Source organism: Lithobates pipiens, unplaced genomic scaffold (genome assembly GCF_037356315.1).
Source record: "Lithobates pipiens isolate NorthernLeopardFrog02 unplaced genomic scaffold, aLitPip1_a1.2 Scaffold_22, whole genome shotgun sequence".
NCBI classification, from domain to species: Eukaryota; Metazoa; Chordata; class Amphibia; order Anura; family Ranidae; genus Lithobates; species Lithobates pipiens.
This window is the reverse complement of record NW_027507784.1, coordinates 109,133,382-109,205,470: the sequence shown is the minus strand read 5'-3', so window position 1 is coordinate 109,205,470 and position 72,089 is coordinate 109,133,382. Positions and strand designations below refer to the sequence as shown.

At 45.1% G+C, this 72,089-nt stretch overlaps 1 protein-coding gene across 4 annotated transcripts; it reads right to left on the bottom strand.

Moving 5' to 3' along the window:
• Positions 1-25,837: 25,837 nt before the first annotated feature.
• Positions 25,838-55,844, bottom strand: HNRNPA3 (heterogeneous nuclear ribonucleoprotein A3). 4 transcript variants are annotated; one of them, XR_013261812.1, is made up of 14 exons: positions 55,710-55,824; positions 50,570-50,596; positions 49,073-49,096; positions 42,745-42,867; positions 42,184-42,330; positions 41,890-42,100; positions 41,254-41,343; positions 41,040-41,156; positions 40,207-40,272; positions 39,849-39,998; positions 38,870-38,989; positions 37,879-37,960; positions 29,778-29,859; positions 25,838-27,146 (listed from the first exon to the last, which is right to left on the bottom strand). XR_013261812.1 is itself a non-coding variant. In XM_077448085.1 (13 exons), exons 1-12 carry the CDS (start codon positions 55,728-55,730, stop codon positions 37,896-37,898), a joined length of 1,161 nt encoding a protein of 386 aa, XP_077304211.1. In that variant the 5' UTR covers positions 55,731-55,824; the 3' UTR covers positions 36,676-37,788; positions 37,879-37,895. The 4 variants fall into 4 exon arrangements, 3 of the variants coding, with proteins under 3 accessions (XP_077304211.1, XP_077304212.1, XP_077304213.1); XM_077448085.1 differs by lacking the exons at positions 25,838-27,146; positions 29,778-29,859 and adding an exon at positions 36,676-37,788; XM_077448086.1 differs by lacking the exons at positions 25,838-27,146; positions 29,778-29,859; positions 49,073-49,096 and adding an exon at positions 36,676-37,788 and having other exon boundaries at positions 55,710-55,844.
• Between the last annotated feature and the right edge of the window lie 16,245 nt (positions 55,845-72,089).

Sequence of the window (72,089 nt, the reverse complement as noted above, 5' to 3'; positions counted from 1 at the left end):
CTGAGGAACCGCACATTGTACAAACTCACGGAAGGGGGCTGAGTCTACCAACTGAAAAGGCAGCAGTTGAAGTGCTAGCAATTTAGCCAAGCTAGCATTCAACCGCTGGGCATGTGGATGGCTGGAAGTGAACTTCTCTCGACGGTCCAGCAGCTGGGGCAGGGAAATTTGCCTGCTATAATCAGACATGGGTGTACTGCTAGCAGAGTGCCCGGAAGCACTTGGCTGTGACACACCTAATTCTACACCTTCATTCCTCTCAGAGCAGGTTTCAGAGAGGACTGAAGGTCTAGTGGGGTTGGAGATCCCAGCTGATGAGGAGCAAGGAGAGGTCCGCTTTGTTCTTTGGTGTGGGTCTTTGAGGTACGCTTGCCAACAAGCTGCATGGCAGGTCAACATATGTCTGGTCAAGCATGTGGTGCCCAAGCGGCTGATGTTTTGGCCACGCGAGATACGCTTGAGACATATGTTGCAAATAGCAGCGGTGCGATCTGATGCACTCGTCTCAAAAAAGCCCACACCAAAGAACTTTTAGAATAACGCGCAGAGGCAGTGCCCTGCACTGGTGGAGCTCTGCGGTGTGATTCAGTCTGTGTGCTGTCCCTAAGCTGGCCCCCAGGGGGCATCCTGCGTCGTTGGACATGTGCCTCCTCCTCCTACCAGGCACCCACGTGGAGTCAGTGCCCTCATCATCCCCTCCCTCTTCATCGCTGGAGCAAACCTGGCAGTATGCTGCAGCTTGTGGAACATGACTGCCAGATTGCTGTCCTTCTTGAGCATCCCCCCTCTCTGCGCTCACGGTACTGCCTTCCTCTAGCTGAGTATCATCATCAGAGCCTACAAAACACTGGGCATCCTCCTGGAGCATGTACCCAACACTGTGCTCAAAGAGTTCAGGGGACTCCTCAGAAGGACGTGGTGGGTCTAGGGAAGGAGTCACTGATGATGACATTGAGACGAGGGAAGACGATGCGTTGGCAGCTGCTTTGCTAATACCCTGAGCCTGGGTGAGAGAGGATGAGGAGGATGAAGAGGGCTTGGTCATCCACTCTACCAAGTCTTCGGCATGTTTCGGCTCAACGCGTCCAGCTGCCGAAAAGAAGGACAAGCGTGTCCCATGGCCACATGCTGATGATGACGATGTACCGCGTCCACGACCAGCACTGTTGTCTCTAGACACAGAGCCTGCTTGCCCTCTTTTATCGGCTCGCGCCTGTCTGCCTCTCCTTGTTGGCCTTCCAGACATGGTAATGGCCTGAAGGGAGATGGAAAAACCAGCAATTGGGTAATGTATATTGTGCTGGAGGCACACAACACCCACTAACTTACAGAAGAGCAATATAGCTAGCTATATAGGTGGATATAACGGTGTATAGTGCGGTCAGGGCACGCAGACAACACACACAATCTCCTACAACTGACTGCAAGCTCTATTGCAGAAGAGCAATATAGCTAGTTATATAGGTGGATATAACGGTGTATAGTGCGGTCAGGGCATGCAGACAACACGCACAATCTCCTACAACTGACTGCAAGCTCTATTACAGAAGAGCAATATAGCTAGCTATATAGGTGGATATAATGGTGTATACTGCGGTCAGGGCATGCAGACAACACCCACAAACTCCTGCAGATTGCTAACAGCTCAATTACAGAAGAGCAAGAACGCAAAATTGGCCGATAATGAACGGTGTATACTGTGTTGAAGGTACACAGAGAACACCCACTAACTCCTACAGACACCAACACACTACACAAGGCCGCCACGCTGGTGGCCTTATATAGTGTGGGGCGTGTACTACACAGCCTGAGCTATGATTGGCCACAGGCATCCTGCCTGTGGCCAATCATGGCTCTCCTCGATGCCGGCGCTGTGATTGGCCAAGCATGCGGGGTCACAGTGCATGCTTGGCCAGTCATGAGCCAGCAATGCACTGTGATGGCGCAGTGCATTGTGGGCCGTGAGCGCCACATGAATTTGGCACGAAAGGTCCATAACGTTTGGTATTCGCCGAACGTCCGAACAGCCAATGTTCGAGTCGAACGTATGTTTGACTTGAACACGAAGCTCATCCCTAGTTCTGGGAGAGGGGGACCGATTTTGTCCTCTGGATCTTGACCTTTTTGATCTATGGTGCGAAGAATAGGACCTATGGCGTGAAGAATGGGACCGCTGGCCTGGGCTGGCATCATCATGGTGTCTTGAGGATTTTCTGGACCTCTTGGAGCTAGCTATATAGGTGGATATAATGCGTGGTGTATAGTGCGCTCAGGGCACGCAGACAACAGGCACAATCTCCTACAACTGACTGCAAGCTCTATTACAGAAGAGCAATATAGCTAGCTATATAGGTGGATATAATGGTGTATAGTGATGGACGAACTTCCGACGGGACGTTTCGCGAACGCGGCCGATATTTCGCGAACCATAACGTTCGCGGCGGGCCCCATTTACTTCAATGGGAGGCGAACTTTGCAAACCTACAGGTCAAATTTGCAGCCACAAAATAATTACTAGCTGTGCAAACATAGTCCCACCACATGGCCAATGACATAACACATGTATGAGGTGAATCTGGGATCGACAACTACAAGCATTTTTTTTTTATATGTGAAATTGTTGTGACAATTCAGGACTGTGGAGCGCATGAAGGCAATGGAGGAGAGGGAAGGTCAGGGTAGGCAAAGAAGAGGGTGCAAGAGATGATCACCAGCAGCGTGACATACAGCAATGACACCTGCACCGTGATAGAGTCATCTGACGCCAGCACCGTGATAGAGAGCACTGACATCAGCAGCGTGACATAAAGCACTGACACCAGCACCATGATATACAGCACTGACACCAGCACCGTGATATACAGCACTGACACCTGCACCATAAGCAGCCCCAGGAGGAAGTCAGCATAGCACAGGGATGGTGGGAGCCCCTCATAATGAGCATAGCACAGGGATGGTGGGAGCCCCTCATAATATGCACAGCAGAGGTACAGCCCCAGGAGGAAGTCAGCACAGCACAGGGATGGTGGGAGCCCCTCATAATAAGCAGCCCCAGGAGGAAGTCAGCACAGCACAGGGATGGTGGGAGCCCCTCATAATAAGCAGCCCCAGGAGGAAGTCAGCACAGCACAGGGATGGTGGGAGCCCCTCATAATGAGCATAGCACAGGGATGGTGGGAGCCCCTCATAATATGCACAGCAGAGGTACAGCCCCAGGAGGAAGTCAGCACAGCACAGGGATGGTGGGAGCCCCTCATAATAAGCAGCCCCAGGAGGATGTCAGCACAGCACAGGGATGGTGGGAGCCCCTCATAATAAGCAGCCCCAGTAGAAATATGACACCGCTCAACCTCTTCAAACAGGAGGGTAGGGCATATAGTACGGTGTGCTTTTTTTGGACAAGGAAGTGAGCCAAATAAAGAAAGAAGGTCTGTGTGCTCGATTAAAAAAATTGTTTATAGACATATACATGGTCTACTGGTCACATGTGTTGAATTCCTCCGAGATCCATGCCTCATTCATTTTTAGAAATGTGAGGTAGTTAACACTGTCGTGAGCTAGGCGAGTACGCTTATCGGTCACGATCCCCCCTACTGCGCTGAACGTCCTTTCGGACAGGACACTGGACGAGGGGCAAGCCAACAGTTCGATTGCAAATTGAGCAAGCTCTGGCCAGAGGTCAAGCCTGCCCACCCAGTAGTCCAGGGGTTCATCACTCCTCAGAGCGTCCACATCGGCCGTTAACCCGATGTAGTCGGACACCTGGCGGTCTAGGCGTTCCCTGATGCTGGATCCGGATGACACCTATCGATGGGTCGGCTGAAAGAATGACCTCATATCCGAAGTCACCAACACATCTTCAAACCGCCCTCTTCTTGCAGGCGCTGTTGGATTGTTACCCGCAACTCCTTCTCTGGGAGTGGGAATTGCTCCTCTGCCAGCGCACGCAAAAGCAGAATGCAGCATTTCTCGAAGCAAGGCCTGGAAGTGCTCCATTCTGACAGCCCTCTGTGACGGCGGTAACATTTCCTCCATTTTGTGTTTGTACCGGGGGTCTAAGTACGTTGCCACCCAGTACTGGTCCTTGAACCTTATGCTTTTTATACGGAGGTCCCTATTAAAACACTGGAGCATGAAGGCCCCCATTTGCACTAAACTGGAAGCAGTGTGGTAGCCTGGCTCCTGCTCATCATCCAGGATAATGTCGTCCTCTTCATTCTCCTCTCCCCATCCACACACAACAGGGATCCCAGAAAGGTTTAAAGCATGCTCTTCTTGCTCCTCCTCATCCGCCCCGGCACCATCCTCCTCTGACTCCTCTTCAGACTCCTGTTGTTCACTTGTCTCAGATAGAGTACCCCCCCCCCAGGAATTCATCCAGCATTGCGACTTCCTCATCTTCCCGCTCCTGCTCCTCCACAGCTTGATCAATGACACGACGCAATGCACGCTCCATAAAGAAGGCATAAGGTACCATGTCACTAATGGCGCCATGGCTGCGACTTACCAGTTTGGTGATCTCCTCAAATGGGCGCAGAAGTCTGCATGCGTCGCGCATGAGCAGCCACTGGCGCGGTGAAAAAAAACCCTGCTCCCCAGAACCTGTTCTGCCGCAGAGTTCATACAGGTAGACGTTAACTGCACGTTTTTGCTGGAGCAGCCTTTCAAGCATATAGAAGGTTGAGTTCCATCGCGTCGGGCAATCCCAAATAAGACGTCTGACCGGCAGATTGTGTCGCCGCTGAATGTCATCAAGGCGAGCCATGGCAGTGTAAGATCTTCTGAAATGGGCAGAGATTTTCCTTGCCTGCCGCAAGATGTCCTGGACCCCAGGGTATTTGACAACGAATCGCTGCACAACTAAGTTTAAGATGTGTGCCATGCATGGCACGTGCATGATTTTGCCCTGTTTCAATGCGCTAAGCAGATTGGCACCGTTGTCACACACCACTTTACCAACTGTCAAATTGAGCGGTGTTAGCCACTGATCTGCTTGTGAACGCAAAGCTGAAAGGAGTGCCGGGCCAGTGTGGCTCTTGGCTTCCAGTCACAACAGACGCAGCACGGCATGGCAACGTCTCACCTGGCATGTGGAATAGGTTCTGGGGAGCTTGGGTGGCGCAGCGGAAGAGACGCTAGCAGCGGAAAAGGAGGAGTCAGCCGAGGAGGATGGAGGATGGAGTAGGAGGAGGAGGAGGAGAAGAAGAGCCAGGCCTGCATGCAATCCGTGGCGGTAAAACCAAATCTACACGGGTGCCACGGGTTACATGCTTGACGGCCGTCAGAAGGTTCACCCAGTGGGCAGTAAAAGTAATATACCTTTCCCTGCCCGTGTTTGCTAGACCACGTGTCTGTGGTCAGATGTATCTTGGCACCGACACTGTGTGCCAGAGATACATTCACTTGCCGCTGAACATGGCCATATACAGTGCCTTGCGAAAGTATTCGGCCCCCTTGAACTTTTCAACCTTTTGCCACATTTCAGGCTTCAAACATAAGGATATAAAATTTTAATTTTTTGTGAAGAATCACCAACAAGTGGGACACAATTGTGAAGTGGAACTAAATCTATTGGATTTTTGAAACTTTTTTAACTAATAAAAAAATGAAAAGTGGGGCATGCAAAATTATTCGGCCCCCTTGCGTTAATACTTTGTAGAGCCACCTTTTGCTGTGATTACAGCTGAAAGTCGCTTGGGGTATGTCTCTATCAGTTTTGCACATCGAGAGACTGAAATTCTTGCCCATTCTTCCTTGCAAAACAGCTCGAGCTCAGTGAGGTTGGATGGAGAGTGTTTGTGAACAGCAGTTTTCAGCTCTTTCCACAGATTCTCGATTGGATTCAGGTCTGGACTTTGACTTGGCCATTCTAACACCTGGATACGTTTATTTGTGAACCATTCCTTTGTAGATTTTGCTGTATGTTTGGGATCATTGTCTTGTTGGAAGATAAATCTCCGTCCCAGTTTCAGGTCTTTTGCAGACTCCAAGAGGTTTTCATCCAGAATGGTCCTGTATTTGGCTGCATCCATCTTCCCCTCAATTTTAACCATCTTCCCTGTCCCTGCTGAAGAAAAGCAGGCCCAAACCATGATGCTGCCACCACCATGTTTGACAGTGGGGATGGTGTGTTGAGGGTGATGAGCTGTGTTGCTTTTACGCCAAACATATCGTTTTGCATTGTGGGAAAAAAGTTCGATTTTGGTTTCATATGACCAGAGCACCTTCTTCCACATGTTTGGTGTGTCTCCCAGGTGGCTTGTGGCAAACTTTAGACGAAACTTTTTATGGATATCTTTGAGAAATGGCTTTCTTCTTGCCACTCTTCCATAAAGGCCAGATCTGTGCAGTGTACGACTGATTGTTGTCCTATGGACAGACTCTCCCACCTCAGCTGTAGTTCTCTGCAGTTCATCCAGAGTGATCATGGGCCTCTTGGCTGCATCTCTGATCAGTCTTCTCCTTGTCTGAGCTGCAAGTTTAGAGGGACGGCCAGGTCTTGGTAGATTTGCAGTGGTCTGATACTCCTTCCATTTCAAAATGATCGCTTGCACAGTGCTCCTTGGGATGTTTAAAGCTTGGGAAATCTTTTTGTATCCAAATCCGGCTTTAAACTTCTCCACAACAGTATTACGGACCTGCCTGGTGTGTTCCTTGGTCTTCATGATGCTCTCTGCGCTTTCAACAGAACCCTGAGACTATCACAGAGCAGGTGCATTTATACAGAGACTTGATTACACACAGGTGGATTCTATTTATCACCATCAGTCATTTAGGACAACATTGGATCATTCAGAGATCCTTGCTGAACTTCTGGAGTGAGTTTGCTGCACTGAAAGTAAAGGGGCCGAATAATTTTGCACGCACCACTTTTCAGTTTTTTATTTGCTAAAAAAGTTTAAAATATCCAATAGATTTCGTTCCACTTCACAATTGTGTCCCACTTGTTGGTGATTCTTCACAAAAAATTAAAATTTTTATATATTTATGTTTGAAGCCTGAAATGTGGCAAAAGGTTGAAAAGTTCAAGGGGGCCGAATACTTTCGCAAGGCACTGTAGCTCTGGGATGCGCTTTTCTGAGAAATACTTCCTTCCTGGGACCTTCCATTGTGGTGTTCCAATGGCCACAAATTTTCGAAAGGCCCCCGAGTCCACCAGTTTATATGGCAGTAGTTGGCGGGCTATCAGTTCTGACAAGCCAGCCGTCAACCATTGGGCAAGAGGGTTATCCGGCGTCATCATTTTTTTACGCTCGAACATTAGGCCCACGGAAGCCTGCCTTTTTGCAGAAAAACGTGAGCTTGGTGTGATGGAAGGTGGAGTGGAGGACAATTGCGAGGAGAGAGGAGAAGTAGAAGACGAGGCTGGACGGTGAGAGCCTGGAGTGTGGCTTTGTGTGTTCCGTCGCTCCCACTGGGCTCGGTGATGGCTGCTGATGTGCCTTCTTAAGGCGGTCGTCCCTAGGTGAGTGTTGGGCTTACCGCGAATAATGCGTTGACTGCAAAGATTGCAGATGGCAACGCTATTGTCAGCAGCGGACACGTTAAAAAAAGCCCACACTGCGGAGCCATGTGCCGGTGTCCTGGGAGCGCCAGATGTGACCGTACATGGTCGATGACTCGCTCCTGATACTTTTGCAGTCTGCTTTGTCCCTCCTGTGCAATGTAAGTTATTCCTGCTTCTCCTCCCTATCTGCTGGTCCATATCTCCCTCTGAACTCCCCTCCCACGTGACATCACTAGACACGTCATCATCGACGTCACCTTCCCCACCGCTATAAGTAGAGATCTCGGAGTGGGCAGCAACAGCGGGGACCAACCTCCTCCTTAGGCTGATCTGGGTACTGTCGTCAGACTGCTGAGTGGCGGTTGTTGCTACCTCCTCTTCCTGATCCAATACCAAGAGTGGCTGCGCATCAGAAATGTCTTGATATGGATCGGAAAATAATTCCTGTGACTCAAGCGGAAGTTATGTGGTGGTGGTGGTGTTGTTGGTGGTGGTGTTTTTGGGGGTGCACATAGCAGAGAGTGAAGAAGAGGGTGCAGATCGAGAGGATGAGGAGGGTGCAGAAGAGTAAGGCTGAGTGAGCCACTCAACCAAGTCTGGTGCGTCCTTTAAAGTAATTGAACGCACCTTCTGCAACTTCCCACTTTGGCTCAAGCCTGTTGCTCCTGCCCTACCCCTGCGGAAGGGCCTGCCTCTTCCTCTGCCTGTCATTTTTTAAATGACCCTGTGCCAAAACTCTCAGTCCCTATACTGATAAAGGACTGCTGCAGTATAGGGCAGCAGTCAGCAGTACCGCACCTCAACCCTATGTATTGTGGACCTATACCAGTCCTTAAGGAATAGCAGATTGTACCTCACTCAACCCTATGTACTGTAGTACCCTATACCTTACCAGTCCTTATAAGGACCTTTGTGGAACAAGTAGGTTGTGAATGATTAGCAGACTGTACCTCAGTCCCTATACTGATAAAGGACTACTGCAGCAGAAGAGGCAGCAGTCAGCAGTAGTGCACCTCAACCCTATGTATTGTGGACCTATACCGGTCCTTAAGCAATAGCAGACTGTACCTCACTCAACCCTATGTACTGTAATACCCTATACCTTACCAGTCCTTATAAGGACCTTTGTGGAACAAGTAGGTTGTGAATGATTAGCAGACTGTACCTCAGTCCCTATACTGATAAAGGACTGCTGCAGCAGAAGGGCAGCAGTCAGCAGTAGTACACCTCAACCCTATGTATTGTGGACCTATACCAGTCCTTAAGGAATAGCAGACTGTACCTCACTCAACCCTATGTACTGTAGTGCCCTATACCTTACCAGTCCTTATAAGGACCTTTGTGGAACAAGTAGGTTGTGAATGATTAGCAGACTGTACCTCAGTCCCTATACTGATAAAGGACTGCTGCAGTATAGGGCAGCAGTCAGCAGTAGTGCACCTCAACCCTATGTATTGTGGACCTATACCAGTCCTTAAGGAATAGCAGACTGTACCTCACCCAACCCTATGTACTGTAGTACCCTATACCTTACCAGTCCTTATAAGGACCTTTGTATAACAAGTAGGTTGTGAATGATTAGCAGACTGTACCTCAGTCCCTATACTGATAAAGGACTACTGCAGCAGAAGGGCAGCAGTCAGCAGTAGTGCAACTCAACCCTATGTATTGTGGACCTATACCAGTCCTTAAGGAATAGCAGACTGTACCTCACTCAACCCTATGTACTGTAGTACCCTATACCTTACCAGTCCTTATAAGGACCTTTGTGGAACAAGTAGGTTGTGAATGATTAGCAGACTTTACCTCAGTCCCTATACTGATAGAGGACTGCTGCAGTATAGGGCAGCAGTCAGCAGTAGTGCACCTCAACCCTATGTATTGTGGACCTATACCAGTCCTTAAGGAATAGCATACTGTACCTCACTCAACCCTATGTACTGTAGTACCCTATACCTTACCAGTCCTTATAAGGACCTTTGTGGAACAAGTAGGTTGTGAATGATTAGCAGACTGTACCTCAGTCCCTATACTGATAAAGGACTGCTGCAGTATAGGGCAGCAGTCAGCAGTAGTGCACCTCAACCCTATGTATTGTGGACCTATACCAGTCCTTAAGGAATAGCAGACTGTACCTCACCCAACCCTATGTACTGTAGTACCCTATACCTTACCAGTCCTTATAAGGACCTTTGTGGAACAAGTAGGTTGTGAATGATTAGCAGACTGTACCTCAGTCCCTATACTGATAAAGGACTGCTGCAGCAGAAGGGCAGCAGTCAGCAGTAGTGCACCTCAACCCTATGTATTGTGGACCTATACCAGTCCTTAAGGAATAGCAGACTGTACCTCACCCAACCCTATGTACGGTAGTACCCTATACCTTACCAGTCCTTATAAGGACCTTTGTGGAACAAGTAGGTTGTGAATGATTAGCAGACTGTACCTCAGTCCCTATACTGATAAAGGACTGCTGCAGTATAGGGCAGCAGTCAGCAGTAGTGCACCTCAACCCTATGTATTGTGGACCTATACCAGTCCTTAAGGAATAGCAGACTGTACCTCACTCAACCCTATGTACTGCAGTACCCTATACCTTACCAGTCCTTATAAGGACCTTTGTGGAACAAGTAGGTTGTGAATGATTAGCAGAGTGTACCTCAGTCCCTATACTGATAAAGGACTGCTGCAGCAGAAGGGCAGCAGTCAGCAGTAGTGCACCTCAACCCTATGTATTGTGGACCTATACCAGTCCTTAAGGAATAGCAGACTGTACCTCACTCAACCCTATGTACTGCAGTACCCTATACCTTACCAGTCCTTATAAGGACCTTTGTGGAACAAGTAGGTTGTGAATGATTAGCAGACTGTACCTCAGTCCCTATACTGATAAAGGACTACTGCAGCAGAAGGGCAGCAGTCAAGTATAATATTCTTTCTATATTTGGAAGAAAGAATATTATGCGTGTAAAAGCCTATTACCATACCAGTCCTGAAAAGAACCTTTGTGGACCTAATAGTAACAGCTACTGATTAAACTGACTGTCCCTCACACACAGCTTCCTGCCTGTCCCTATTTAAACTGACAAAACAGAGGCTGCTGGAACAATAACTTGAATAGCACTTTTGTGGCCCTAATAGTAACAGCTAATGATTAAACTGACTGTCCCTGCAGCACACAGCGTCCTGTCCCTTTCTCTACACTGACAAAAGACACTCAGGCTGCTGCAACAATCACTAGCACAGCACTGCCTTAAACCTATATCCTGAACTACACCTAAACCATGATACCAGTCCTTAAAATAACTTTTGTGGACCTAATAGCTAGCGATTTGGGTCACTGAAGTCTCTCCCTGCTCCACACAGCAACCTCTCCCTATAGTGACAGTAGAAAGAATGTAAAATGGCCGCCGGATTGGGTCTATTTATAAGTTAGGGGGAATGTCCAAGTGTCCATGTGCTGTAATGTCTCAATTGGCTGTCCTGTACCCCATGATGAATGTGTCATCATAGGTCAAAGTTCTTTTACACAATAAACACGGAAGTCCGCCGGACGAACGGCGGCAATAGTCCGCCGATCGGGCGGACGGCGAACAGCCGAAATGTGCCGCGAAATGACCGCCGGGCAAACCGTTTGGCCATGCCTAATGGTGTATAGTGCGCGTTCAGGGCATGCAGACAACATGCACAATCTCCTACAACTGACTGCAAGCTCTATTACAGAAGAGCAATATAGCTAGCTATATAGGTGGATATAATGGTGTTATCAGGGAAGTAATTTGAATCAAACTCACCATCTACCTGCGCATAGACACACACAAATTTGCCATGGATCGGCGCTCCGGCGCACGCACATTCGCAGCCCTACTGAGAGGCGTGCGCGAGTGCGCTCAAGCACACGCATAACGTGAATTCCCTGACCAGCCTATAAAAGGATCCTTAGCACACAGACAAGTTGCTGGTTTGTCTCAGCTCACCTGTGTTTCCCTGCTTCCTGTTTGCCACTTCCTGTTTTGACCCGGATTGCCTGAAGACTATGCTGATTCTCTCCTGACCTGACCCCTGGCTTGTTTAAACGGACTTCCTACTCTTAGCCTTGCTGCGCACTGGACTGATACTTGTGTTTGACCCTCGGCCTGCCTCTGGATTATTCTCTGTCTGCTGCACTTAGCCTTGCTGGCTCCAGGACTGATTACTGGTGTTTGACCCTCGGCCTGTTTCTGCACTTTCTTTACTTGTTTTACAGACCTGCTGGCTGCTTGCCTTCTGGTCCGGTCCATCCTGCACAAGCCTTCCTCCAGACCTTCACTCAAGTCAGGTATCCCGCTGGAGGCTTGTGCCTCTTGGTGCAACCCATTCCCTGTATCACCTCCAGGGGTGGTGTGCGCTGAGTCGCAACAGCCACCGCTCTCTGCATCTTGGCCTCGGTTGCTTGCAGGACTTTTGTTTACTGTGCTGCAATTGAACCGCTCCAGTGTGAAAACACTTGGGCTTTCACACTGGAGTGAGAGGAGAGGCACTTTACAAGCGCTATAGCACCTGTAAAGCGCCTCAGTGTGAAAGCAATCTTAGGAGAGCAGCTTCATGCCAAAGGAGGTTAGACTGAGAATTTTGGACGTAACAGCAGATGTTGAAGTCACCGAGAATGATTGTGGGGGATTTCAGAAGAGAGAAAGTAGGGTAGCCAGGCACAGAAGCCATCAAGAAAGGCTAATACTGGTCCGGGGGGGTGGTAGATCATAGCTATCCTTAGAGAAACTAGAGCGAAAAGATGAATGCAACGTCCCTCAAATGAGAGCGACAGAGGGAGGTGGGTGAAGTACCTTAAAGGTGCTATGTGGGGCTAGAAGGATTCCCACTCCCCTCCCTTCTGTCTACTGGATGGGGGAGGAAGGCAGCAGAAGCAGCAGTGTCAGATTCATGAAACCAGGTTTCAGCAATGGCATGTAGATTAAAGGAGTTAGCGATAAAGAGGTCGTGACGAGAAGTACATTTGTTACAGAGCAGGCATTCCAAAGGGCGCAAGATAAGGGGGAGTCTGGTCTTTGGAAGAAGAGGCATGGAAACATAATTGTGTGGATTGCGGGTGCAGGGTGTTGGGTACAGTTCAAATAACGGAAACGCACCATTTTGGGATATATTACCAGAGGTTAGAAGATGAAAGGTGAGGGAGGTACTGTGGGAGTGCGATTTATATGACGGGACATGCCCCAGTGTCCTGGAGGTTTTATTTGCGCGTGGATTCAGAATAAGCAAGAGTTGGTGAGTGCATAAAATAGGGAGAGGACAGAAGTGAGGGAGTTATATATAAGGTGTGGAGTGGAGAAGAGGGGTGAAGTAAAGAGTGTTTAAAGAGGAGTTCCCCTAAAAAAAAAAAAAAATTAAAAGTCAGCAGCTACAAATACTGCAGCTGCTGACTTTTAATAATCGGACACTTACCTGTCCCAGGGTCCAGCGTTGCGGGGGGAACGAAGCCCCACTCGTTCCCCCCTCCACTCTGAAGTGCTGGCATTCTGTGGGCACCTGGCTGTGGCTTCACAGCCGGGCACCCACTGCACATGCGCGAGCGGCGCCACGCGCCTTGATTGTCCGCGCAGTCATCTGGGACCTGTCACATGTCTCAGATGACTGACAGGAAGGAGGGGGCAGAGCTGAGCCCTTTCTGCGCCGAGGGGAAGTGACGTCAAGAGCCCAGGCACTGAAGGAGGCAAACTACGAGGGACCCCCTTGCAACAGGCCAAATATTTTTTTTTTGGAATTTTGATGATTTTTTTTTTTATGCGCAACACCACTTTAAGGGGAGAGCGAACACAACTGTCAGAAAGAGTAGTAGATAGCGCATGTTGAGTGGTAGAAGAGTTGAAGGGGCTAAACAAGGTCACCTGCATTCTGTGTGGTGTTTTTCAAAAGTATTTCCTGTGTACATTCACTGAAGTGCAAATACTTCTAGAAAGACCCCCAGTTTTAGGCCTCTTTCACATGACTGATCCGTTCAGGTCCACCTGTTAGTTTTTTAGGCGGACCTGACCGGATTCTCCATAGAGGTCTATGGAGCGTCGGATGTCAGCGGTGACATGTCCGCTGACATCCGGCCCGCTCCAATCCGAAAAAGTGTAACGGAGGAAAAACCTACTTTTTCATCCATCTGCGGATCAGATGACAGACTCTGTGGTCCGTTGTCATCCGATCTCCCATAGGGGAGAGCAGCGCGCTGACAGGTCCGTCCCTGCAGTGTGCAGAGACAGACCTGTCATCTGCCTGCTCTGCAGGGATTGATGGAGCAATCCCCGCTGAGCAAGCGGATATCCACGGGGCGGATCATCACGGATCTGCCCCGTGTAAAAGAGCCCTTATACTGTTAAGGGTGGAAGTAGTGCTTACCAATTAACAAATCAGGAGTTAAGAATGGCTGCCATAGCAGGGCAAAATTTCCACTTCAGAATCAGACTTGGAAGGGGCATAATTGTAAAGAAAAAAACATAAATTTAGGTGAGACACTAGGGAGAAAAAAGAAAAAAAAAAAAAAACATCACAATAGGGAGAGGGCTGCAGGTGGTTAAGCAGAAAAAAACATACCAGACTAAACACACAAAGAAGCAATTCACTTAAATTCTGTATGGATGTGAATCAGCTGGGACATACCATAGCAACATAAAACAAGGAACGCAATCACTTTTCAGTGTTTCAGTTCTGGGTGTATGTGAATCAGCTAGGACATATCTGTGAAGGGACAGAGAAGAAACCTTCAAATAATGCAGAGTTGGAAGTGCTCCCACTTAAATACCCCCACTTCTAGAAAGAACCCCAGCAGCAAATGTGCCCCCTGATAAAGTGAACCAATCACTATGCAGGTGTATTTCACCCTGAATTTCTGTACTTTCAGGAACTTGAGACTCGAGGTCCAGAATAGGATGAAAAATTACCAGTTACACTTACCGGTAATGGGTTTTCTAAGAAATCTTCCAGGACGGCACACCTGAGATGAGGAGTCCCACCTTACAGGAAACACAATCAACAGAGTTTAACCACTAGGCGTCCGCACTATAGCCGAAAGACGGCTGCAGCGCAGACGCCAATTGCCAGGGGGCCGCCCTCCTGTTTACTTCCGCGTTGCGCGCATCGGGGAAGTTCTGTGCTGGCCATATCCCTTGCACACTGCCAGTCACAGATCGCTGTAAATTGCCAATCACAGCGTCCGTTTACAGCACGATCGGCGTGTCCAATGAGAGATGATCTCATATGTAAACATATGAGATCATCTCTCATCGCCGGCTCTCCCTCCTCACACAGAGACAGCGTGTGAGGAGGGAGAGATGAACCGCTGCAGCAGTCGTGAGTACAAAAAAAAAAAACACCGAAAATAAAGTGCCCACAATGTCACTTCCATCTGTCCCCACCTCCACTTGTCAGTGCCATTTGTCCCCAGTGCCACGTATAAGTGCTATCTGTCATCAGTGCCACGTGTCAGTGCCACATAGTGCCAAATCAGTGCCATCTGTCATCAGTGCCACGTATTAGTGCCATCTGTCATCAGTGCCACGTGTCATTGTCCTGGTGCTCCAGGGCCGACGGGACTAGAAAACAACGTCCTATACACTGCAATGCAACCTTCGGCGTGTAAATCCTTTGAGTATGCGCGGAACTTAGTTTGACGAACAAGCCTACACACGAGCGGACTGTCCGCTCAAACCAAGTTTCAGCGGACAGTTTTACGGAAATTCCGAAAAACTTTGTTCGTCAGACTGTCCGCTGAAGCCCACACACGAGCGGACTGTCCGCTGAAACACTGTTCAGCGGACAAAGTTGGGCGAACAGTCCGCCCGTGTGTACGCGGCCTAATAGGTAGTCAACAAGTTAGAAGTTAAAATTATGCTCCTATGATGGCGCTCCCTGCATGTTGGGCCTCTCTGAGTGGCTAGGCTGTGGAAAAGTCCCACACATGTGGTATTGTAATACTCAGGAGGAGTAACAGAATTTATTTTGGGGTGTCATTTGTGGGAAAAAATTACAACATCAAAAAGCTCACCATGCCTCTTACTAAATACCTTGGAATGTCTACTTTGAGACAGGCCACCAGTACGTCAGATGTGATCAATTTTGTATGATTTGCACCACAGCTTGTATTATCCACTCATTTGGGTTATTTTTACCAAAGATATGTAGCAGTATAAATTGTGGCCAAAATGTATGAAGAAAAATTAATCATTTGCAAAATTTTATCACAGAACCAAAGAAAAATGCATTTTTTTCCCAAATGTTCGGTCTTTTCATTTATAGCGCAAAAAAAACAACAACCCAGAGATGATCAAATACCGCCAAAAGAAAGCTCTATTTGTGTGAAAAAAAAGAACAAAAAATGAATTTGGTTACAGTGTTACATGACTGAGCAATTGTCTTTCAAAGAGCACTAAAAGCTGAAAATTGGTCTGGTCACGAGGGGGGGTTTAAGTGCCCAGTTGACAAGTAGTTAAAAAGCCCCTCCCTACGCTCTGTCCCTCAGTTATGTCCAAGAAACTACCTACACCGGTGCCAGAGGGTATAATCTGTGAAACACATCACACACCAACAGGGCCAGAGAAGTAGGCCTGCCGCCCTGGAAGATTTCCTAGAAAACCCGTTACCGGTAAGTGTAACTAGTAATTTTCTCCAGTCATCTTCCAGGACAGCACACCTGAGACAAAGAACAAGAAGTTCAGACCTACCTTAGGGTGGGGCCACCGCTTGTAGGACCTTCCTGCCAAACGCCAAGCCCTGTGCGGACAACAGCTCCACTCTGTAGTGCTTCAGGAAGGTATTCTGGCTCGTCCAGGTAGCTGCTCTGCAGATTTAATTAATTGAAGCACCAGCCTTCTCTGCCCAGGAGGTCGCCAAAGATCTAGTTGAATGAGCTTTTAAGAGAGCTGGGACCGGCTTGCCCGAATGCTCATAGGCTACCGTGATGGTCTGCTTGATCCACCTGGCTATCGTAGGTTCGGAAGCCTGGAGATCCCTTTTCGGATCCGAAAAACTAATTAGCAGTGGTTTGACCTTCTAAACTCACCGACTCTCTCTAAATAATTTAATAAACATCTTCTGACATCTAACAAATTACATTTTTGTTGCTTCTCATTTTTTGGATTTTGTCAAAAAGAGGGAAGGACAATATCTTGTGACCTATGAAAATCTGAGGTCACTTTAGGAAAATATAAAGGATCCTGTCTGAGGATCACCCTATCCTCTAAGCCTAACAAAAAGGGCTATTTAATTGTCAGAGCCTGCAAATCGCTGACTCTTCTGGCTGTAGTGATCGCCAGAAGGAAAGCCATCTTAAGGGAAAGAAAATTAACTGAAATTTTAGCCAACGGCTCAAAAGGTTCCTTAGTTAGGGTAGCTATTTGCCAAGGACAAATCCCACGGCGGAAACTTGTTGATTTTCACCAGGGTAACTCTCTCCCTGGCTGCCAAAAGCTCCTTATGAAAGGGGTTGAGGGCCAGTTTATGATCCAGAAAAACCGACAAGGCTGCCACCCGTACTCTGAGGGTATTAACAGCTAACCCCTTGTCCACTCCTTCCTGGAGAAAGTCCAGGACCACTGGAATTATTTGAAAGGAATCTTCTCTAGACTGCGCCCAGCGAGAGAAGACCCTCCAAACCTTAGTATAGATTTTTCTAATTACTGGCTTTTTGCTGGACAAAAGTGTATCACTTGTTCAGAACAGCCTTTACGCTTTAAGATTTCCCTTTCAAATACCAGGCCGTCAGGGAAAGAAAACCGGGATCTGGATGTAGCACTGGTCCCTGGCGGAGGAGATTGCGACTGACTGGGAGATGAAATGGGAGGAGCCACCATCTCCTCAGGGTGGGGAACCATGCCCGCTTCTGCCACCAGGGCACAATCCGGATGAGGCTCCCATCGGACCGGGATAGCTTTTGTAGTACCCGTGGAATAAGCACCAGGGGAGGGAACGCGTAGGCTAGTGCAGGGGTTGACAAATTTGCTTGGAATCTAGGAGCCAGCTAAAAAAGTTAGGAGCCAGGTCCGTGACGGCGATCTGGACCTGTCCCTGGCCTGACATGGAGACGATTGAGGGGAAGATAGCCCCCAGCCCCCCACATATGAGATCACCTCTCATTGGACACACCGCTCGAGTGCTAAATGGCCGCTGTGATTGGTCATTTAGCATGATCTGTGATTGGCTGTATCCAAGGGACACGGCCAACACAGAACTTCCCCGATGCTCGCCCATGGCGGCGTGCAGAGGGGAAGTAAACAGGAGGATGTCTAGGGACGCCCTCCCGGCAATTGGTGTCCGCGCTGTAGACATCTTTCGTCTATAGCGCGGGCACGAAGTGGTTAACAAAATAATGTGACTATTATTTCCGACATATTCCCGCTCATTTACTGCCATTTCCCTGCTAAGGGTTCGATCAGGTCCGCCTGAAAAACTGACAGGTGAACCTGATCAGACAGCCCTTGTGAAAGGGGTCAAGCAGGGAGGATTACAAATAATATTTTTTTTTTCCTTAATTAAAATAATTTTTTTTTTTACTTTTTACAAAAAAAAAATAAAAATTAAAAAAAAAAAAAAAAAAATATATATATATATATATATATAATTAAATTAATAAATAAATTAATACATTTAATAATATATATATATATATATATATATAATATAATGAGAAGCCATTTACCAGCCACCACACTCACCGTTGGGCAAAAAACAGGCAGGGGAGCTTCACTCCATTAGGAATTAGCATTATTGGAATAGGGTGTAATTTCTACATCCACCACAAGATGGTGCCAGACTACCGAAAGATTTTAGAAGGCCGCAAAGCCGCGGCCTCAATTACTGGCCGGCGCGGCCCGATGGAATTGTGCGGCGTAGTTCGGGGTACAAATGGAGACAGGATACCCCAGCAGCGTTGCCCCAGTCGCCAGGACACGAAATCTAGGCGCAAATGCGACCTGGCGACCGGGGTTTGTCGAGCCCTGGGCTAGTGAAAAATAGGATTTTTTGTACTCACAGTAAAATCCTTTTCTCTTATATTCACCGACCGACACAGCTCCTCTCTGTAACAAAATGGGTTGTCAGCCCTATCATTGGAGATTACTAGGCAAAGTTGTAATACAACACTTCAGAACTTTTAGTTCTGCCCAGGGGGCGGTCCCTAGGCTACAACCCCCACAGCCTGCCCTAGCAGACTCAGTACGTCAACAAGCAGTATAACGTAAAGAGAAAAAGGATGGGCGGGTGCGGTGTCGGTCAATTACAGAGAAAAGGATTTTACGGTGAGTACAAAAAATCCTATTTTCTCTTATATTCACCGACAAAGGTACCCACTAAGGAGTGCGAAGCCAGGGGTTGTTGAAAAAAAAGACAGCCAAGGCTGAGATTTGCCCCTTGATGGTGCTCAATGCCAATCTCTGGTCTACTCCTTGCTGGAGAAACAGCAGGATCCTTGCTATGGAAAAGGAGTGCGGATGCCATCCTTTCTCCTCACACATGGAGATGTAGGCCTTCCAGGTACAATGGTATATCTTCCGAGAAGATTTTCGTGCCCTCAACATAGTTGGAATCACCGAGTCCGACAGGCCCCGGTTCCTCAACATCTAGCTCTCAATAGCCATGCCGTTAAAGTTAGCGATGGTAAAGCAGGATGAAAAATTGGACCTTGAGATAAGAGGTCTTCTCGCAACGGCAGTCGCCAGGGAGCGTCTGCCACCAGATCAGTGTACCAGGGACGCGGAGGCCAATCTGGAGCAACCATAATTACTGGAATCCCCTCGGCTTCCACTCTGCGAAGCAGACGTGGCAACAGTTTCAGTGGAGGAAAGGAGTAGATCAGCTGGTACTGATCCCACGGAGCCACCAACGTGTCTGCCCATGGATTTCTTCTCCTGGACATGAATCTTGTCACCTTCTGATTGAGACGGGAGGCCAGTAGATCTACATCTGGTGTGCCCCACTTCAGGCATAGCAGCCTGAATGTCTCCGGATGCAATGTCTATTCTCCTGGGTCCAGCATCTGTCGACTCAGATAGTCTGCCTGCCAGTTTTCCACTCCCGGGATGTAAATGGCCGACAGGGCCGGTACGTGTCGCTCTGCCCACCGAAGTATGTGAGCGACCTCCCACACAGCGGCTGAGCTTCTTGTTCCCCCTTGGTGATTTATGTATGCCACAGCTGTGGTGTTGTCTGACTGTATCCTGATCGGACGCCCTTGAAGCCTCACCGACCATGTGTGGAGATAGAGCCTGATCGCTCTCAATTCAAGCAGATTGATAGGCAACTCGGATTCTTTCGTCGACCAGAGGCCCTGAGCCGACTGAACCCCCATCACTCCACCCCAGCCAGATAGACTGGTGTCCGTAGTGATCACCGTCCATTTCAGAGGAAGGAATGATTTTCCGGACTGAATCACAGGGGACCTCAATCACCAGATCAGAGAGTCCCTGACTGGTTGGCCCACCTGGATCTGTCGATCTAGGGACAGCTGAGACTTGTCCCATTTTAACAAGATCTCCTTCTGCAGTACTCTGGTGTGGAACTGGGCATAGGGTACTGCCTCGAAGGAGGCTACCATGAGTCTCAGTACTTGCATGCAAAATCGGAGCGCCGATCACTTGCGGTTCAGCAGCAGTTTTACCGCTGATCTGACAGTCTGCAATTTGTCTTTAGGGAGAAAAACTCTCGCTTCCCTGGAGTTCAACAGCAAACCTAGATACTCCAGACACTGAGTCGGCACCATCACAGACTTCTTTAGGTTCAACAGTCAGTCAAATTCTTGCAGTCTCCATGGTGATCGCCATATCCTCCTCTAATTCTGAGGCAGAAGATGCTCTCAGGAGGAGATCGTCCAGGTAGCCCATGATCGTGATCCCACATTGTCTCAGCAACGCCAATACTGGAGCCAGTACCTTGGTAAAGACTCGGGGGGCTGATGCCAGACCAAAAGGAAGAGCCACAAATTGGTAATGGGCTTCCCCGACTGCCAAACGCAGAAACTTTTGATGCCAAAAGGCACATGGGTATGTGTAGGCACGCATCCTGGATGTCTAAGAACGCCAGGGAGTCCCCTTGATGGAGTGCAGCGAATACTGAGCGAACTGATTCCATTCTGAACCTCTGCACTTTAACAAAGTGATTGAGGGCTTTCAGGTCAAAGATCGGATGTACCCCTTCCTTCTTGGGAACCACAAACAGATTTGAGTAAAATCCCTGGAAGCGTTTCTGATTCCGGAACTGGTACAATCACCCTGTGATTCAGCAAGTCCCTTACCACCCCCAACAGGGCCTCCCGGGGATACGGGTATGCTGGAGGGGAAGAATCTGTTTGGCGGCCAAGAGAGAAACTATCTTGTAGCCTGTGGACAACCAGGACCACCGGGCTGCAAACTCCAGAAGTCGACCCCCCGCCCGAGACGTGGGTGGGGGCAAACCTTCATGTGGTAGCACTTTTATGCGCAGGCTTGCGGTTCCAGGGACATTTTTGACTGTCCGTGGGTGTCCTGTCGGGCTGGGGACGTTTTGCCGAAGCACCTGGCTGACAAAAAAGCGGTTTGTGAGCGGAAAAAGAGGGCCCTTGCCTGCGGCGTGGCTCCTTAGCTTTCCTGGCCTGTGGGAGTAGTGTACTCTTACCACCAGTGCCATTTTTAATAATGTCATCTAACGAGGCTCCAAAGAGCCAGTCGCCAAGGAAAGGAAGATCCATCAAGGCTTTTTTGGATGCCTGGTCAGCAGACCAGCATTTTAGCCAAATCAGGCGCCTCAGCACCACAGCCGACACTGAAGCCCTGGATAACAGAGGGAGAGTATCCAGGGCCACGTCACAGACGTACTTAAGGCCTTGCACTAGTTGGTCTGCTAGTTCCACGCAGACAGGGGAGGCCTGTTACTCTCTCAATTCGCGGTGCAAACGTTTTGCCCACTCAGTGTCTGCGATACATGTGCGGATGTCAGTACAGGTCGCACGGCTGACCCCACAACCGTAAACAAGGAATGAGCCACTGCCTCTGCCTTCCTGACCGTGGGATCCTTGAATGCAGGAGTCCCCTCAACCGGGATCGTGGTTACTTTATTTAACCTAGATACTGTGGAGACTACAAGGATAAGTGAACCAGCCTGTCACCCAGCTGGCTGTTGATCGAAGATCACAGGATCATTCATCTTGCGCAAAAAGCAAAGCTTCTGCATCAAAAAACACAGACCTATGGGCCCGCAGGGTTCCTAGATGCATCTCCTTCAATAGGCAAAATAAAACAGTCTGCTAGGGCAGGCTGTGGCGGTTGTAGCCTAGGGACCGCCCCCTGGGCAGAACTAAAAGTTCTGAAGTGTTGTATTATAACTTTGCCTAGTAATCTCCAGTGATAGGGCTGACAATCCATTTTGTTACAGAGAGGAGCTGTGTCGATCGGTGAATATAAGAGAAAATCCCATCACTGCGCCAGCGCATCTACTTCACCTGAGCCCTGTTCTCTGTCCAGAGAGAAGAAGCTCTCTACCTTCCTGTTCTTCTTGGAGACGAACAGGTCTATCACTGGCTTGCCAAACTAGGGAGAATACTGTGTTGTTCAGTTCCCCCTCCCTTTGGTGAATGGGCTGCCGACTGAGAAAGTCTGCCCGCACATTGAGGGACCCTCATATGTGAACTGCCGCAATTGAGAGAACCATATCTTCTGCCTCTTAGGATTTCCCAGGTCAGCTTCAACAACTTACTGGACCTTGTTCCGCCCTGGTGATTTATATAGGACACGGTCACTACGTTGTCTGAGAAAATCTGGACCTCTCGACCCCGAACTTGGTCTCTGAAAACGCTCTAAGCTTTTCCAACTGCCAGCAGTTCTCTGAAATTGGAGGATGCCACTGCCTGCTCTCGATCCCAAGGACCCTGGGCGAAAAGATCTCCTAGATGAGCTCCCAAGCCCCAGGTACTTGCATCAGTCGTTACATTTAGTGGGTCTTGCTAGTTCCAGGTCCGACCTGCCGGGAGGTTGGCTAGAATGAGCCACCAGTCCAGGGAGTTCTTTACCTCCTTCGAGAGCGAAACCCTTAGGTCCAGGGACTCTCTTCTTCCATCCCACGAGAGAAGGAATCCCTGTAACCCCCGGGAGTGAAACTAGGCCCAATGGACTGCTGGGATGCAAAATGAGATCAGACCCAGAATACTCATGATAGTGCTTAGAGCAGGGGTCTCAAACAGGCAGCCCTCCAGCTGTTGCTAATTTACAAGTCCCATGAGGCATTGCAAGGCTGGCAGTTACAAACATGACTCCCATAGGCAGAAACATGATGGGAATTGTAGTTTCGCAACAGCTTCAATTTTCACCTGGGGAAGGAAGATCTTCTGTACTACCAAATCTATCTGGTACCCCAGTAAGATTCTGGATTGTGCTGGCTCCAAGAAGGACTTCTGGCTGACCAACCAACCCCCAGAGACTTCTAAGTTGACAGCACCCTGTCTCGGTTGGACATGAGCTGCTTGCTCGACAGGCTGTAAATTAGCATGACGACCAAGTACGGGATTAAGGCTATCCCTTGTAGGTGTAGAGACGACACCAGCTCGGCCAGGAGCTTTGTAATTACCCTGGGACTGGCCGCCAGTCCGAAGGGGAGTGCCCTGAACTGCCAGTGTTGGACACCATGGGGAGACTGAGCCGCGAACTGTAAGAATCTCTGATGGTTCGGGGCAATAGGGATATACAAGTAAGCATCCTTTAGGTCTAAGGAGATCACGAAGACGCCATCTTGTAGATGTCTTCTGACTGTAAATGCTCGCCATCCGGAATTTCTTGTCCAAGAACCGTTTCAGTTTCCTTAGGTTTATAATCAATCAAAATTTTCCTGAGGGTTTTGGCACCACAAAAATGTGGGTATAGAACCCCCAATCAATCTGACCTGCTGGAACAGGGCCAATGACTTGCTGTTCTACCAGAACCCTGATACTGTCCAACAGACCGCTTGCCCTTAATGGATCTCTGGGGAGATGGGTAAGTGTAAAGTTTGAAGGAGGGGGTTGACAAGAACTCTAGTCTGTAACCCTCCTTTATCAGACTGAGAACGTAAGGACTCTGATTCTTTCCCATTGGGGAAGGAACCACGAGAGTCTCCACCCAACCCCTAGGTTGGTGTCATTTGGTCTCTTTGTTAGAGGACACTGATTCGGGAAACAGGATTCCCCTTTTCTCTTGCTCCTCCCAAGCCCCCACTTCTTCCTAGGCTCCCTCCTGCCTTTGAAGCGGTCTTCCGCCTGGGGCCCCTTCGAAAAAATTTCTTTCCCCCATATGGTTTGGATTTCGTTGGGAATTTTTTTTTTTTTTTCCCCCGTTTGAAGATCGGGATAGGACTTGCTCCAAGGCAGCACTGAAGAGCAAGGAGCCTTCAAATGGTAACCCACAAAGATGTGATTTAGACGAAGTCACCACCCCAGGTTTTTACCCACAGAGATCTTCTAGCAGAGTTTAACAGGAGCTGATTTGGCAGTTGACCTAACAGTTTCGATCGCGGCGTCAGCCAAGTAGGCTGCCGCCTTGCCAATAACTTCCAAGGAATCTGAGACTTCCTTGGATTTATTATTGTGTGCCACATGGTCTAGTAGCCTACCGACCCAGGCCTCCGCAATCCTGGTGACACAGGCATAAGCTACTGCTGGAGCCACAGCTGCAGCATTGGCCTCCTAAGCTTTGCGTAACAGGACCTCTGATTTCGTTTGTCCATCTGATCCCGAATGTTTCCGGAATCTACAAAGGAGATGCGAACGTTTGGACACTTGCGCTAGAGATGTGTCCAAACGAGGGACTTTAAAACACTTTTCCTTCTCCTCTGGTTTAAAAGGGACATCTACGCTTCCAGGCTTTTAATCTTAAAACCTTGCGTTCTGGGTCCTTCCACTCTCTAAGAATGATATCTTTGAGAAACTGGTGTACTGGAAAAGGTTTTGCCTGCAGCTTTCATAGTCCCCTGTACAGCTTATCTTGTGCCGATACCCGAGTAGCAGGGAACTGAATACCCTCAGAAGTATAGATTGCTACTGAGGACATGGACTGTCTTCTCAAAGCTAAGAGATGACCCCCTGGCGTGACTGCTACTGAAGATGTCGTCAATGACAAAACGCGTACAATGGAACCACGCATACAAGTCACTTCCGGGAACTCACTCGGGTGGAATGCAGGTGGAGCGCACACTGCTTGTTCACTGATCGCTGCCCTGCATTTGGAAATACTGATCTGAACCCGGAGGGGTGCTTGTTACAGTAATTTGGAGTTTTTTCATTTGATTTTTAATGTTTGAATATATATTTACCGACTGGTATAGTTTCTGGCAGCACATCTAGTTGGATGGTTTTTGTGTAATTGATTTTTTTAGTTTTTTTTTAATAAACGGAAATTGCTTTTTGAACTTATTACACTATGGGAGCCATCCTTTGGATGAGACTAGACCTGCACATAACCTGGTACACGTAAAAAAAATGGGACACCTTGCATGCTGTATTAATCCCGGGAGCTTGGAAGAGCGGAACTTGAAGCTGAAGAAGCCGGCCTGGTCCAGTCCGAAGTGAAATTTCATGCACGATACCCCTGTGGGGGTGCAAGGAGTCGGTGAGTAGGGACCTTTGAGGGGGGAGCACTGAAGTCACCTGGAGACTCTACGAGCACAAAAGTCACCGAATACACTTGTATAAAATAGATCTCTCTATCACACATCTATTCCAGCGCTTTTTTTTGTATATATCCTTATTCTTTAAGCACATATATTAAAAGTTCATTATACTGTATTAGGATTCTGGACACATTAGGCCACTGTACAGTTTTGGTTACAGTATATACACCATCGTGTCACAATTCCGAGTGATTTATGGTGGGACTTGGATTGTTGATTTTTTTTTTCTTCCTTTAGCTTGTTTGAAGGCTTTTAGATATTTTGTTAGAGGTATTTTTGCTTGAGTTATTGGTGGAATGACACATTATGTACAGTTGCACTTTTAAGATACTGGACATAGTATCAGCATTAAGTTTATACACATCTAGTACATATCACTTTAGCTAATCGGTAAGAGGTATGTTATTGGGACAGGTGGGATCACCACATACATACAAAAAAATTTTTTTTTGGGTACCCCTATTTGAATGCTGTTATGAAGTCAAATATTTTCAACGGCAGAACACAAAGCAGCTTTCTGAAAAGAAAAAAAAAAAAAAAAAAAAAAAAAAACATTCTGCACACCTAAAGTTCATACACCTTAAGGTATAGTGCTTAAACATTTTTCTACACTTTTACAAAATGTAATATTTAATAGAGGACTTTCTGAATGCAAATTTAATGTAAATAATCTGGACAATCACCACAAAATGTTTGTCACGCCTTTATTTTTAAACAGTGAGAACAAGTACTTTATAAGTGTAGTGTTATTTTCTCCTGCTTTTAAAGTGCCAATGCAGTGTGCCATGTTTAAAAACATGTACAATATGCTACATAAACTTTGCAATTTAAAAAATTTTTACAAAAAAGGTGGTGTTGGGAAGCTTAAAAGTAAGGGGGGGGGGGGGGGGGGAGAGAGAGATACTAGATGACCAAAAGCAAATGTATTTTATGGTTTTGGTAGTTAGTTGGTACAAAAAACAGCAAATATGTCAAATAAAACCCAATGCTGAATTGTAAGACACATTTCCCTGAAATACCAGCTGCACCCAGGCAAACACCAATTTCAGGCACTGCAATATATGGATATTCCTTTGATTATTATGCCAAGAAATCATTGTATGCATGACTGAAGAATATCTAAATCACTATATGTTCTTCAGCTACATGAAAATATTTTTTTTAAAGTACAATGTGCAGAACCTTCGGAGACATGTTCAGGGAGTTAAAATGCATTTTAACATCTTTAGTACATAGATTCAGGTCAGTCAGTTTTAATCACTGTCTCCCCGTTTGGGAAATTTCATTTGTCCACATTCCTGTTCTAACCACAACAGAAAAAATAAAAAAATAAAATTCCACTTTACTACCGAAGACACTTGAAGTGAAAACTGTCCGAAAAGGTCCCCCCTCACATCACCTTGTTGAAAAATGCTCTGGAAGCAAAGTTCCCCCCCAATAAAACACAGGTTGGCCCTTCCCAAAAAGAAACGGTCTCAGTCGGCTACCCCCCTCCCACTGGAAGTCTATGGCAGCAGCATTTCAGGTTTATTTTGTACTGTACCGTCAACCTCAGGATAGGCACTCAGATGCAGAGGTCAGCACCACTCATTACACTGTACTTATGAGTGCAGAGTGCCACTACATTAAATGCCCTACACTCACAATATGTCCTCAGTCTTAGGCTGGACGAACCTGGATGTAGTTTAACCTGAAAACTGACATCTAGTTGCAAAAAAAATAAAAATAAAATATATACAGAGGTGGATATTGCAACCTGGACTGTGTTTTCACATAATTAACTCTGCCTTAAGGACAAAATAAAATAAATTAGCAGCCTACATACAGTTAGACATTTTCCCTGTGCATGAACTACCACCATCAAGGGATACCCTTGGAATGTTTCAAGATTGAATTTTTTTATTTAAACTCTTCAAAAGCACTTTAAAAAACTTCCATCTTCTTAATGCCCCTTTTCGCAGTCGTTTGAGATCCAACTTGCACATCATTGGCAGACAAACTGAAAAGCAAGGGATATGGGGGAAATTAAAAAAAAAACAAAAAAAAAAAAAAAAAAATCACCCAAACATTACTATTGATGGGGACTGGAATTCAAAGTGTAGATCTTGTGTGGTATAGGAACATTAACATTGAATTGTGCCCAAGCAGTACTGTGAAAGATGCAACTTTAGTCCGCAACCACTCCTGAAAATCTCTAATTCCTGGTATGCGATGACGACTAGGAATGTCTGTGCCTTTATAATCTCGTAGCCAAATATTTGAACCTTCAAATCGTTATACATACAATATAGTATCATGGTGCAATGCAAATGGACATGAACTACAGTATATACAAAGTCCTAACTGGAAAGTTACTTATTCATTTTATTAGGAATTAGGTTCATTAGCATCTTCAATGCAAGCAATAAGCAGGAACCTCTATGATTTATGGGATTCAGCTACTTTACAATAAAAGCAGAAATCCTATGCGATCGGTTATAGAGCATAAGAGTAATGCTAGCAATTCTTACCATGTGTTCCCAATTTTGCTGGCCCTGGTCTCCTTTACCTGCTTCCCTGCTCCCGATTCATTTTGTGGTTATGGATATTATACCTGATGTGCCCACGTTTTGTAAATGGCTTATGAGAACCATGTATCCTAACCATCACCAGCAGTACATAAAGAAAAGTGCTAAATTAAAGTCCAACTCCAGCAAGGGGGTAAAATCGGCAGTTAGCCTGAATGGTGTGGAAAAGGGGTTAGAACATTAGTTGAATTTGTATTACTTTATGTCCTGTGTCTGATTTTTCTAAATTACCCAAGCTCTATTTTATACAACACCATAAATTCACAAAGGCACCAGGTAAAGTGAAAAAAATACTTGCTTTGCCTGTGCACTCTAATGCCCTCTCCAGCTGCAGGTTTCTTTTTCTCCCTTGCTGGCAGAGCAGTTTTCGAAACATGTTTTAAAATGCTAAATTTTACACCTAAACATTAGTTGAAACCCCCAATTCTAAATAGACACCCTGGAAAATAGTTGTTTTCAATTTTTTATCAAATACAAAAATACACTAAAACTAAATTTAAGGGCACACAATACATTACCCAAAATATAATGGATGAGCTTGCATTGAGTAAAAGTAATACCCAACAGGTCAAGCCTGTTGTGCACCCCTGTGAAATGGGGGACAACCTTGGGTACTGGAGGATCAACATCTGCTTTGCTGGTCTCTCATGGGGAAGGGGTTCACACTTATGCAATTGGGCAGTTCAAAATCACATAACAAGTCGCACCCCATTTTTCGGCAGTGGAACCGTTCAAATCGTTTCAACTAAAGTAACAGCAGTTTTCATTGCAACTTGCATTGACTTCAGTTAAATGAAGTCACAAGCTGCAATGAAATTGCTGATGCAAATAGCACTGATCTGCAGCTTTGAAACTGCGCTGCAGTAGCATGATTTCAGAGCCACACTGGTGTGGACCAGGGCTAAGGCATATCATTTTTCTTCCAATTTAAATGTTCTCTGCCATATATAAAACTTGGGAAATCTGTTTCTCTGAATTGTTTTGCTTGCCAAAGGGTTTTTTTATTTTCTAGTCAGATTGATCTGCTTATTCTTTACCGTAGTTCAGCAATACAAACTGTCACAGACCTCATGCCAAGCCAATGACTGGAAGGTGAATAAATGAGAACAGTAATTTCTCTGGTCTGTGAGCAGGTTTTGCCAAGAGCATACAGCAGAGTCAGATTGGCTCCAATTTCTGCCCTTCTCTCCCCCAGTTTTGAGATGTATGATAAGGGATTTGACTCTGATACAAAGTTCAATCACCGAACTCTACCACACTAAAGCGGGCCATAGACAGTTCAAATCTCAGCCGGTTCAGCAGGGACCAGCTGAAATTCAAACTATGTATGGGCAAGGCTGAATGTACCCAAAATGATTGATCAATCAAGGGTACATCCAGCCTGTTGGAATTTACATACAATCATTGCCAGTGGCTATTATAGTCAGTAGCAGCAATCACTGTTCTCCAGGCAGGAACAGTTCCCCCGCTCGGAGAACACCATGGCTCTGCAAGAGGGATTCCCCCATCAACACTGATTTGCAGGAAAGAAAAATTACTCCGTCTATGGCTGGGTTAAAGATGCACAATGCAGTCCATCTTATGAATGGGCAGTACAATGCAGGTCTTGGAGCAAACAGCAATATCTGCACTCAGCTAAAAAATTAGCTTTAGTTTGCTTTTTTTTCCCCCCCTCTGCCTGGAGTTCGGGTGCAGACCAATACAGCAGAGATCTCCAACCGCGGCCCTTTGCTTGCCGTTATCCGTCCCTTATTGCACCAATGCTCCCATTGATATGAAACACTAATCTGACATCGGACACCAACAATGGAGCACCATTTCTCCCACTGACACCAATAATGGAGCACAATTTCTCCCCAGGATACCAAAGATGGGGCACTATTCCTCCTAACCCAATACCAAATGTGATGAGGTTTACTCCTACTGATGCCACAAAAATTTCCAATCCCGCTGGCCACAATCTGACCCTCCTAAAGTCTGAAGGATGGTAAACCAGCCTTTTGTTTAGAATGTTTGTAGACCCCTGCAATACAGTATAGATTCCACATGCACAGCTGACTTACACTTTTATATAAAGACATGCTTGCCCAGGAAAAAATGGTCATCCGTGCTTTTTCTTCATCATATGTTGCCAGCCAATCTCACCTGTGAAACAAGGAGGTAAATTAGCACATCTCTTCTATTATACATCCATTCATTGGGCTAGAGAATAAAAGCACACCTTACCTAGTCTTATGGCCCTTGCTTTCAGGTCTCACTGCTAGACCTATTGGCTTTTTGTCACACCTGCAGTAGCTAGTATTCTAGTAGGCTCCAAATGATGTTGCTCTCTTGCTAGACTCTTCTTTATTTCAGCTGTAACTAGTCTTGGGGAAGCTCCTTACTATCAGCATAGTAAATTCTGCTTTTTGTGACTTCTTGGAAACTTGCAGCTCTTGTTCCTGCTGTAACTCCTTTAATAAGGCTGACTGAGTCCATACTGCAAAGGCTGTAGAGGTCCTGTGCTAGAGAGTTCTCATGTAATCCACTGGTCTATAAAGAGGGATGGCTCGAACTTTTCTAGTACAAAAGACATACTCCAAACAAATACTACATTAAGAGACTAGTTATTTATACAAAGAGCAACGCTAACCATCTGGAGTACATTGCAAGATCATTTTGCCTAATGATTTTGCATTACTCAATGCCTAGATTTACTAAAGTGCAACATTACTATTTATATTTAGGGAACCCCTTTAGGGTCATGGAGGAAAAAAAAAAAGAAAAAAAGAAAAATACTTCCTCATTTTTGGATACTGAAAAAAGGTCTTAGAAATTCTAATGATTGTTTTGCCATCTGTCAGCATTGAGATTCCTACCCACCATGGGCACAGGAAGTCGCAAGAAAAAAGGAATTCTTGCAAGTTGGGAACAGAAGACCGACTCCCAAATGCCTCTCAAAGCTATTTTTCCATGTCACAGGTTAAAAAACAAAAAAAAAAACGAAAAATCTGTACGAGATCACAGACTAAGGAGACACATCCACCCCCCCCCAGAACTAGCTAGTCCCATTGCTTGTATAGCCCAATGCAGTTTTAGGTCACGGGGAAAAAAAAAAAAAAAAAAAAAAAAAAAAAAAAAAAAACACAAGCTTGCTACTTAGGGATGATACCAAGCTCTGGTATGATATTTTCTCCATGCATTCAACAATGACCTTCACTCTCTAAAATGGAGTGATCTTTTGGGCCATTTTCTCAGGTAATATATATCTGAAATACTGCCATTTTTTTTTTTACCCTGGCTCATCCTTTTGTTGAGAAATCTGCAGCTCCACTCAGGTACCCTTCTAAAAGAGCAGAGCTATTCCTATTTTAGAATTGTGCAAAAAAGTTAAAAAAATGTGCATTTGGTAAATCTAGGCAATTGAACTTTTAGGTGTAAATTCACTTTTCTTATTGAGCCCATCCTCCCCATGAGATGTAGACATTGGGTATAGCAAAAGTCAGATCTATGGATGTCAAAGACTGAAAGATTAGATTTGTCTACAAAAGGACTAGACAAGCCTCATTGGACAGGAAATGGGTTCACTGAAAAAAGTAACGCTGCTTTTGAAATGCCACTTCAATACCTAGAGCAGTGGTTCTCAGACATCGGGCCATAGCCCTCCTGTCGGCTTTGACAGCTAGACTTCACCTGTGGTGGCCATCTGCTCCAATAGCTAAACAGAAGTGCGCTCGTCTTGCACTCCTGCAATGGGGCTGCAGATGTGTGGGTCTACCTGACAGTCACAGCACAGTTATGCACATCATGCTCCAAGTTCCCTACTAGTAAAAAAAGAGCAGCAGCTAGAAGGAGCCTTATAGCTTAGGCCCTCATACTAGTGGCCAGTGGGAGTGCAGGAGACTGCAGACCTCTGTGTGATGTAGGATCTTAGCATATATGCTGTCAATGCCTGTGTGTGCAACCTCAAGCCTGCGACACTGCAGTGGAGCTCCAATTGCAGGCAAGTGTCCCATCTAGTGCTGAAGGGGAGGTTGTTGATCAGCACAGAGCCGCATTGAAAATGCAGAGGTCTCCTGCGGCCACCAGTTTTGACTGAACTATAGCACACTTGGTATGTTAGCGGGAAAGCATGTAAACTACTGCTACAATGTGTGAGGCTTTGGGTGGGGGTTTTGGGAAGCATGCACATTTTCCTTCTATTACTGGCTCTGCACACTACTCTCATCCCAAACACTTCTCTGCCAGGTTCAGGGCTACCCCGGTGACTGATGGTCTTTCACTGATACCCAGTTTTGAATTTGCAAATTTAATGTACGTTCTGATTGAAGCATGCATTTATGTGACAAATTACAATGCAAAAAATGTTCCCTCCAGGGACATCAAAAAATTGAAAAAATGCGCCCAACTGGCACAGCCATTGTAACAAATCCGAGCCAAACATTACAGTCTATTTTGGGGGGGAACCAAGAGCGTGTTCTGTTGCTGGGGGATACAACTGAACAGAGTAAGGAAGGTTTAGAATTGTGGTCGGCAACAGCTCAATCACAGCCATGTTGGGCGTGGAAAGTTTTGGAACCATTTACCAAGCTCTAGCGTTCCCAAGATTGAGAACCACTGAACTAAAGATAATGTATGGATGAACAAAAATGAGCAACAGCTGTCTTTCCTTTAGGGTAAGAAAAATGAAAGGTTATGTTTAATATGGTTGCCACAGCCAACACATTTCCTACAAGCTTCTATTCACAACCCCTTTTACAAATGCTATGGCAGAACTGATTAACGCTTACATAAAATATACAATACTTATATACTGCAAATTACCTTTTCTGACAGACATGTACTGCAGAGTCCACAACAGAACCTCATTAAAAAAAAAAAATTAAAATGACACAAAATAGGGATCTGTCAACCATAACAGAAAGATTTACAACCTTGGCAGAAAATGGTTGCAACAAGACTTAAAAACTGCAGTCTGGCATGGCTCTTGCTGACTGGCAAATATACAAGCCATCTTCTAAAGACAACAAAATGTGAACAAGTCATTTTACTTCACATCCAAATGATATGGATGTGAAGTTCAGTCTAAGCAGACCCTCACCTTTAGTACCAGGAAAGCTGTGCCTGGTAGACTTGCACCGAGGAAAGAAGATAAGCTGAAAGCGGCGCCGGCATATATAAGAAAATATAACACCCACTGTGTGCATTTTTTTTTTTTAAGAAACAAAGTAAAATCTCCAACACGATTTGGAATGACTGAAAAATACTATATATAGTCTTGGGTCCCTTTCACACTGGTGGACTGCCAGCTCCACAGGCAGATTGACAGGTCCATGTGTGCTCTGCATTAGCGGAACAGACACGGATACAGCCCGCTGTCCTCTATGAGCTGCGGAAGGAAACAAACTGCCTGTCATCCAATCAGTTTTTAGCAGACAGGATAAGATGTTGGCGGGTGTCAATGGACATGTGCGAGTTGACATCACCCACTCCATAGAAAGCAATGGATGGTCCAATCAGGTCCACTTGAAAAACTGTTAGGCAAACCCGATTGGCCCATTAGTTTGAAAGGGGCCTTAAGCTTTCCTACTCAATACCACAGAAGTTTGGGCAACTCTTAGCTCCATTAAACTCATGCAAGCTCAAGAATGGAGACATGTAGGTTAACCAGCATGCCTACTTTTAGGTAGAGAAATGTTATTTCACTCAATGCTTGCCGTTTAATACTGCAAACAGATCTTTCTGCATTAACATGTCAGAAGAAGAAAAACAAAATAAAAATAAACCTTCTAGCTTAGTACAAAACTTTAACAGGACAATAAAAAGGGAGCTGCCACAAGATCAGGTTCTGAAGATGTTTGAGGAAAGCAGAAGTAGAGACACCAGCTATGAAGGCATATGCAAGTACTCTCACACCCACTTTTTTTTTTTTTAAATATGGCCAAGCTGTATATACCTTGTTCTTGGGCGTCTTAGTGTGTTGGCCACAGAGAAGCTGCAATTAGTATTGGTTTATGAAACAGAGCTAAATGGTCTTAAACTACGATTAAGACAGTTTATTATTGATAATGCACTAACAATTTAACATAATAGTTCAACTGTTTAGTTATAGCACAAATTAAACTTATGTAGTCGAGTTTTAAATGCAACTTATTTTGTTAAGGAAACCTGGAGCGAGAGCCTATGGGAGGCTGCCACTGCAAGTCGCTTCAGTTTTAAGTTAATCTATAGATTTAAACACTTTTAAAGGGGCCAACCTGAAACTAAAATGCAGTTCAGGAGTTTTGGCTAATTTGCCTGTTTGTTCCATGGCAGGAATGAAGCATTACCCATTTTGCTGCCACCAACGCAACTATTACATTAGCATGTAAACAAACTCCTGCCCTATAGTAGTCCATGGAGAATCTTTACATTTTCAATCTTGATGGTCAGTTATGCGGTAGAATATTTGGGTGCACGTCTATATTTAAATAGAAGGTGATCCTCCCACGTCCTGGACCCTCCATGACAGGTTTCAGCAGGGACATCGGCAGAATATCTGGGAAGATCTATTTGCCCTTTTTATCTGGGTAGTATGAATACAAAAGCTCTCAACACTTCTTGGTTGAGAGCTTTCAAACCCCAACCTGTCTGCTGTAGAAGCTGAAGTGGTCCGTGAATAGGTGACATTATGGGTCTAATAGATTTCTGGGCCACACCTGGATATATACTGTGGCAGGGCAGTCCAGCTGTGCAAAATCATGTACCTGCACGCAATTTCGTGCAGGCAGTGTAGAGGACACACGTGCGCCACCCCCGCTGTGATCGGACACATCGGGAGCCAATCAGCGGGTCCGGCAGCTGCACCCTGCCAATCATTCAGAGGAGACAGATCAGCCACCTGCCTGATCTGTCAGAAAGGAAAAAAAATAAAAAAGGAAGAGGGATCTTGTGTTTCAGCCAAGCTGAACCACAGATTTTTTTTCCTTCAGTGAAACCATCCCCCACACAGTAAGCACCTCCCTAGACACACTTAACCCCGCCCCCTTTGAATGCCCCTGATGTTAAACCCTTCCCTGCCAGTGTCATTTATACATTGTCACTGCATTTTAACACTGATCATGATTGTTGTTACTGGTCTCCAAAGTGTCAGATTTGTCCACCGCAATACCAGAAAAATAAAATAAAAAAATATATAAGATAAAAAAATTTAAATAAAAAGTGGATCTCTGCGTCATTACTAGTAAAAAAACAAATGAACTCTAAATCTAGCCCCCATTTTGTAGACTTGATAACTTTTGCGCAAACCAATCAATATATGCTTATTGGGCTTTTCAAGCGTCAAATATGAACAAATTTTGAGTACTATACTTTTGCACCATTTCACAGGGCACACAATTTTGAGGCTGTATGGTTTAGAAAAGACATGTTTGGGGGATTTAGGTCCTCTTCAGGGATTTAGGTCCTCTTCAGGCTTAATATACGTTTAACCGCTTGCCGACCAGCTGCCGTCCTACTGTGGCAGGTTGGCTGGGCTGCGCAAATCACCATAGGTCAGCCGCTTTAAGAGCAATAGCAGGCACGCAACCGATGCACATGGCCACCCGTGATCGCTCCAGAGAGCCAGAATCGGGATCTAGCAAGAGAGATGTGGTCAGGAACAGTGAGCTCTACTCCTCGTCAGTACACACCCCCCAGTTAGAAATACGTCCCCAGGGAACACTTAACCCTTTCATCGCCCCCTAGTGTTAACCCCTTCCCTGCCAGTGGCCTTTATACAGTAATCAATGGCTATTTTTAGCTCTCATCGCTGTATAAATGTCACTGGTCTGAAAAAGTGTCTGATCTGTCCGCCGCAATTTTGCAGCACTGCTAAAAATCGTTTACTAGTTAGAAAAAAATGACAAATATATCCATTTTGTAGACGCTATAACTTTTGCGCAAACCAATCAATATATGCTTATTGCAATTTTTTTTACCAAAAATATGTAGAATACGTATTGGCCCAAAGCGATGAATTTTTTTTTTGGGGGGGATATTTGTTATAGCAAAATATATATTTTTCTCAAAATGGCTCGTTTATAGCGCAAAAAAATAAAAACCACAGGAGGGAATCAAATACCACCAATAGAAAGCTCTGGGAGCTCACATGACCATGCAATTGTCAGTTAAAGCGACACCGTGCCGTATTGGAAAAAAATGGCCTGGTCATTAAGGGATCCTTTCGGGCTAAAGAAGTTCACATACATGAAAGGGGGGGGGGGGGGATTAAAGGTTCCACCAGTTAAAATGAAGAGAAAGCAAGTCCACTAATATTTTTGAAAGGATCAGCCAAGGCACCCCACACATCTTAGTAAAAAAAAAAAAAAAAAAAAAAAAACACACACCACACAATCTGCTGAGCCACGTGGTCGCCACCATGCAGAGAAATCTTGACAGATCAGATATAATGCTATTCAACTGGCTTGCTCTACCTGGCTAGTGAGGTTGCAAACTGCCATGTAAAGAAAACATGAGCAGGGCCATGTAACAGTCATATTACCAAGGCAGAGAATCACAGCAGAAACTAATGCAGCCAAAGAGTAATCATTTGGGCATGCATTTTTATTAAGCTGGTAAACATGGTTGTTTTCGCCTTTAGGACAATCACAACTATGACATCTAGTTCAGCAGAGGACATTTAGAACAGCATCTATGAGATGCATGTAACATTTGTGCAATATTTTATACTACTGGAGCAGGAAAACCGCAGTAGCTCCAACTACTATTCTGAAACAATTTAATCAGTACAATGAAATGGCCTGTGCTCAATCTATAAAATGACAAAATAAATCTGAAATAGATCAAAAATCCTTCCAGTATTCAGACTTGAGGGGTTTCACCCTCAACTGAAGTTTCACTGTCCTGTAAAATCAGGTTTTACATTTACAGTTTTGTCCAAAAGAAACTGGCTTCCCATGTTAAAACCATGTTGGAATGGTATGCTAAAATAACTGAGGCAGATTTACAGATACACGCCAGTTTTTATTAGAAAACATACATGGGACAGAAGCCTCAAGCTGGTATAGAATGTAAACATTCAAATTCGCTAAACAAGGTCATACAAAGGCAGTTGGCCACTTCTAAGTGGCAAGTTATATTGCCTTGGCAGGTAATGTCAATTTAGGTAGAGAAATGACCACAAAGTAAAACACTAAACTATAATAAACTTAATCAAATCACATTACTGAATCATTTTAGCTACAGCAACAAAATTGGATACTACCATGATTTGAATTATAGTACAAAATGGAAAGTGGTGAGGTTCTCCCTTCTGATGCCTTGTGCTGTTTCAAATACCAGCTTCATGGGATATACAAGACGTTAAAGGCTACAGAAGCCCTGTGCCAAGAATGGCGGATGGGGAGGAGACTGGGCAGCTCCAGGTCTGAATGTGCTTGGACTAAACATAACCAACAGCTTTCTCAATGTTAAAACCAAGCAAGTTTTTCAAGGCCCGACAGCCCTTCACATCTATTTTACTTGCATCATAATGGTATCCACTGACTAATGTGATTTATTAGCTATAGACAGGGACATTAGGTAACACCTTTTGTTCACATTCTGTCAATAAGCTTGCACCTTTAAAAAGGTTCCAGGTACACCACTATGATTTTCTAAAATCTGATACTAGCTCAAAAAAAAAAAGTTTTTTTGTTGAGCAATACATTGAACCCTGTTATGCAGGGGTCGCTAGACTACACAAAAACTGTTTAAAATTTAAAAATTCCTTAATTCTTTATTCCTGGTATCACTAGAACAAAGGATAGGGCAATATACTTGACATCGCGGGGAAATGGGAGACATACTACAACAGATATAAAGACCTCAGGAATGTACATCTAAATCAACACTACATTGCATTAATCATCAGCTGCACTGATGGGAAAAAAACTGCGACTATTCCAGTCCTTAACAAGAAATGCCTCCTGTATAAGCTGCGGTAACTTTTCTGACTATGGATCCTCGCTGCTCCTGTAGTAGATTTTACAGTTCCTCTAATGCACATGGACGACTGTCTCAAAGTAACCTGCAGCTTTCCTGACAAATCCTCGCTCTCTTGCTAAGAACTGTAGCCTGTTGAATGATACAGGACAAGAAGATTATTACTCAAGTGATCTGTCAGACAGATTGAATCATCAGCACAAAACATATGCAATAGGTTACCTGTATTTACTGCAGACTCAAAACCTCCTGCTTCCATAGCCGCCGCCGCCACCACCACCACCTCCACCAGATCCGTAACCACCTGTAAAAATAAGTACTTAGTTAACCAAATTACCCTTTTAGGGCAGTTGAATGACCATAGTGGCTCATTCGTATATCTGTATTTTACACACACATTTGAACTGTTTTTTGTAAGATCAGGTCAGAGGTAAGCGGTACTTTTTAAAGATAGTAGATTGGGGTGAAAGCCAGGGGTAATTTTTCACAGAAATTCTTCAATGCACTCCAAAAATGCTTTAGGGCCTATGTCAGTGATGGGAAACCTTGGCACCCCAGATGTTTTGGAACTACCTTTCCCATGATGCTCCACTACACCGCAGAGTGCATGAGCATCATGGGAAACGTAGTTCCAAAACATCTGGAGTGCCAAGGTTTCCCAACTACGTTTCCCATGATGCTCATGCACTCTGCGGTGTAGTGGAGCATCATGGGAAACATAGTTCCAAAACATCTGGAGTGCCAAGGTTTCCCAACTACGTTTCCCATGATGCTCATGCACTCTGCGGTGTAGTGGAGCATCATGGGAAACGTAGTTCCAAAACATCTGGGGTGCCAAGGTTCGCCATCACTAGCCTATGTTGTCAGGCTTGTGTCGAAGCATCAACTTGGGGTGCTGCTCAGAACATTCAGAATTTGACAGGTGCATTTGATCTACTTCAAGTGGGTTTTAAATTCTCATAGACTTGTGTATGAATATAAATCTGACCTGAAGCAAATATAAGCCCATCGATGCAAGCTTTTAACCAGTATAGGTGTTGCTCTTATGCACTTTCAAAATATCAGTGTTTAAAGCTGTATCTGCAAGCTACCCATCTAGGTGTACACACTGATGACAAATTACCAGGATTCAATGTAACTGCCTAAAAATGCATAGAAGCTCATGACAAAGCACACTGATGTGAATAGAGCCCCGCACAATTACACCACTCACCACCATAAGGACCGCCTCCAGTTCCAGAGCTCCTTCCACTGAAGCTGCCACCACCTCCCTTCATGGGTCCATAACTGGACTGCTGCTGACCCCCATAATTTCCAAAGTCGTTGTAGTTCCCTAAAACGGTATAAAATACAATAGAACTGATTTCATATATTTAAAGGAAGAATGATTTAGAATGATTTTCACTAAAATGGTAGGCATTCATCCAACAATCCGTGTTTCAAGTCCAAACAAGCCGATAGCCCATCCATGCAAAATTTCTTTAAAGTTTGTTTAGGCTTGGCTCGGCCCCGAAACGGAGGCAAAGACTGTGCAGTGTGCCCGTAGCCACCCTGGGACACACGTGAACCAGCTCCACAGAGCCAGTCATTCTCCTATGCAAATTGGATGCGGTAAAAAAAAAAAATAAAAAAAAAAATAATCGGCATCCAAAAATTGCATAGGTGTGAACCCAGCCTAAAAGTTTCAGGAAAAAACAAAACAAAAAAAATAAATAAAACACCACCCCAAACTACAAGCTATACGTGTACATTTAATGATGTTTTAAAGACCCTATAATCATGGAAAACTTCCTACCCACATTTCTACTGTGGGCTGACAAACCGTGCCTTGCCTGGAATAAAATTGCAAGGAATGGTGTCAGCCTTGCCTAGAGGACTACCAAATGACAACAGCTGCCAAGCTCAACAGTGATTGGAGGCATTTTGTTGATCAAGGGGTGGACTGGAAAGGCAGATTAGACAGATAGAAAATCAAAGCTGCCCTGTTCATTCTGTCTTGTATAACAGGATCAATTTGCATTGCTTTTACTCCAAAAGATAGCAAAAATAAAAAAACAAATTTTAATGGTTTAACACAAACTACACATTTACCATAGTGCTGCGTGAAGTTACAAGTTCACTACTTTTGCATATTATGAATGCATTTAACGGTGAACAGTCATGTATTTACCAATACTCAAGTTAAAACTTACCACCACCGCCAAAGTTTCCTCCTTCGTTGTAACCATCATATCCACCGCCACTACCACCACCATATCCGCCACCTTGGTTTCCATACCCTGGGCTACCTCCATAACCCCTGCCACCACCATAACCAGGGCTACCACCATAGTTGCCAGGCCCTAGGTTAATGGGGAAAACAAACAAAACAAAAATCAACCCGATAAAAATTTATTGAATATTCAAGAAAAATACAGTAAAACATGAATTATCCATCTCATTAGGATTTGAAAATTGCAGGTTGTTACAACATGAAACTCCCCAAGAATGGAGAGAAGGGGGAAGAGAAAGGAAAAATAGGAAACACCATATAGGCAAAATAAAACATACCATCTCCGCCAAAGCCATTGTATCCATCTCCTCCACCATAGCCACCTCTACCACCACCATAACCACCTGGAAATAGGGGAAGAATATTAGAATTTATTAGAACCATCTAAGGCTGAGAAGCACCTTCCAAGTCCTGCACTTCAAATGACTAGCATACCAGATACGTTTTTTTTTTTTTTAACACACTATTCATTACTGCACCACAAACAGAAGTCCCTCGAATAGAAAATAATGGTAGCTGCCAGCGCCAACCCAAGTATACTTTAAGTGGTATCCAGAAAACACCACCCTATAGGATGGAGCACGACTAACCGCTTTCCGAACAACTGCCGTCATTATCCTGCAGCAGGTCAGCGCTCCTGCACAAACTGTGCACAGGAAATAGTGGGTGTACCATGCCTGCAGACGATGTCCGCATGTGACCCACAATCGTGGTGTTCAGAGGCATGAACGGGGACCTGCCTATGTAAACAAATATTCCCCGTTCTGCCAGACAGGTCAGATCTTCTGTTCCCAGCGGTCGGGAACAGTGAAAAAAAAGCAGATCGCCACCATTACCAGAAAATAAATAAACCACGGAGGTGATCAATTACCACCAAAAAAAAAAAAAACAAGCTCTATTTTGGGGGGTGCCATGGCCCCAAGGACGACAAATTTTGTTTGATGTACAGCGTCGCACAACCATACAATTGCCAGTCAAAGCGACGCAGTGCCGTATTGCAAATAAATGGCCTGGTCATTAAGGGGGCAAATCCTTATGGGGCTGAAGTGGTTAAGATTGCCTCAATAAAAAGGTAGGGGGAAAAAAAAAAAAAAAAAAAAAAACATTTTACCTCTGTTCCCAAAGCCACCTCCGCCACCACCACTGCCGCCACCTCTTCCAAAGCTTCCTCCACCGCTTCCGTAATTTCCACCTCTACCCACAAAGTTGCTTCCACCCCCTCCTCGTCCTAAAATGAAGAAAGCCATAAAAAAAATAAAAATAAAAATACCCCACACACTCCTAAGGCAAAACATTCTGGCCTGCCATTCCTGCAAGCACTGTACCTCTTTGGGTGGTTGCAGTTTGCATCTCTTGCTTAGACAGAGCTTTTTTAACCTCACAGTTGTGATTGTTGATTGTGTGATATTTCTGAACTAAAAAGAGAAAAAAGGGATGTTAGTAAACTTAAAAAAAAAAAATCCAAAGACTACACATTCGTTGGCTGGAAAAGAAATGCAATAGCTACACTGATCTGCACTGACCAGCCTTTATCTAGATCAGGGGTCTCCAAACAAAAGGGCAAGTTTACTGTCCTTCAGGCTTTTGGGGGGGGGGGGAGTAAAACACTGCCCCATCATTGGTATTAGTGGAAGTAGTAGAGCCTCATTGTTGGTATGAATGCGAGGAATAACGCTCCATGAATGGCGTCCCATCATTGGTTTCTGCTGGAGAAAAAGTGTCCCGAGGGCTGACTAAAAAACAAAGGGCTGCATCTGGCTCACAGGCCACAGTTTGGAGACCGCTGATCTAGATGCAGAACAAAATTTCTAAAATTTATAGAAGACCTAATCTGTAAAAAGACCTAAAAGTAAACGAGTCAAGCTTTTAAAAAAAAAAAAAAAAAAACCCACACTTATATTGGTCACGTTCACCAGAGCACTAAGCCAGAAAGAAAACTTGCCAATGCAATTGTTACTCACCAACAATTTTATCGACTGTATCATGATCATCAAAAGTGACAAAAGCAAATCCCCTTTTCTTTCCAGACTGACGGTCTTCCATCACTTCAATGGTTTCAATCTTGCCATAGCTCTCAAAATAGTCTCTCAAATGGTATTCTTCTGTGTCTTCTTTAATGCCACCAACAAATATTTTCTTCACAGTAAGGTGAGCACCAGGCTTGACCGAATCCTGTGTTAAAAAAATATAGATAAGGCTCATCTCTACTAAAGTTGAAGGTTTGACAAAACAAAACAAAAACAAAAAACCCTCACCTCTCTAGAAACGGCTCTTTTAGGCTCAACAACACGACCATCGACTTTATGTGGACGAGCACACATTGCAGCATCAACTTCTTCCACACATGAATAGGTCACGAAGCCAAAGCCCCTGGAGCGCTTTGTTTGTGGGTCTCTCATAACCTAGAAGTAGCACAGCAGCCTATTACAAACACTTCTGTATGGAAAATTGGCATAGATCACCTACAATGCTTTGCATGGCTCAAACAACTTTATGAAATAGGATTTTCCTGCTTTGTCCTATGTTTACATACTCAGATCTTCACCCTCAAAACCATGATCCCTTCTACAATCCTTTACCACAGATAGCACTTTGGGGCTACCCCTACATGACACAGAGTAGAAATGCCATAATGTACAGCAAGCGGTGCAGGTGGGGGTTCAGTGTACATTATCGCTGACAAGCAGGAGATAGCATTTATGGTGGAAGAGACTGTCAGGGTCTCTTCTGCAAAAAATAAAAAAAATCCAACACACACCACCTGCCCATTAGTATTTTATACTATTTTAGCAGAAAAAAAAAACATTTCAACTTACCACACAGTCTGTTAGCTTTCCCCATTGTTCAAAGTGTTCCCTCAGGCTGTCATCTGTTGTCTCAAAACTCAGGCCACCAATAAACAGCTTCCTTAACTGTTCAGGTTCCTTAGGTTCAGGACCCTGGATTAAAGAGGAGGTTAAATTATACATCACTAAGCCAGTATAGGAGTTTGTTATCTGTGCCTTTCAGCATTATAGTTTTTTTGTACTCACCGTAAAATATTATGCTCTGAAGTTCGACAGACACAGCATCTTCATCTTGACCTTGGGGTTATATCGCCCCTTTAGGAGAGGACTAGGCAAAAGTATTAAAAAAAAGCAAAACTGCACAGTAGCGCCCAGGGGTGCGGTCCGACTGGCTATAATCCCTCACACTGCATCTAGCAGCTCAGTTAGTCAAAACAGAAATAGGAGGGGTGGGTGCTGTGTCCGTCAATGAACTTCAGAGAAAAGGATTTTACGGTGAGAAAAAAAAAAAAAAATCCTGTTTTCTCTGAAGTTCATTGACTGACAGCATCTTCATCTTGACCTTAGGGACCTCCCCAAGCAGTGTCAAAGAATCGAGGGGTGGGAACAGCAAGAAAATAACTTCACCCATAACAACCAGACCTCCTCAACGGAGTTGCAACCTTAAACAGCCGCCTGCAAAATCTTGCAGCCGCAGCAAGCATCAGAAGATGCACATCAACCTTGTAAAATTTTGTGAAAGTGTGAACGGACGACCATATCGCCACCTTACACACCTGGGAAACAGACGCTTTATGTCGGAAAGCCCAAGAGGCACCCATTTCCCTGGTAGAATGTGCTGCGACAGGAAAGGGAGGTGTCCGCCCCCTTAAGGCATAAGCCTGAACCACAATTTGTCTGATCCACGAAAAATGGAGTCCGATGGAAACGCCAATCCCTTCTTCGGACCAGCCACCGGTACAAACAGCGAGTCCGATCTCCGAAAAAGGAGTCGTAGCAGACATACACCCGAAGAGCCAGGGCCATATCCAAGGAATGCAAAGCCACCTCTTTGGGGTGCGATGGCCGAGGACATAAGGACGGAAGCACAATGTCCTCATTTACATGAAAGGCCGAAACGAAGGCGCAGCACCGCTTTATCCTTGTGGAGGATTAAAGTAGGGAGACTTGCAAAGACAAGGCTGCCAACTCAGAAACCCTCCTGGCAGATGTAATAGCCACTTGAAAGACTACTTTCTGAGAGAGTGTCAATAAACGGATCTCCCTAATGTTTTCAAATGGCGGTTTCTGGAGCACCAGATTCAAATCCCACTGAGGTGGCAGTGGTTGAACCAGAGGGGCCACATGTCGAACCCCTTGAACAAACACACTCAATGAATGAGTCGGCCAAGGGTCACTTAAATACAGCCAAAGCTGATATATGCCCCTTGATGGTGCTTAAGGCAAGTTTCTGATCTACCCCTCGCTGCAAAAAACAGCATGATCCTGGAAATCGAGTATGTGCGCGGGCGCCACCCCAACTGCTCACATAGAGATGTAGGCCTTCCACGTACGATGATAAATCTTCCGAGAAGATGACATCTGTGCCCTCAGCATAGTGGATATTACCGAATCTGACAGACTTCGATCCCTTAGTACCAGGCTTTCAACAGCCATGCTATTAAAGCCAGTGTCAGTAAAGCAGGATGAAGTATTGGACCCTGTGACAGAAGGTCTCTCGCATTGGCAGTCGCCAAGACACATCCGCCACCAGTCGTACTATGTCGGCGTACCACGGACGCTGAGGCCAATCTGGGGCAATCAGAGTTACCAGAATCCCCTCGGCCTCCACTATGCAAAGCAGGCATGGTAGAAGTTTGAGTGGAGGAAAAGCATAAATCAGCAGATAATGCCCCCATGGAGCCACCAACACATCTGCCCAAGGATCCTTTGACCTGGTCACAAACTTCTGTACCTTCAGATTGAGTCAAGAAGCCAGGAGATCCACATTCGGCGTGCCCCACCTTAGACAAAAGGAGCTGAAATACATTCGGATCTAGCGACCATTCCCCTTGATAAAGCATCCGATGACTTATAGTCCGCTTGCCAGTTTTCTACACCCGGAATGTACATGGCCAACAGAGCCGGCACGCGCTGCTCTGTCCACCGCAGGATGTGAGCGACCTCCAATACTGCAGCCCAGCTCCTTGTTCCTCCTTGATGGTTGACATATGCCACTGCCGTGGCTTTGTACGACTGGATCCTGACCGGACGCCCCTGCAGCCTTTGTGGCCATGTGGAGAAGCACCGCAGGATTCTGCCTGGATCCAGTGACCCTGGGCTGACTGTACGCCCCCCCCCCCCCCCCCAACCGGTCAGGCTGGTGTCTGTTGTGACCACCGTCCAACGAAGAGGAAGGAACGATTTCACCAGACCAAAGGGCCGGCGACCTCAGTCACCAGAGCAGGGAATCCCTGACTAGCTGGCTCACCCAAATTTGACAATCCAGGGACAACAGACATTTGTCCCATATGGACAAGATCTCCTTTTGCAAGACAAGTGTGGAATTGAGCATATGGTACCACCTCGAAAGTGGCTACCATGAGACCCAGGACTCGCATGCAAAAATGCAGCGCCGACCACCTGCGGGACACCAACAACTTCACCGCCGCTTGTCTTAAGGGAGAAAGACTTGCCTCTGAGTCGTCCAGAAGCAGGCCCAGGTACTCCAGGCTTTGAGTCGGCACCAACAGTGACTTCTGCAGGTTCAGTACCCAAACTCCCGAAGAGTTTGCACAGTGATTGCCAAATGCCCCCTTAATTATGAGGCAACCCACGATTGCAATCCCTCACTACCTTAGCAAAGCGAAAATTGGTGCTAGCACCTTGGCGAAGACCCTCGGTGCTGACGCCAGGCCAAAAGAGAGCTACAAATTGGTAGTGCTCGTCCCCGACTGCAAATTGCAGAAACCTCTGATGCGTATGGGGACATGCAAGTATGCTTTCTGGATGTCCAGGGACACCCGAAAACCCCCCTGATGGAGTGCAGCAACCACTGAGCGAACTGATTCCATCCTGAACCTTTGTACCTTCACAAAGCTGTTAAGGGCCTTGAGGTCCAGGACCTGACGGACCTCTTCCTTCTTTGGGACTACAAACAGATTGGAGTAGAATCCCTGAAACTTTTCCGGCGTCAGTACAGGTACGATCACTCCGAGAAACAGCAGGTCCCATACTACCCCAAACAGGGCTTCCCAGCGAGTCGGAAGATGAAGGTTGGAGGAAAAAAATTAAAATTCTGTTTGGTGGACAATAAATACACGATCTTGTATCCTGATGAAACCAGTTTGCAGGGCCAGACTGGTTGGAAAGTAGGGAGGTCCACTGGGCTGCAAACTCTCGAAGGCGACCCCCCCGCCCAAGAGTCGGGTAAACCTTCATGCGGTAACCAATTTGCTTGCAGGCTTGCGAAACCAGGGGCGCTTTTGTCCCTCGGCAGGCACCTTGTCGGACTGGGACCGCTAACCTGCCGACCCAGTTGGACGGAAAATCTGCTTCTGTGTGGAAAAAGGAGGGGCATTGCCTACGGCATGGCTCCTTACCTTTTCTGGACTGTGGGAGCAACGTACTCTTACCCTCAGTAACATTCTTAATGTCATCCAGCGAGGCTCTAGAGAGCAAGAGGGCCGTATCTAAGGCTGCATCACAGACCTACTTAAGGCCCTTCACAAACTGGTCCGCCAACTCTACGCAGACCGGGGAAACCTGTTCTCCAACTCATGGTCCAACAATTTTGCCCATTCAGTAAGCGTCTGACACCAGGGCCGTGGCTAACACTGGCTGCAATGCTGACCCCACCATCATAAACATGGACCAGGCAACCGCCCCGGCCCTTCTGTCAGCAGGGTTCTTGAAAGCAGGAGTCCCTTCCACCGGAATCATGGTTACCTTCTTTAACCTGGATTAGGGGGGGGGGACAAATCGGAGATGTCCATTTCCAGGAAACTCTCCTCAAAGGGGTAACGCACTGCCATGCGTTTTGGGACTGAAAAGGCCTGCTGCGGTTTTCCCCGCTCCTTGTAAATAAACGTATCAAAATAAGTTGGGTAAGGAAACACCTTAGTCGTGCGGGCCTCTGTAGATGCCCCCGCCGTCTCCTTCATCTTTAGGGTAATAAGTGCTCCTAAAATCGCCTTTTCCTGCCCTGACCCAGACTCATCCTCACTGTCCGCATCCTCTGACACGTCAGAACAGAGGGCGCCTGTCACAGCGGGGCCGAGTCTGAATCAGAGCTTTCCCATGGATTTTATCCCCCTTCGCGCCCTCACGCTGCTTCCACTCTGGCAACAAAGGCCTCTAGGACAGCTGACAGAGCGTCCATAGCCACCGCATGTGAACCTGTTGCTGACCCCGCACTCACCTGTCACCACTTAGGGACCCAAGGCAAGTCACAATGTCTACCCCCTAGCTGCCACAGACTGAGGGCCCCCCCACAGGACTCACCACCCTGACCCAGGTACTGCGCTGCTGCTCACTCTCCCCTGTGTCATTCACGGAGTGTGTGTGAAGAGCGCGCTGTTCTAGAAGGAAACAAGCACCCAGCACTAGAGGCAAAACTACCGGAGGCTACTAGAAAATGGCCGCCTCAGCAAAAAGTCTGATGGTGCAGAGAAAATGGCTGCAAAGCACAAAAAGAAAAAAAAAAAAAAAAAACTGGCTGTGGCCTCCCCACCTGTCAAACACAGCACAAACACCCCACTGTGGCCCAGAAACAGGGAAGAGGACGAGCGGATCCCCAACACCCAGCGCAGCCCCATGCCAGGACCCAGAGCCCCCCTGAGGACCCAAGGCCAGGTACATGCACCACACCCCCATGTGCCCAGTCACACAGTGGCCCATAGCATGGGGAGGAGGAAAGGGACAGGGAGAGAAGAAAGGGAGAGTAAGAGATCCCCCTCGTCAACCTCCCAGGGAAATGCACAACTGCTCCATCCTGTCGAGACAGGTGGAACCATACTTACCTCTCCTGCAGGGACTGCTGGACGCATTCGACAGACCTATATACCCGAGCAGTACGGGGTGGCAGTCGGCCACGGCACACTGTGACACGGACAGCAGTAGCCATAGTCATATGTGTGCCCCGGAGCATATAGCTCACCGGCCGCCCTGGATCAGACGGGCATTTCGTGGCCGACCCGGCACGTAGCTAAGGCCTGCTCACGCTCAATGGCCAGGCTGGGGAGACTACCAGGATCTATATTATCCAGCATGTCACCCAGCCCGGCTGTTGATTGTAGATCACAGGAATCAAAAATGCATAAAAAATAAATTCCCAGGACCAAATGGTTCCACCGGGAGCCAGGTCCTTCTACACTAGTCAGAAAAAAACTGAGCTGCTGGATGCAGTGTGAGGGGTTATAGCCAGTAGGCCCACCCTCTGGGTGGTACTGTGCAGTTTTGCTGTTAACACTTTCTACCTAGTCCTCTCCTAAAGGGGCGATGTAACCTTAAGGTCAAGATGAAGATGCCGTGTCTGGCAATGAACGAAAGAGAAACAAAAATATTTTGTTTATATTGGACAAAAAAAAAAAAAAAAAAAAAAAAAAAAAAAAAAAAACTTGAATTTACCCTGCGATTTGGAGAATAACTAGAAAAGAATTCTGGAGCTATGAACATTGCATCACAATTTGCTTAAGTCAGAATACCAACCACTGCAGTTTTATGCTAATCACCTCAAACACTTAACAAGTTAAGATTGAAGAGGAACTTCAGTCCCTGTAATGCTGGCTCCCCTCACGGGCACAATCACCCTGGAAAATCCAGCATGTGGCAAGTGGGTCAAATGGCTCTACCTTGCCTTTGGTACATGCAGCACATCTGCACAAGCACTGGGTTTCCACACATTGCACATGTGTAAAATCCAGCAGTGCACATGTGCAATCAGGCATAAAGAGCGCAATGTTATTCTTAACTAGGAAAAAACAGAAGTCAATTTTTTTTCTTCAAATCTAAATTATGATAGAGGGAGGGGCAGGAGCCAGTACAAACAACTTGTTTTTGGGTTGAAGGTCCCCTTTACTACAGCTTCAGTGACCAAAAATAAATAAATCATAGGACTGCCTTTTCTCTCTCATCTTACAATTAGGGGAGCACTTCATGTAATGACAAATCAGATTCAGTGTTACCATTTCCTTAGCTACAACTAAATGTGAACATATTTGTGTAAAGCCAAATGTCATTAACTTTTCTAAAGATGTACACCGACAGAGTGTAAGCATATGTGCAAATAACCCAGCGGCAAAATCCCAAGAGTGGAGGAAAAATAGTCTGTTGTGATGAGAGTTTAGAAGCAGAGTGTGAAATCAGTTTGTATACTTACTGTTTCTTCTGAAGTCCAACAATTCTATTTTGATACAGAAAATATATATTTTACTATCACAGAAATTCTTTAGCCTATGAGAAAAGCATCCTTACAGAAAGCCAATAACAGAAATACACCTGTCTGTAAGGCTAATTTTTTGTAGTGGTAAAAGAAAGGCAAAGCAGTGCAGAATTGCCTAACAATTTGAGCGCTCTCTCTGCTTCTGACTACTACAACTAAATTGCCTCATGGTACAAGGGCTGAACTTCAGTTTCTCCTTTTCCTAAAGTCTATTATGCAGATACGTTGCACTGTTAGGTCATCGGAGGTAGGTTTTACAAAACAGCACTCCGTGAGCTAGTTGGGAAAGTCCTGATCCAACTTGGGTACCTGTGGCTTAAAGGGGTTGTAAAGGTAAATGTTTTTTCACCTTAATGCATTCTATACATTAAGGTGAAAAAACATCTGACACTGTCGGCGCCCCCAGTCCCCCCGTTTTACTTACCTGACCCCTCGAAAATCCCACGCTCGCCCCCGCCGTCCTCTTCGCCGCTCAGCCTGGCCGCTGATTGGCTGGAGTGGATGGATTGAAAGCAGCGCAGCCATTGGCTCGCGCTGCTGTCAATCACATCCAATGACGCAGCGCGCTGGGGCCTTGTGATACAGCGAGCGGCTATAGCCGCCGGCTGTATCACGGGAGCGCGCCCACAGTGCTTCTCACCAATGCGAGGGAGCTCGCATTAACGTGAGAAGCACCTGCGGGAGGAAGCAGAGACAGCCGCCGAGGGACCCCAGAAGAGCAGGTTCGGGGCCACTCTGTGCAAAACGAGCTGCACAGTGAAGGCAAGTATGACATGTTTGTTATTTTAAAAAAATAAAAAAATTTTACTTTACAACCCCTTTAACAAACATGAGAGAACTATGAGAAGGTACAGTTGAAGTGCCTTGTGTTGCAGCAGGACCATTTACTATCTAGTAACTACACAGCAAGAAGGGAATCTGGGCTCCGAAGGACTGTCCTCAAGATGCATTTAGTCCCTTCAAACACATGGAATCCCTTGTAAAGAGCCTAAAAGGTTCTCTTGTGTACAGTACCCTTATAATGCAGATTCTGACAGTCTAACTTTACAATGGTTCCTTTCTACGCAACATTTTTTAGAATGCAGAAGAAGCAGGCTTTGGTAAGGGCTATGGTTACATATTTTGGGGGTACACAGAACTACAAAAACCTGTGAAAAATAAAAAAATCCTGGGAAGCTGCAACCAAAACAAATATGTTTGGCTGAGATTTGCAGCGTCAAATGTTTTTTACTATGTCAAACAGGAGTAACTTAAAGTCACATGAAAGCTCACACTGGTTGCCTCACATCAAATAACTTAACATTTATTTTAAAGAATGAAAGAACTGGCCATTTTAAAATCTAAAAAAGAATGGTTAGCGATATAAAAGCTTAGAAAAGGAAAAGGTCTAAAGTAAAATTGTCAAAATAGGCTCACAAATCCAAGTATACTTACAGCATCTTCTGAAGATGGCCAGCGTTCCTACAAAAAAAAAAAAAAAAAAAAATTACAATTCTAAAAGTTGCTAACCTAAAGAAACTAACCTAGCCAACATCATATTTGTACATTTGAAAGCAAACGCCTTCAAGCAAGACCCACCTGTCAGTTTTTAAACACAACATGGCTTACTCTAAACCAGCAGTGGTCAAAGGGAAAGTTATAGTGGCTCTCAAGTATGCCCCCCCCCTGCACTTCCAGGGGGCTGCACAATAGCAGCACGTTTGTGCATCATAACACCCCAAAGACTTTGGTCCTGATGCATTTTTTGCAGTGCATCTCAAACACTGACATTGGAGTGCAATAACCACCAGCATTGGTGTCAGTATTAACATACATCGGTGGTCAATGGCAGTGAAAGAAACTGGTGGTTTTCCAGTGAGCAACCCCAATACAGAGGATAAACTATCTGTGCTACTAAGAAAGCACCTGGAGCATAGAGGCAGATCACCTCAGTATCCGCAAAACCATAAACACAGAGACTTCAAAGTAAAACTATATGCAAAAAACTTTTTCTGGATAGAGTAGGGGAGGGTTATAACAACTGAATTTTCTTTCTGCCATCCGTGCCCCATAGCTAAACAGGACATGAGGAAATGCCTGTAAATTAAGGGAATTCCTTGGGGACTCCAAGCTCACCAGAACTAGTGTTCTCATTGAAAGTTCTCCCCTCTATTATTCTGCTGGGCACAACCCAAAATTTGGATTTTTTTTTTTTTTACTTTCAATGATAAAACAGTACAAACAGAGGGTGACTCTAACAGGGCACAGCCAATAAAAACTGGCTAATCTAATCCCCCTCTATTCTGTCCATAAAAGAAAAAAGAGGTTTTGCCTTTTGTTATACTTTAAAGTGCCTGAAAACCTTTGAAAAATTAAATTGAACAATGCATAACATCACAAAACACATGTGCCCAGTAGAGTGGGATCTATCTGTGCTCTCTTTCCTCTCCAATCTGCAAGGTGATGGCCCACCCAAGGAGACCAGTGGTGGTGCATTAACCACATCCTGTCCTTAGGCCATTTATAAACAGACCAAGGTTGAAGTAGCTATACCAGGATCTTGGTTGAGGCTACAACCGCAATTCCGTTATCTTTTTTTCAGCGGACGATTCCCTACAAGGCAAGTGATCCGAGAGGCTATATACGAGAGTACCACTGAGGAGCCTGGCAAGGATGTGACTGGCAGCATCTGCTTCCTGGGACACACAGAAACTGATACTGTTCCCCCCACTGTGTCATCAGAAACCAGAAGTGACAAGCAAGGATTTCATCACTTCCCGTTTCGGTCTCATGTAAACAAAAGCCGTTACCAGCTTGTGAAAGCATCCGATAATACTGATCTCAGTTTGATCAGATGCTTTGTGATAGGTCCATAAAAGGGACCTATCGCAGTCCATGCTATCACTATCCATGTTGTTCATTCCTTACATATTAAAAACAAATTAAAGAGTTTTTGGTCCTTAGATGCAGAGGCGTAATGCTTTAATATTTAAAAACTGTTACTGTCAATAGTCTGGGCAGGTGCATTGCAACCATTTGACCTCCGTAAGGTTTTACCCCCTGCATGACCAGGGCATTTTGTGTCCTGTGTGATTTCAGTCCAATTAACCACTTCAATACTGGGCACTTCCCCCCCCCTCCTGCCCAGGACAATTTTTAGCACTGTCGCACTTTGATTGACAATTGCACAGTCATGTTACACTGTACCCAAACTAAATTTTTATCATTTTCTTCCTACAAATAGTTTTCCTTTGGTGGTATTTGGTCACCACTGCGATTTAAATTTTTTGCTGAACTAAAAAGAAAACTACATTTTTGAAAAAATAAAAAGTTTGTTATAAAACGTTGTTTTCTCCTTCACTGACGGGCACCGATAAGTACAATTGATGGGCAGCACTGACGGACACCAATAGATGGCACTGATAAGGTAGTGACAGGTTTTCCCTGATAGGCATTGTTGGTGGCACATCTGATGGGGCTGTGCCGATTATCAGCACGGACCCCCCCCCCCATATCTGATAAGAGGGAGCCGCCGATCGGCTCTCCCTGTCAGCACGAGCCGAGGAAAGCTGTTTGTCACTTCCTGGCTCACGCTGTGATCTGTCACTCTGTCAAAGGCTCCCTACTACGATCAGAGATGCAGTGTCAGTGACACACAGCACCACTGATTGCCATGGGCAGAAGCCGGCATGCTAGACGTTATATGATACCCAATCAGGATAACTGAACCACCACCCGGCTGTCATTCTGCTATAGGCCAGGCGGGAAGTGGTTAAGGTGTTTTTTCTAATCTCATACACTACAATTCACGTATTGGTTTTAATATTGGAGCATTTGCATGAGTACAAGTACCGTGCAAATGCTAAGTATCAATTTTTTTCAAATATTTTGAAGAACAAAATGATTTTCAAATTTCTTAATAGTAAGAATGTATTCTGCTAGATGTCTTCGTAAAAAAAAAAAAAAAAAAACTAAAAAAAAAAAAACTAAAAAAAAAAAAATAAATAAGTGTATATTAACTGGTTTGTGTGAAAAATAGCACCTACATAGTCTCAGCTATAGAAACTATACCGCAATGGTGGTGATCCTTTAGGCCCTTTTACACAGGAGATCCAATCAGGTCTGCCTGTCATCTTTCAGATGGACCCTCCAGTCTTTTCTATGGAGAGGCGGATGTCAACGGACACATCAGCTGGCACCTACCACCAAAGCAGATAGTGGCAGATCAGATAGAAACAAGCAGTCTGTTTCTATCCAATTGCCCCATAGAGGAGAGAAGGTCTGTAACCACTCTGCTTAGGAGAGCAGAAAGAGCTCTCATCTGCCTGCTCAGCGAGGATCAGTGGAGAGATCCCCTACTGAGAAGATTTTGCTACACAGATGCATCTTTGTGAAAGGGGCCTTAGATTGTAAGCTCCATGAGCAAGGCACTCCTATATTGAGCCTTATTTATGTACTGTCCCGCAGCTTCATTGTAAAGAGCTACGTAAACTGTTGGTGCTATATGCCACATTTAGAAAAAATAAATAAAAATGTGTGTATATATATATTTATATTTTATGTTAAATAGCCAAAAATGAAAAACACATGTAAACGAAATGCAGCTAAACTTTAATTACCTCTTTGGTGCATGAAATGCCTGCAAACACTTCTGGACGCTTTTTTGCATTCCAAAAAATGCCTCTAAACTGCCTAGAAAGGACAGCAAGACTCCTTTCACACTGGTGCGCTTTGCAGGTGCTACAGTGCTAAAAAAAAAAAAAAAAAAAAAAAAAAAAAGCACCTGCAAAGAGCCGCTTCATTCACTCCAGTGTGAAAGCCAGAGGGCTTTCACACTGGAGCGGTGCGCTAGCAGCATCTTTAGAGAGGTGTGTATACCGCTCCCCCAATGCTCCTCTCTATTGAAGTCAATGGGGCAGCGTGGCTATACCGCCGGCAAAGCTTTGCTGCAGCAGCGCTTTGCGGGTGGTTTTAACCCTTTTTTGGCCTCTAGCAGGGGTTAAAAGCAATCCACTAGCGGCCAAATACCTCTGCAAATACAACGGCAAAGCATCACTAAAAATAGCGGCGCTTTACCGCCGTCGTCGTCAGCCCCGTGTGAAAGGGGCCTAAACAACCGTGTACATGTACTGATAAGATAACAGAAGAGTTCGGGAGCAGTTGGGGGGAGAAAAAAAAAAAAAAACACACACACACACACACAACTCCCAACTGCTCCTAAATGTCCATTTACCAGCAGCAGTGTACACGAGGCCTCGATCCTGAATAGAACTGATAGCGAGAGTCACATGTGATCTGGGTGCAGTGCAATTTCAGCTCACCTATTTGAATGGGCTGAAACTGTGCTGTATGGCAACAAAGTAGTTCATGCACTATAAAACAAAAAAAGTTGCACGGCAACAAAAATACATGGTACTACTAGACCGTGCAATCCGGTGCAGGCAAGCACACATTTGCGCGACAATAACACCGACACCTGCTGCACGTCACAAGCAAAGTGCATCTTGAACACAATACAGGTTTCCAGCACCACATGCTGCCGTGAACTGCCTCTAAAATAAAACTTAGATTCCCCGTCATGCTATGTGAATAAGAACAAAGCAGGATACGGCTCCAATTTGGCTGCAAAACTTGAAATACACTTTATGATCCTCCATTGAAACACACAGAAGAAAGATGTACAATGAATATGGGGAGAATTACGGCAAGAAAACACTTTTACACAAACATTGACGTTATTTACTTCAATTTTACAATTACGTTTGTTTTTTTATTGAGAAAAAAAAAAAGTTATGATCGCGGCACCGTAGTAGTTTGCCATAAGAGGGGTGCAGAGACTGAGCACCCCCTGTATGAATGAAAGCTGTGCACAAGGTCAGCCCCTCCGGCTGCCGCTCTCAGGTTTCAAGTTCAGCCGCTTCCATTTTCTTCTTCGCTCATTTCCTGGCAGCTGCCATTTGCAGAGTGCGGGGGAGGGGAGGAGCTCCTAATACTGGACACAGACATCTAGTACATCCCACAACCTGCCAGCTCCAGGATATACCGGTGATTTATAACAAGCCTCTATAGGTGCTGTGACACTACAAATGCCAGCATGCCAACAGCAGCCAAGCTGAGATAGGCTTATTAAACCCGGATAAACATCACAGATCTCTCCCACTGCTCTGGAAATACAAGCAGAGACTAACCTAACATGCAACCCAAAGAGAAGAGGGGGGACCCCGGCACCTACCCAGAGGGCCCCATACTGGTGATGGGGGGGCCACACAAGGGACACCCCCCCCCAGGAAGGTGAAAGAAGCTGTGCCGCGGGGCACGCTGGTAATTGTGGTGCTGCTGTACCGGCCTCTGACCACTCAGGTGTGTGGGGACTACAAGTCCCAGCATGCCCCGCCAACTAGGCCTCGCTCGCATCTGCCAATTCCATTGCCTGCTCCCCTCCCCCCCCTCGGGTTTGGCGCTCTTTCTCCGGAGAGGCCGCGGCCTGCACACAGCAAGCTGCAAGGCCCCTCCGGTCAAACGCGCACGACGCAGCACCCCCGTCCGCCATTGCACGCACTCCGGCGGCCCCCGTTGTGTAGAAGGTCTCACTTACATCCATTCCTGGCCGAGGCATGGCTCTGAACCCGCTCTACTATTGCCGTCGAGGAGAAGAGAAAGAGGGGGAGGGGAGCACGTTCCCGCTTACGTGACACGTTCCCCGGCGTCAGCGCCTCGCCCCGCCCACCAGTTCAATCTTCCCACCCCATCTACCAATCACAGCGCCTGTAGTGGATTACGTGTCTACTACTATAGCCTGAGCCTGCTAGAGCGCTCAGTGCACCAGAGACGTGTGTGGGAAAGTAGCATGGCGCCGTCCTTAGTTTATACACAAAACACACACAGCCCATAATAGTACAATATTCACAACTCCAAACTGCCTTTTATAGCATTATATCCCTCCATCCTGCTTTTCTCATCATATTCATAGTATCATAATAGGTCGAATAAACAGTAGTCCATCCAGTTCAACGTATGTCGGTGCACATGTGCGTGTGTCAGTGTGAATATTTCCCATATATCCCTGTATGTTGTGTTCCTTAAGATGCACAACTTAAGCCTCGTACACACGGTTGGATTTTCCAATGGGAAATGTGTGATGACAGGCTGTTGGCGGAAAATCCGACTGTGTATACGCTCCACAATTGTCGGATTTTCTGCAGACAAATGTTGGATGGCAGGGTTATAAATTTTCCACTGACAAATGCCTGCTGTCAGACTTTCCAATTGTGTGTACAAGTCCGTCAGACAAAAGACCAACTTAAAAACACGAATGCTCGGAAGCAGAAGCGGTCGGTCTTGTAAACTAGCGATTGTAATGGAGAATTAACATTCATGACGTGGCAAATTATGAAATCTCGAAATGCAGCGCACATTCTCTTCTTCTGTAACAGGATAATAATGAAGCTGCTTTGCTGGTGATACTGATGGAGTTATTGCAAATGAATTTTCGAAGGCTTTTTTTTTCTAGTGATATCAAGAATAATATTATTATGCTTTTTTTTTTTTTTTACCACAACACCATTATCCTGTATTTTTTAAAATCAAAGATACAACTATGTTGGTGCCCCTTGTCAATTTTACATTGTATTTTTTTAAATGAAACTCTACTCCCAAACTGTCATTTGAAGTAAAACACATAGCCAAGTATTATTCTCCACAATTTTTTTTTTATTATGCATTAAAAAAATAATTAGACATGCTATTTGCCAATAGAACTTAACCAAAAAGTGCATTTTATGCATCCAAAAATATAGAAAATTTACCAAATCAAATCATTATTCAACCAAAAAATAAAAGCCTCATGCATGTGTCCTGCTTCTTCATATAGGGAGTCAACAATGGCAAGAGCTGCTGAAAGCATGGGTCCGTCGTCTGGAGATAATTCCGAAAACGGCGTGGAAGGCGCAGGCCATGACTTTCCTGATGACACAGACCCTCAGGCTCTCATGCTGCCCTGTACAGAAGCTCTCTGAGCCTGGCCTTCCCCCTAGATATATATGAGCTGGGAAGAAAGGCAGGACCCAAAAAGCTCTCAAAACTGGGCATCCAGAACTCAACACTTCCCTAACCTGAGCAGAATATGCTTGCTTGCTAGCAACAACATTCCCTTCACAGGCACCTGCCTACATGCCGTCACTACAGCAGGCACTTCCATCTTTGCCCGGTCTTCCTTTTCGGGTTCATGGTCTCTGGACATTTGAATGGCCGGGCCGTGATGACGTTACTCACGCGCATGCGCACGTGAGTCACAGTCGTAGCACAGCGCTTTCTGCATTGATGACACATAAGCACCTTGCTATTGGGGGCACTGGTCAAGGGGGAGGGGCCAGGAGCGATGGTGAGGGATCTCAGAAAAGAAGGAGGTAACTCAATCAAGGGCCACATATGGCCCACAGGCTGCAGTTTGGAGACCACTGATCTAGAGTGAAGGTTGGCATCAGTTAAATGGTAAGTATAATGCATGTAGTTTACAATGCTCTATTTGTTATCATTTGTTGAGCCTAATGATAGTGCTAAATAGTGATAGCGATAAATAAAAGAAAGAGTTCTCTAAGCTGCACATCATGGCAAAACATTGTACATGACTATGTGTGCCAGCCCGGGCTCCAACCAGGCCATGCCCCCAACACGTTTCGCTCCACCACATGATCCCCAAGACTAAGCTACGGGGGGCGGAATGAAACACATTGTGGGGCGTGGCCAGGTTGGAGCCTGGGCTGAGGCTGTCACACACACTCATTTACTAGTGATTGCTAGAATTTGGGAATTTAACAAAAAGGCCTAATGATAAGTAAGAGTAACACAGTGGCTAAGTGGTTAGCACTTCTGTCTAGCAGCACTAGGGTCCCTGGTTCAAATCCCTACCATGGCACTAACTGCCTGGAGTTTGCATGTTCTCCCTGTGCCTGCGTGCGTTTTCTCCGGGTACTCGTTTCCACACACACTTGTTGGTAGGTTAATTGGCTCCTGTATAAATTGGCCCTAGTGTGTGTGTATGAATGTGAGTTAGGGACCTTAGATTGTAAGCTCCTTGAGGCCAGAGACAGATGTACATTACAATATATGTAAAGTACTGCCTACATTTATGGTGCTTTCCAAGTACCTGTAATAAATTAATAGGGTGACTTACTGTATACTGAAAAAGTGTCACAAGAGACAGAATCACCTATTTAAAATGGCCCTTGATGGCGTACCGCAGAAACAGAGATCCAGTGCCATCAATCTGCAGGGTTCCAGACCAGTAAAGCTCTTGTGAGCAATTTTTCTTCTGTCCTGACTGGGCTCAAGCCCATGGGCCCTGCCCAATAGGGGGCCCCAGCGGGCCCAGAGATACATAGCCGAGTGTACTCTGCTCGGCTCCGCTCACAGTCCCGCCCTATGATGGACATAACACAGGGACTGGGCAGGACTGTGAGCCGAGCCGAGTACACTCGGCTACTCTCGGCTCCGCTCTGGACTGCGAGAGGACCCGAGAGCCGCTGAGAGCTGCTGAGATACAGAGAACTCTGTATCTTGGCGGCACCATTTTTAACCACTTGCTTACTGGGCACTTAAACCCCCCTCATGCCCAGACCAATTTTCAGCTTTCAGCGCTGATGCACTTTGAATGACAATTGTACGGGCATACAACACTGTACCCAAATGAAATTTTTATCATTTTTTTCCCACAAATAGAGCTTTCTTTTGGTGGTATTTAATTACAGCTGGGAGTTTTATTTTTTGCTAAACAAACAAAAAAAGATGCAAAAAAAAAAAAAATCATGTTTAATAGTTTGTTATAAAATTTTGCAAACAGGTAATTTTTCTCCTTCATTGAAGTGCGCTGATGAGGCGGCACTGATAGGCTGCACTGGTGGGCACTGATAGGCTGCACTGGTGGGCACTGATAGGCTGCACTGGTGTGCACTGATAGGCTGCATTGGTGGGCACTGATAGGCTGCACTGGTGGGCACTGATAGGCATAGTTAAGGCGGCACTAATAGGCACAGATAAGGCGGCACCGATGGGCACAGATAAGGCGGCACTGATGGGCAAAGACGGGCACAGATAAGATGGCACGGATGGGTGGCACAGATGGGTGGCACGGATGGGTGGCACTAAGGGGCACTGATAGGTACCACTGATAGATGAGACTGATGGGCACTGATAGGTGGCACTGCTGGGCACTGATGGGCGGCACTGCTGGGCACTGATGGGCACTGGTAGATGACACTGATGGGCACAGATAAGTGGCACTGGGGTGCAGCACCTTTGTTGAGGCAGATTGTGGGCACTGCTTGGTGGCACTGTGGGCACTGCTGGGTGGCACTGTGGTCACTGCTGGGTGGCACTATGGGCACTGCTGGGTGGCACTGACAGGGGGGGACACATTTTTTACTGATGTGGCACTGGCAGGGGGCAGGTGGGCACTGGCAGGGCTGGCCGTGATCGGGATTGATGTCCCGATCACGGCCGCCGGTGATCGGCTCTTTTTTTTTCTCCTCGCACTGTCAGCGCGAGGAGGAATAATAGCCGATTACCGGCTCCGTTGTATCACATGATCAGCTGTCATTGGCTGACAGCTGATCACGTGATAAGGGGTCAGGATCGACCCCCTTGCTCGGATCAGTGATCAGGCGAGTCTCATAGACTCGCCGATCACAGAGCGCGCCGCGCGCGCCCCTCAGGGGGCGTGTAGGCCGCTCGTGCACGGGACGACGTCAATAGACGTAGTCCCGGGAAAGGAGATCCGCGCTGTAGCCGTCATTCGGCTATAGCGCGGGTCACAAGTGGTTAAACTTCAAGACTGCAATGACAAGGCTGCAAATGACACTGGGGCAAGGCTGCAATGATACTGGACAAGGCTGAAGATGGATGGGCAAGGCAGCAGATGGGCACTGATAAGGCTGCATTGATGGGCATTTAAATGTAAGTTTTTTTCTTAAGCTTTCCTCCTAAAAGTTTTTTCCTTAAAATTCCCTCCTAAACTTGGGGTGCGTGTTATACGCAGATAAATATGATAATGTATAGAAGGTAGGGCCCGAAAGTGACTCAATCCCAGGGGCCCCCACTACCCTAATGCCCCGTACACACGAGAGGGATTAAGTCTGACAGACCTCCAAAGGAGTTCCGCCGGAGTTCCGACGGAGTTCTGGCGGACTTTTCGACCGAACGGACTTGACCACACACCATCACACCAAACTCCGACGGAGTCGAACGTGATGACGTACGACTGGATTCGACGTAGGAAGTTCATAGACAGTAGCCAATAGCTGCCCTAGCGTCGGTTTTAGTCCGTCGGAGTAGCACACACACGAGCGAATTTTTCGAAGGGGACCGGGTTCGGCGGAGTTCCGTCGGGAAAATTTGAAGCATGCTTCATTTCTAAAGTCCGTCAGACTTTTGCGAAGCTAAAGTCCGTTGCAGCCCACACACGATCGGATAGTCTGACGGACTCGGTCTGACGGACTTTGGATGTTGAAAAGTCCGCTCGTGTGTACGGGGCTTTAGTCCTGCCCTGGTCCTCTGTAGTCCTGGCTCCTATGAACTCAGAGGGTGGGAGTAGTGAAGAGAGCGGGAGGTGCAGAGAGGTGAAGAAGGAGAGGACTTCCAATGGCAGCATTGATCACAGACTGTGGAAGGGAGCACAGAGCTCGAGCATGTGGCTGGATAAGGAGGTGAGATCCAATGATGAGTCTGTGTAAGGCAGCAGTATGATGCAGAGTACAGGGAAGGGCACGAGACAGAACAGGCATTTGTGTGAGTAAACACACAAATCCCGGCTCTGTCAGGAGAGGAGAGACAGATCGCCTGTTCCTACTAGCTAAGAACAATGATCTGGCTTCTTCTCTAGTAAGTCACATCCCCCCATATTAAGAAACAATGAGGAAACACATTTAACCCCAGTGATATTTACATAGTAATCAGTGCATTTTTATAGTTCTGATTGCTGTATAAATGTCAATGGTCCCAAAAATATATCAAAAGTGTACGGTTTGTCTGCCGAAATCCTGATAAAAATCACTGATCGCCGTCATTACTAGTAAAAAAAATAAATAAATAAAAATGCCTTAATCTATCCCCTATTTTGTAGACGTTAACACTTTTGTGCAAACCAATCAATATATGCTTATTACGATTTTATTTACCAAACATATGTAGAAGAATATATATTGACCTAAACTGATGGAGAATTTTTTTTTTTTAATTTTGGGATATTTATTATGTCAAAAACTAAAAAATATTGTTTTGTTTCTCAAAATTGTCGCTTTTTTTGTTTATAGCGCAAAAAATAAAAACTGCAGAGGTGATCAAATACCACTAAAAGAAAGCTCTATTTGTGGGAAAAAAAGGATATCAATTTGGTTTGGGTACAACGTTGCACGACTGCGTAATTGTCAGTTAAATTGACACAGTGCCGTATCGCAAAAAGTCATTAAGGGGGCAAATTCTTCCGGGGCTGAAGTAGTTAATAATACAATTTTGCAGTAATGCACTAAGCGTTTGAGCAATCCTCTGTGCTCTTTTATAGGACATTGGGCCTGTTAGGGATAGGAATTGCCAAAGAAGGAAACACAAATGCTCACCTGAACCTCTCCAATACATCATTCCACCTGTGAAGAGTCCGCTCACATTCAAACTCAATATTGGCCAGTAGTAGTTTAATACAGGCAGCAATCTTTTCCAAGACAATTGTTGACAAGCCACAGAATATACTTGGAAACCTCAGAAGTTCTCTGGCTTTCAGATGCAAAACAATGCAACTTTTTCTGTCCCGATACTCCAATACATTAAAGCTCAAAGTACTTGACCCAATGGAAACATGTTGGAAACTTTAAAGTGTAATGTAATTTTTTTTTTTGATTACTATTTATGTCTCCAATTTATAATTTTTAGAAACATAAATAATTCCAATGGATACAGTGTCACGTACCTGGTCAGAGTTTGAAGTGACGAGGTCAGCCTCTTTTGTATCTCCAGCCCGGGTCCCGCTGAGAGAGGAGACAGAAGGAACCAAGGGACCGGGGGAACATGAGTGCCTGCAGATGCAGCCCTGGAAGCTTGAAGCAGAAGATGCAACTCTTGGAAGGCAGAAGGTCGCAGGAACGGAGTTGCAGATACTTGGGAGGCAGAGTAGAGCCAAACAGGAGACAGGAACATAGTCACAAGGATAGCCAGGTTCGGTAGCAGACGGGCAGCAAGGTACCAAGACATCAGGCAGGAGTAGGGTCAAATAGGAAGCCGAGATCAGGAGCCAGTAATCAGAAGTGTAGGAGAGTCCAGCAGCAAAGTCAGGGAAAGCCAAGGTTCAGTAACAGATAACAGGCAGTTTCCTTCTTTGGCAAGTTCTATCCCCAAGCCCTTGTACACACGGTCGGACATTCTGACAACAAAATCCGTTGGATTTTTTTCAGACGGATTTTGTCCGAAACTGGTGTTGCATACACACGGTCGGACAAAGTTGTCGGAAAATCCGATCGTTCGGAACGGGATGACATTCATTCATTACGACGTTCAGGCTAGTAGCCAATAGCTTTGGTCTCGAAATTTGATCTGAGTATGCGTGGCACTTTGTCCGATCGGAATTCTCTACAAACGAAGGATCATGTTGTCGGAAAATTTTATATCCAGCTCTCAAACTTTATTGGTCGGACATTCCGACGGAAAAAGTCAGATGGAGCCCACACACGGTCGGATTATCCGACAATATGGTCTGATCGGACATTTTCCGTTGGAATGTCCGTCAACAGGATACAGGTACAGGAACTGCTGAAGATCGATCAGCATCTGTCTAAGGTCAGTGCACCCCTTAAATAGGCCATCTGGCACCAAAGGGACGCGTAGACGCATTCCCGCGGGGATGCACGCACTTGTTCGTGCACCCGCATTGGCGCATCTGCCGAGTTCCTTGTGCGCACATGAGTGCGTGAGTGTGCCCGAAGTGCAACAATAGTTCTTTTACATACAGATTCTTACAGAACAGGCATTAAGGCTGTGTGTTCCTACCTGCGAGTGAGTGACAACTTCGCATTAGGTGAATATGCACTATGCTATTGACACATTGGCAATGCTGTCATCAGTCTGCTTTTCTTGTGCTTCCAAAAAGAATACTACTTAACAGCGGTGTGAACAGATGGAATTAATAAATATTTATGTATATATAATGATATATTAATTGTATTATTTTTTTTTTTTACTATTTGTATTTAGTTGTTCCTTTTTAAATAAATAGTCTGCCACCCAGACTACAGGACACAACAAGCTGCAATTTGTTTTCCCCAAAAAGTGAATAGGCTTGTCCATTAGCGAGAGTTAAAATGGGGCAGGTTGTTCCCTTTAGTTTTTTTTTTTAGAACATTTAAAGTGGTTGTAAACCCTTTGACCTACAGGTAAGCCTAGATTAAGGCCACCTATATGGTTTAGGAGATATTTGCCCGAAAACAGGCACCGCTGTCTACGGCGCATGCGCCGTAGACAGCGCGGCGCAGGCGCACTGAGCGCGGCATTCTCAACGACGGAGCTGCCGTGCGTGTTGGCTCCCGTGTGCATGTGCGGGACTGACGTTATCGCGGCTCCGCCGAATGACAGCTGCGGAGCTGCGAGACCCCACCAAGAAGATGGATGCGGCGGACTACAGGGGACAGCGGCGACTTCGCTGGCTCCTGTCTGATATAAATACAAAGAATTACCGCTCTAAGGTAATGACTTCTCCCAAAACAGCTGTCTCCACAATCCCACAGGGTGCTGGCTCTGTTTGCAACAGGAACTGAAGTAGAAAAGATGTAGCTGGATAGCCGCACTCCGAATTATTCAACTTTATTTCAAAAATGTAATTAAAATCATAGCATCTAGACTGGTAAACAGACTAACTGCACAGCCGCTGACATGTTTCACACCGAACACGGTGCTTAGTCATAGCTAATGAGCAGAATATACATACAGAGCTATATACACACACACAAGCAATTAGACAAATGAATAAAATATGTGTATGACAAGATAGCAATTAAGGAAACACCTGTGAACATCCAAAGTCTGAAGATTACCATTTAAATGGATGAAAGGAAAAATACTTTTTCCCCTAAAAACACCAAAATCAAGCTGACACGTTGAAAGCATACATAATGGTAATAAATGAATGACATGATAAATCTTATCCTTAGGTGAAGAGGTATAGGTGTAACCTGAAGAAATAAAAAATGACATAAGTAAAAACATTTTTCATTTTGTATGTAAAAAAAAATGTTATATATTTTTTCACACGCATTGGTAGACACACAAAAAAAGGAGAGAAAGAAACAAACTCTCAATGTGTGTGCATGCCAATACATGGGCTCATTGAATGTCAAACCCACCAGAGAAAAACACACAAAAATATTCCCTAAAAATGACACATCCCAAAAAAGGTTTCATAATAGAAAGATTGCAAATATCTCATTATTGGATGTGTCTACTTAGGTCTTCTCCTATGATACAATGATTTTAATTACATTTTTGAAATAAAGTTGAATAATTCGGAGTGCGGCTATCCAGCTACATCTTTTCTACTTCGCTGGCTCCTGTGTCAGGTAAGTGACACATAATGGACTACTATGCGATGCATAGTAGTCCATTATGCTTTGCCTTTGCAGGGAATGAAAGAGGAAGTAAACTCATCAGGGTTTACTTCCTCTTTAAGGTTGATGCCATCTGGAAAACCATAGAATCTGTGGCTTTTCTGCCATATTGATAGCATTCCATCATGATGCAGGAGCTTCAAGAAGATGAAACTTCCTAAAAAGTTTCTCTAGCCTCTAGCTGATACTTTAGCCTGATATTGACAAATTCTGCACTCACCTCGTGTTCTTTAAAAAGAAAATGTTTGTAATTGATGAAGGTTTGAAAGTTTATGTGCAGATGACCATAAGTTAAAAACATCTTGGTCCATTGAAAAGGTGCCTTACCAGTCCAGAATTAGATACTGTTATTCCTGAAGTTCTCACATTTCTGAGTCATAGGCTGAGTACAGTATACAATTAGGGATGAGTCGAACACCCCCCGACTCGGTTCTCACCAGAACATGCGAACAGACATAAATTTGTGCGAACACATGAACACTGTTAAAGTCTATGGGACACAAATGTGAAAAATCAAAAGTGTTAATTTTAAAGGCTTATATGCAAGTTATTGCTATAAAAAGTGTTTGGGGACCCGGGTAGTGCCCTAGGGAACATGTATCAATGCAAATAAAAGTTTTTAAAACTGCAGTTTTTTTGGGAGCAGTGATTTTAATAATGCTTAAAGTGAAACGATAATAAAATGCAATATTCCTTTAAATATCGTGCCTGGGGGAACCCCTTAGTCTGTCTGGGGAGTGGTGCATCTTTCTCGTGTGTTTTACTGTGCCGCAGCAAAATTACATTTCTAAAGGAAAAAATGACATTTAAAATTTCTTGAAGCTGTAATGTATTGCCGGATTCCGGCAATATAGGTAAAAATCAATAAAAAAATCAGTGTGGGTCCCCCCCCCCAGTCCATACCAGGCCCTTTGGGTCTGGTATGGAAAGTAAGGGGAACTCCACCCCAAAATAAAAAAAAACAGCGTGGGGTCCCCCCAAAAATCCATACAAGGCCCTTTGGGTCTGGTATTGGTTTAAAGGGGAACTCCACGACAAAATAAAAAAAAATGGCATATGGTCCCCCCAAAATCAATACCAGACCCTTATCCGAGCAAGCAGCCATGGCAGGCCAGGAAAGGGGGGGACAAGCGTGTAGCCCCCCCCTCCTGAACCATACCAGGCTGCTTGCCCTCAACATGGGGAGGGTGCTTTGGGGTTTCCCCCAAAGCACCTTCTCCCCATGTTGATGGGGAAAAGAACTTAATTCCCACAACCCAGGCCCGGTTGTTGTGGGGGGTCTGCGGGCGGGGGGCTTATCGGAAACTGGAAGCCCCAGATCCTAGCCCTGCCCCCAGGATACAGTTTTTAAAAATTCCTTCATTAAAAAAAAAAGTGTCCCGCGATGTCTATCCATCTTTAATCACGGCGTCCAATGGACCCCCCAAAAAAGAAGAAGCTCCGCCTCCTAGGGGAGGCGTCTTGCCGTCTGCTGTCTCTTTGTCTCTTATGGCTTTGACAGCTGTTATATAGGCAAAGGTGGGGCCACCAGGTGACTTAAACGGGTAACCCAGCCACCTCTGACATCATGTGATGTTAAAGGGGGCTTCCAGATTCCGATAAGGGCCTGGTATGGATTTTGGAGGGCACGCAATTTTTTTTTCACATTTTGGTGCGGGTTTCCCCTTAAAATACATACCAGACCTGAAGGGCTTGGCTTGGATTTTGGACCGCCACACCATTTTATAGATCTATCTATCTATCTATCTATCTATCTATCTATCTATCTATCTATCTATCTATCTATCTATCTATCTATCTATCTATCTATATATATAAACTACACTGCCACTAACTAAACTGCCTGCCTAATCTAGCTCAATCTATCTCCGTCCACAGTCACACGCTATTCATGACGGCTATGTAAGCAGCCTTATATAGTGTGGGGCATGGATTTAGTCCCCCTGAGCCTTGATTATGGCTCTTACAGCAGAGCGCGCTGTGATTGGCCAAAGCATGCGAGTCTCACAGTCTGCATTATGAGGCTTTCCGCTGTGTTTGAATTTGCCGCGAACGCCCCATAATATTCGCTGTTTGGCGAAAGGGCGATCACCTGATGTTTGAGTCGAACTTACGCTTGACTCCAACATCGAGCTTATCCCTATATACAATTTTCTATTTCTTTTTCTCTATTAAATTAGCTAGTAAACCAAGATAGGTATGGGACCTTTAACCACATCCTATACTCTTATTCTGCATGTTATCTCACAGCTCATAACTTTGGAGAGTGTGTGGGAGAGCAGCAATTTTAATCCTTGTTAGATGTGTTGTGGGACATAGAAGGCAGAAGCTACATTTAGATTATAGTGGTTTATAGAGCATTATGAATCACTATAATAAAAATGTATATTCTATAAAAAGCATAACTACACTTTGTGCCACTTTTTATAAAATGATACAGAAGGAATGATATTGAACGTGCAAATAACAACAAAACAACAAAATATTGTTCAATGGTAGCATGATTTGGTTTACACATCATTGTTTTAAAAAAAATCCCACTGTGCGTTTGATTATCTCTCTAATCTAGGTCAAATTTAGAGGAGTTGTGTAAAAAAAAATGCTGAATATTACAGATACTTACGGCAATATATAATGAGCTGACATGTTTGCCTTAAGGATACACATCATTTGAGTTTGCCACATTTTATTTTCATTTCAATTAATCATATCCTGGTAATAAATTATATGATGTACTGTTAATAGCTAAATGACAACAACATGCATATACAGTATCTCACATAAGTGAGTACACCCCTCACATTTTTGTAAATATTTTATTATATCTTTTCATGTGACAACACTAAAGAAATGACACTTTGTTACAATGTAAAGTAGTGAGTGTACAGCTTGTATAACAGGGTAAATTTGCTGTCCCCTCAAAATAACTCAACACACAGCCATTAATGTCCAAACCACTGGAAACAAAAGTGAGTACACCCCTAAGTGAAAATGTCCAAATTGGGCCCAAAGTGTCAATATTTTGTGTGGCCACCATTATTTTCCAGTACCGCCTTTACCCTCTTGGGCATGGAGTTCACCAGAGCTTCACAGGTTTTCACTGTAGTCCTCTTCCACTCCTGCTTACTTCTGATATGCTCCCTTGGGTTATGACTCGGCTTTCTCCTGACTTGATCTTGAATTCTGTTACCTGGCCCCTCCTCCTGACCCGGCTCGCCTCTGACTTGGCTCTGCTGCTGATTCTGTACCTCGCTACCCGCATGTTGGTGACCTTGGCTGTCCCACAACCACGCTCCTGTCTGCTGACTCCAGCTTCCTAGCTCATCCAGGTGCCTGCCTACCTGTCTGCGATTAAGGTCCTGCGACCTGCTGCGAGTTCCTGCTGCAAGCCCGCCAGAAGCTCTACATCGCCAGATGTTCCAGTTTAGCAGTACAACCAGAGTGCCTCTTTAACGCCAGCTGAAATATGATGCACGGCTGTCCCTCATGACCTGATGGTTCTTCTGCCTTCCCAAAATCACATCTCCTGCTGCAAGTTACCAGCTCTACACCCACATGAACTTGTGTTCCTCCTGTCTCTCAGCTCCCTCTGTTTCCCTCTCAGTGGGACCTGGGTTGGAGATACAAGAGAGGCCGACCTCATCATCTCAGTCTCCCTTCAGGTACATGACACTCGGTGCCAAGAGGAAGAACTTTCCCAGCAGTTTAATAAAAATCATCTCTCAACTGCTCCTCTCGCACAGTGACTTTCGATTCCATTGGCCCCATTATATGACTGCCATCTCAAACTACAACTCCCAGGATTCTCTGCACTCTGCATAGAAGTCTTTGGGCTTGCTTGGCTTTAGCTCTACCCCTACTGGCCAGAGGCGAATGGTGCAGCATAACATTAGTATCTCAGTAGAGTGAGAGAAGAATAAAAGGTAATGTCTCCTTCTCCAAATTGGTGTAGCCCAGCACCTGGCTGGCTACAGTACATATATATATATATATATATATATATATATAGCTATATATAGTTCTTACCCATTGGGCCACAGCCCATTGCCGGGCTGTGGCTTGCTGTCTACCAGACAGTACCTTCCTCAAACCTAAATTAATTTGGGAGTCTCTCCATAGGTTGACTCTGCCTACAGTATCACTAGGATGCACAATCATGTGACAGAATGGTGCACTTTGCTGAAATGGTGCTATAAGATCACTGCACTGAACTGGGGATGGGGTACCTGGCTGTGTGGAAGGAGAGCATGGACTGTATGAGAAGAGCGATGGCCATTGAACTGCTGCAGCGCAGTAGTAGTCTGCACGTGAAGCAGCCAGCAGGAGAAGGTGATCTATATTAGGCTGTGTAATTTTCCTTGTGTTACATGTGTATGGGGGAGACAAGAGTCAACTTTCCTGATTAGAGTAGTTTCATACCTGCCATATGGCTTTATATGCAGGACAGTTCTAGGGTTTTCTGTGCAAGTTGATTTTTTTTAAATATGCTTAAAAAAATAAGACATAGAATGGGAATGAGAAAAAAATCTTACAGATGCTGGGACTGTACATGTGCCGCAGTCAGTGTACAGATGTGCAAAAAAAAATTAAAATAAACGACTAGCAGGTAAGTAAAATAGTTTTTGGATTCATAGACAAGTTTTTACCAAAAAGACCCTACCTGCTGGCACATACAGTATTTGTTTTCAGGATTTACTTCTACTTTTAATTACAGTAACTCAGATTTTTGACTTATTGCTCAATTGAATGCATTTAAAGTACGTATTTTGCATTTCGATACATTTTTTATTCTTGTTTGGACATAGAAAGGTGTGAAATATTTTATGGGGTCCTGCTCCCACTAAGGTTGAAAAACACTGATCAAAAAGAACCCTGGGGATTGCAGGAACCTACTGGATCGTAGTAAGAAGAATTCAAGGTACCTTACTTTTTACATAAAATACAGTGTTTGCCGTTTAAAGAGTGGTCATGTGTGATGCAGAACCTCCGTATCCTACAAATTGGTGGTACTCCACGGATGGCAAAAGTTTTCTGTATGATCAAAATGACTGTGCTATCGAATGCCTTTGGGGAGACTATTGTTTCTGCTGTACATTTCATCGGGAATGTATCTGTGTTTCCACATGATTACCTTTCTAAAAAAAAAAAAAAGAATAAAAAAAAAAAAGAAGAATTAAAAGTGGCGTAATAAGGAACCCCGTTACACTCTGTTACATTGGTTTAACACCTGTAATGACAAAAGTGCTACAAAACCCTAAGATGCATGCTAGAATTTCTTTACACAAGAAGGTGAAAAATAGGTTAATTCTTATTCAGGTCTGCCATGCTATAAAATAAAAATGTATGAGAATGAAATGTATGCTACTATAGCTATATTCCTTGGCAACTTCAATAACTCTCTACGAATTATAACTGAAGAATACTGCACACTATTTAATTATGTACAATCGAATCTGCATAAATAATGACCGTGTACCAATTTGTATTCAATAGGCCTCTTCGACTTCCACTTCAGTAAATACTTAATGAAAGTCAAAAAGATTGCCTACCAAAGATGTTCCCATTTGGTAAATGCTTCAGGGCATGAACTTGATTCTCTGCTGTGAAAGATGAAAGCTTTACTCAGAAAGGTAGCAAGACCTACAAGTAATTATTTCATAATTTTCTTTGCTAAGGAAATTAAAGCATGAGCCCTCTAAAGAAAAACTGCAAGTTTGTCCAGATCTTATTTTATTCACAATAGTTTGTGTGTATATTTGTCACTATTGAAGTATCATGTTAATTACAACCAATATAATTCCCCATACACACAGTCGGAAATTCAGACAGAAAAAGTCAGATCGGATTATGTTGTCGGAAAATCCGATCGTGTGTGGGCTCTAGCGGACTTTTTCCTTTGGTATTTCCGACTGAAGAAGTTTGAGAGCTGGATCTAAAATTTTCCGACAACAAAATCCGATCTAACTTTTTCCGATCTTGTGTAGAGAATTCCGACGCACAAAGTGCCATGCATGCTCAGAAAAAAATTGGAGTCGAAAGCTACTGGCCTCTACGTAGTCCCGTCGTACTTTTTGTACGTCTCCTCGTTCCGAATGATCGGACTTTGTGCGACCGTGTGTATGCAAGTTTGTGTATAGAGTTATGGGCACATTCCAATGATTTGTTTACCGTATTTGGTAACTTTTTAAAAAATATATTGGCATTAAAATTCTGAATTGTTTTACAAAGTAACAAAAGGGTGAACCGCCCCAGGTGGTGTACTGAAGAAAACGCCCTCCTCAAGGTGGAAGCCAGGTGCAGGCTCAGCACGAGCAATATTGAAGAATTGGATTCTGGACAGCCACACTCCGATAAAAGCCAATATTGCTTTACATGCGGGACAGTTCATGTGACAACAGAAGCTGGACAAACAGCTGACGCGTTTCACAACATCATTGTTGCTTAGTCATAGCTAAATGACCACATATTGTTTGACAAATATATACCATATTTAAACATGTCACATGATGCATTCAATGATTTTAAATTGCAAACGCATGTGGCCAAAAAAGGGGGTGGGGGAGGAAGAGATACATACATACATGTGAAGCCCCTGAGAAAACATGAAAAAAATAGAAAACCACAAAACGAGATGGTTAACATAAACAAAAAAAGAAAAAGGGATTGCTATATATACATGTACATATCAAAGATACGCATATATAACAAAATCCAATATCTTGAAATAGTAAAAAAAGTAAAAACATGATAATAAAGACATAGTAAACCATCACCAAATATAACACGGGGGAAATGCATGAAAACATGAAATTGTAACAATAAAAACTAGATACATTTAAAAACAAAAGTACATGTGAAAATTGTTGCGAAAAAACCTTTAACTACTTAAGGACCAGGCCTCTTTTTCAGACTCTGTGTTTACATGTTTAAAACTGTTTTCTTTGCTAGAAAATTACTTAGAACCCCCAAACATTATATATTTATATATATAGAGAATAAAATGGCGGTCATTGCAATACTTTTTTTTCACCGTATTTGCGCAGCGGTCTTACAAGCGCACTTTTTTTGGAAAAAATTCACTTTTTTGAATAAAAAAATAAGACAACCGTAAAATTAGCCCAACTTTTTTTATATTGTGAAAGATAATGTTATGCAGAGTAAATTGATACCCAACACGTCACGCTTCAAAATTTTACCCTCAAAAATCTCCATAAGCGACATGTAAAAAATTCTACAGGTTGCATGTTTTGCGTTACAGAGGAGGTCTAGGGGTAGAAATATTGCTCTCGCTCCACCGATCGCGGTGATACCTCACATGTGTGGTTTGACTACCGTTT

Coding starts and splice junctions, on each gene's coding strand:
- HNRNPA3 (XM_077448085.1), bottom strand. CDS start 55,730: ATGCCTCGGCCAGGAATGGAT. Junction 50,597..55,709: donor TGCCTCGGCCAGGAATGGAT/GTAAGTGAGACC, acceptor TTTTTTTTGTAG/GAACGCTGGCCATCTTCAGA. Junction 42,331..42,744: donor GAAAGCTAACAGACTGTGTG/GTAAGTTGAAAT, acceptor TGCTACTTCTAG/GTTATGAGAGACCCACAAAC.